Here is a 72,089-nt window from a genome sequence, read left to right as displayed (position 1 = left end):
TGTCAGTTTTCTTTTTTTTTTTTTTTTTATTTACTGTAGATTTAAACTAAAGGAACGGTGTAGCATTTCGGAATCAGGAAGCCATCCGCATTCAGATGATACCTCTGGATTAAGTAGCTCAAAAACTCGGCGGAGTGTAGTACAACACTTCCCGCTCTCAATTTAGGCTTAGTACGTCCTCTTCCGTACCTCCCTCCCCATTCACTGCCTTGGACATACTATACCAGGCACGTCGCCCAGTGAGCGCGTGCGTGGCCGAATGGTTACCCTGCTTGGCTTTCGCTCGGAGGCCCCAGGTTGCATTCGTGAAAATGCTCGCTTCTTTCATTTATTCTTTCAATTTAGCGATCTCCTAAGTTCCCGAACCTTGTCTTCTGATCGAGGTACGAATTCTCTACGCACCGAACGCTCTACGCCAAATGTTCCAGAAACCCACGCGTGTACAAAAGGTGCACCGCGTGGTGATCCAGGATTAGTCTCGCTCTCGCGCTCGATCGTGCTGCTCTGCCGAGCTTCGACGCCTTCGACGATACCTCTTTGCATTTTTGTTGTCGGGAAAGTTCCCCAGATTAAACGTTAAGTTTGGGTTCATTCGTCACCTTACCATAGATAATTGGTGACATTTTGGTGGAGGTGCGGGGTTCCGCTACCGATGAAGCGTACCCTTCCGAGGCTTCGCAGCGCAAGCCCAATCAACGGTTCAAGAGGATCATCCGCAAGGACTACCAAGACCCGAGGAAGCCGGCAGCCAAGTCCTACCCCGGAATTCCGACTTTTGTCATCCAAGACCAAGCAGCCAACGAGACCAAAGATGGACAACCAGTCGTTGGAGACCCCGGTCGCCGCCGCCGTCCTATACCTGCACGTCGCATCCCAGACTCCGACGTCTTTCCACGGGAAGATACGCGAGGACATCGAGCATTAGCTACAACACTATGAACGTGTTGCCCGCCATAACTGGTGGTCAGCTGAGCAGTGGTGTAAATCTAGGAAAATATCAGGGGGGGGGGGGGGGGGGGGGTCACGAACTTTGCCATGGCAGCCATCTTGATTATTGAAAATATAGATTTTATTTTACACAAAAATCAAAACTGTACACTAAAACAAACAAAAAACATGCACGGATGCTCACATCTAGCATTAATATAATATTGTTAACGATTTACAGTGCGCAAACGAATTAATTTGCTCGAAAAACGTTAGGAGCTCAAATTATATTAAGAAAAAAAAAAACGTTGACGTCTACGCACCAGAACCAAGGCAAACGTACAAAAACCGTGTAACAAAGAAAAGAAACTTGTCTGCTAAATTTTGCTTGTTTATACTTTTATTTGAGACAGAACTGTCAGAAATGTCTCAGATGGCATGGCCACAGGCAGAAGTGCATGGCAGGGCCATGCAGTCTTTTGGCAGCAATGGTAGCAAGAAATTAAACGCAAGAGGAGTGGCACGATTTCACTCGAAATTAAAACAGTATGCAAAACAAAACAAAACAAAATCTTCACAAAACAGCAGTGCGTGAACATATATGTTCTTGTTAATATTGCTTGTGATTAACACGTGTAATGGCAACCCAATATACTCTGAAATACGGATTCGTAATAGGTCCCCAAGTTTCCTAGTTTAGAACCCTAGAGGGGGTCCAAAAACGAGAGCGCGGTTCTTGCATGCGCCGACAAAACCGCCCATCAGCTGCGACAACTTCATGCGGTCTACAACGTTTTCATGAAGATGTGCCAGCGCCATGCAGCTTAGGCCTGTTTCACCCATGGTACTCCGCAGCCATGTCTTTTACCTTTCCATGGCACTGAACGATCGTTCCACCTCACTGGAGGAGACTGGCATTACCAGGATTACCCTGAGGACACTCTCTACATCCTTGAAGTACTGTCGTGTCTACTCATGCATGTTCCGACAGTGCTGCATCAACTATGGAAAAATTGCACGCCGAAAATAGGTTTTCAATTCAACTGGAAGGTGGTGCTCCCTTTCTCGTACCTGGCGGGGCACCGTCTGGATCTTTGGGGTTCTTCTGCATGTACACTGCCATCCTCAGCAGCTTTGGCGACCTGTTCAAGCAGGCCATCGAACATTTCTTCAGACCGAAGATGGCGCAACTGCGCTTGGGAGATTCCAGCACCTGGACCATTCTATGAACTGTTGACGAACGTCCTTGCAGGTATGTGTTTGAGTCCTCAAGCACTGAGAACACCCTCAACGCAATTTCCAACAGAAGGCGCGTGTTTCCCAATTCCATGGCGCGTAGGATACCACCAGTCTTAGCAAACTGCTCGGTCGGTGCTTCTTTCAACATTCCTTTTAGGGAAGCAATTATGGCCTCTTGCTTGCGCGGCAGATATCGCTGGTCTTCTGCATAAGAAGCGCATTAAGCTTAGGAGTTTATGCTTTTACCCAGCTTTCTTTCGCATAAAATCTTCTTGAACTGTTGCGTAAAACGTACACGGCATGTACACATTCCAAGCCGCATATCGCCGTGCACATCACAGTCTAATTATGAAAGGTAAATTAGGAATGAAATTGCTCAGAGAACAACTGTTTTCGGGAAAATCGAACGCCATTCGCCTCCATGCATTGCAGAAATGCAATACAGCGCGTGTTTCGTAACACCTTATCTCAAACATTGTTGCGTGAAACGTGCACGGCACGTGCACATTCCAAGCCACATAATGCCGTGGACATCGCAGTCTAATTATGCAAGGTGAATTCCCTAAGAATGAAATTGCTTAGAGAACAACTGTTTTCGGGCGGGAAAATCGAACGTGTCTCCCCTCCATACGTGCCAGAAATGCAATACTGCGCGTGTTTCGTAGCACCTTATCTCAGACATTGTTGCGTTAAACGTGCAGGGCACGTGCACATTCCAAGCCACATAATGCCGTGCACATCGCAGTTTAATTATGCAAGGTGAATTCCCTAGGAATGAAATTGCCCAGATAAAAAGTGTTTTAGGGAAAGTCGAACGCCGTTCCCGTCCATGCATTGCAGAGATGCAATACAGCGCGTTTCGTAACACCTTATCTCAGACATTGTTGCGTGAAACGTGCACGGCATGTGCACAATCTAAGCCACATAATGCCGTGCACATCGCAGTTTAATTATGCAAGGTGAATTCCCTAGGAATGAAATTGCTCGGAGAAAAACTGTTTTAGGGAAAATCGAACGCCTCTCCCCTCCATACATGCCAGGAATGCAATACAGTGCGTGTCTCGTAACACCTTATCTCAGACACTGTTGTGTGGTCAAACATAAATATATAAATATTGAGGGCAACGACTGGTCTTTTTTTTTTCTTGTTTTTGGTACACTGAGGCCATGTTCCAAATTACTAAAGTAGACACTGTGACAAGTTGAAATAACAATTGTCTTCATTTCTTTTCTTAAACCAGGAACGCTCATTTTTGAAACCATATGTAAGGCAACGTCTAAGCTCAGGAAGATATTAAAATATGGAAAATATTAAACCCATTTCATTACTGAGTAACAAATGCCGTTCACATATTTGATCTTCATACAGATTTAAATATATGCCCTAGTAAAAATATTTCAAGGATGTAACAGGGAACCCTTTTATCGCAATACAGTCCATCTTGAAGTTACTGAACATCACAGCATGAAGAACTAAAATTGAGATATACATTGTTATTAATAATACATTCAGGTGAAGGGCACATGGCACATTTTATTTAATTCAGGTCTTAGTTATAAGGCACCAATTTCGCATAATTGTCCTTTTTCTAATCTTCATGGCGTCCGTCCAATTTGTGAGTTTTGCCATCACATTTGCATCGCATTCCTGTAAAGAAAGAAAATTTCAACGCTGGTTTTATAACAATAAAAATGCACACACCAGCGTGTAAACACATCGTCGTTTTTAGTTTTTTTTTTTTTCAATTGCACTGCATTTATTGTGTAATAAAATACGTGATGAAAGATTCACCCCAAAACAGGCACTAAAATGTACTTTTTTTTAAATAAAATTTGGGTGCTTGGGAGGATATTTCGTTTAGTTACCCGAACGAAGAGGTAAACATTTAGTCCCTTGAATATTTTATCACGGGTGCCGTGCCACTATTTCTGGGCTTTCACTAAATATCGCGCTGCATTATTCTATGGCGGTCTCAACCTACGATACATGGGTTACATTATGCTTAGGATTCCGTGTTTTCGGAGTTTACTTTTCGTGAAACTAGGAGGGTGTTTTTCAGACTTTATTTTTCGGAAAGGGTTCGGAGTTTATCGAAGTTTACTCTCGTTAGATTCCCAGTTTTTTTGTTTTTTTTTAGGTTTATTTTACTCGTAGAACTTAAAAATTCAAAAACAAAATAAATAATGACCGGGTACCATGACCCGTTGTCGCCAAGGAACTTCGACATGGTAAAAAGCTATCCCCTTTTTGTTAGTAGTTCCAAATTTCGAAGAAAACTGAAGTGAAATCTCCTCAAGACCACAGACCTTGTGCTCTTATAAAGTTTAGCGGTAAAATTCCGTCTTTTTTATTGTTTCTTTTGTCACTGTGACCTTGAAATTCGGAGTTTTTTGGAGAAATCCTAATTGACGGGACATTTACCGGCGAATGTTTTTCGGATTTTTTTCGGATTTATCCTAAAATACGGAACCCTAATGGCACACACAACCAAATCAGAGAAAAGAGTGGCGTTAACATTCTCAAGTTAAAGGCAGAACGGGCAGCCACATGATCTCGAGCCAGTTATGTGCCGCCCAACGTTGATCACAGTCGTGCACTGAAGTTGGCAACCACATCGCACGTGCTAAGCTGCAGACAGGGTTAGGAGTCGGCTGTTAGCGTCGCTGCAGCGATTTGGCTGGCGTCACCAACCGAATACTTGTTCACGCATTGATTGTCACGAGGCCAAGCCGTTTGCTCCCGCAGTACCCGTGTGCAATCTATAGGAGCTGCATTGGAATATATTTATTACAAGATAGTCCCGCGACTACGACAACGACACGACACCCGCTACTACGTTATTATGTTTGGCGAAGGGGAAGTTGGAAGAAGTTCACACGTATCATGGACTTTACACAACGGCAAAGACGCTTCATGGTCAGTGGCGTTGCGAGCAGGCATACTAGGATAGCACAAGTGCCAGTATGTTTGTGTAAAAAGAAAAACGTCCCAACCTAATGTCGTTCATTTGGAGGTCAGTGCGTTGGTGTAGCGTAAAGTCTTGAGAGAGAATGAAGACCCTAACAGAACACGAACAGCACATTCGTAAAAAAGGTACTTTATGTATTCTGTCCCTATATAGTTTTTTTCCCTATCGTTCCAAGGTATTTTAAATATCAATATTAGTACGTAATTGCTACTGTGACTAATGTTGATACCACTGCTAATACCCCTGCTGTTATTCCTGCATCTATTTTTGACAAATATACAATCACATTTACTAATAATATTATGTAAAAAAATTGAATGAAGACACTTATTTGACACTGCTGACGTGTAGGAATGCGAAATAATTCTTACACGTAGCTCAATACCAACAATTTATGAGACGTTTCGTCTCCTATGCGGGAGACATCATCAGTGCGGCCTGGGGACACCCTACTAGCTACCAGCAATCCCTCCTTCCCGCATAGGAGACGAAACGTCTGATAAATTGTTGGTATTGTTAAGCAAGTCGGAGGTATTTGTTTTTAATCATGAATTCCGGCTTTCGGACTATTTTTGCATACACGGAGCGCATTGCTACAAGCAGCGCGCCACGTCTTCCTTTTTCACACGGCGCTCCGGCAGTGACGTCACGCTCCCTCATTGCGCAGGCGCGGCACCCCCGCCGGCACCACGGCTTCCGTGACGACGCATCTGCGTTGCTGTGCTCTTCTTTGTGTTTCTTTGTTTTTTTGTTTTTTCTGAGGCGGCGTCCGCTTGGCAGTTAATGGGACTTTATGTACCGTTTCGGTCAGCCGATGGATATTTAGGTGTTTCGCTCAACGAAAGGGTATTGAGGTGTCGTTTTTCGCAGCTACAGACATGAGATATCGCCGGCTTCGTTCCATGCGGCAGTTACTGCTTTCGCAGTTATATTTTGATATTTTAATAATTCTTGCAGAAAAGCTACTGGGAGCACCGGTTGCAAATATTAAGCAGGAATGTGCCTCATCCCCAGGCTGAACGACGGACGGTATTGCACGTGGCCATTGCCTCCGCATTTATGTCCACCAGTCATGGTCAAGATGGTTGTTTGCCTAAACGCAACATTAGGAGGTTATAGGAACTTTAGATGGATCGTTAGTTTTCTGTTTCCTCCAGCCCCTTTACTAGTAGACTTGATCATGAGAAGTTAGGTGTAAATATAAGAGGCGTTTTCCATTTTATAAAACAACTGTCAACAATGTTATGCAGCTGTTGCACGTTAAAAATGTTTCGTGCTATGTGCCGTCAGTGCACTGGATATAGGAAAATATCTGATTATCTGATTATGCATTACAGGGATGACTGACTACCTTCCTCAGGAGGATTCGATAGTAAGACGCATGGTCTTGCAAATGTAAAAAATGGTTCGCGAACTGGCTCTGCAGATAGTAAACAGAGAGAAAATAAGTGCCAGTTGTGTTTTGTCTAAACAGCAGAATTATGGCTTGATTTTTGTAAAGCAAAATTGAATGATAAATGACTTTTTGAAAAATCTGTAAAAGAGGGCAACTGTCATTAATATTCGCAAAATAAAAAGAAAAAAGTGGGAAGGCAGCGGGAACATTATCTCGTGACTTACCCCAAAGCCACCTTGGGGGCAAACTGACTCTGGCAACCGCACCTTCGGGCCATTGCATCCGACCATGCAGTCGTAAGGAGTCCAAGAAAGTCTTTCCTGCTGTAGATCGGGTATAATGTCACAAATCAGAATCAAAATAAAGCTATGCCCAATGAAGAGTAAACAAACAAAACAATTTAAAAGGTGATTATAAAGACCTGCCCTCAAGCAGGGAAAAGGAACCCGATCCTCACTTCCTTCTCGGCAACCCTCCCACAACATAAAGGCATTGAATCACCTCTCGTTTTCTCCTCGACATTTTCTGAATTTTTTTTTTTTTTTTTTTTTGACCGCCTGCTTTATATTTTTGTAGAACTTTGGGGTGGGTACAATGACAGTTTAAAATGAAATCCAAATAAATTAAAAATTGACTATTGGTCTTTTTTTTTTTTGCCGTGCCTTTCATTTACAAAACCCAAACGTTATTTCTACAGTCAGTGGGAACCTCACAAATAAAGACAAGATTAATCATGGCTAAGCCCGGTCCGAAGGCGTATCCGATTTACGAGAAGCCCGTCAGGTTTTCTAGGCGTCCGCGACACAGGAGCACGGCGTCCTGCGAAGAGAGGGAGCTCCTCAAGGACAGCAGGTTGCGGGCGGACGGAGATTCCCTGAGGGGAACTGATAGCGAGTTCGTTCACACGCACTGGCACCGTTCGAGTTCTCTCCCAGAATGCATCGCACTCGCCGCGTGTTGCACAGAGAACTGTACTTGAACGAACTCGCCAAATGATCCGAGTGCAGAAGACTGATGCTGCCGCCATCTATGTTGTAGAAAAGTTACCGACCTCAAACCGAAACTAGCGCCTTTCTGTTCGGAGTGATCGATGGGAATGCGAGAGTGTAGTCGCTACCAACGTTTATCTACAAACGTTGGTCGCTGCAACCTGTAGTTTATAGATGCGATGACTTCAAGCAACTCGGCTGTCGAAGAGATAATTACACACGGCGTAAATTTCCGCAACCAGCTGTCTACAAAGCAGCTGGTTGCGATCTTTCAATTTTTATAACCGTTTACACTGAAAAAAACTGATGATGCTGTCCGAGCAGAAGCTTGATCGGTTTGAGCATGGTATTATGCGTGAACCACTAAAAGGGCACGGCTTGAAACTAGTCTGTTGGAATATCCAGCAAAACTTTTCGTGGGACTTTCGATTTCGATCGTGTGGATCAGACTTTAGCCTTGGCGAGGGCGTGGACAACGAGAGCTTTCTCGAACAAAATACGACGGGGCAAGTTAGCTGACGAAGGTAAATGTTAAACATGATGTTGCTGCCCAAGCCTGGAGTAAAGTCACTATGTTTAGCTTTCTTTGATGCTTATTGGCCAGTCAGAGGTTTCTGCTGGGGGAGTTTCTTCGACAAATGTTCAATTTTTCACCCGCACACTCATGGCGATAATAATAATAATAATAATAATAATTTTTATTTTTCACGAGAAAGTTTGCCCACTCAGCGGCGTGCAAGGCTAGACAGAAAGGTTAGTACCCTTACGCATGTGCGCCTGCTAGCCCGTCGCTGAATAGGTGTAAACATAAACAAACAGTAGTCGTAAGTACAAGATAACATGTATACACGTATATAAAAAAACCAATAATCATAACCCAGAGGGGAAGATAAGAAACCTCGCTGTGCCCCACGCCACCCCCACGCAGAAAAACGGCGGAGGCCCCAACCATAAGCCCAAACCCGCTGTGTGTGGTGCACCCCGCGCAGCCGAGCCCGCAACCGCGGCCTTCGGCACGCCCAGGGTGACACGGAGCACGCGCGAAGACCCTTGGGCGAACCTCTTACGGGCCATCAACTTGTGAACAGATGCTGGCCGTGTCCTCTGCATAGCTCATGGGATTCCTCCCTGCCCCGCGGAAGAGGCTTGGGCTCCCTCAGCGGAACAGAGAGAAGCTCACGTACGCCTGGAGGGATCGCGGACAGGCCATGCCTTACAGTCCTGGCATGCAGTGGCTCAGGCTTGCCAGTACGTCTATTCACACGCACTGCCGTTGATAGGTACGACCCGGTCAGTGAGCCGTCCAGAGTGCGGCAAACCAGGCGCACGCGAGCCATTCCCCACTGATGCGTTTATTCTGAGCATTTCTTTACACACTGGTATATTCCAGCGTTTGTACGGCAACAGAACGACTAATTAAAACATCAAAATAAAGTGCGGTTTGTCAATTGCTTCCTTCATGAAATATCAGACGCTCACAATTCAAGCTCGCGTTTGATATTTTTAAATGTAAAACACAAGCTTATTTGATTCCGTTGCCCTCGTCCCACGGGCAACGGAATCAAATGTGTCACTAACTTGGTAACATTGTGAGCGTTTTCTAAAATGTTACTGGTGTTCACGTCAAACAGAGGTCTTTGCATTATACAAAAAAAAAAAAAAAAATCTAGAAGGCTGCTTTGGATTATCTAAAAAATATCTGATTTGTGTTTGATTCTTCGCAATACTTACATAATATCCATTGATTCTGCAGAATATACTTCCGCCATCCATAACAGCCTTGAAGCAATCAAGATCATCATAAGCCCTCGACAAAGACTCATCATCAGCAAACGAAAACCCTTCTGAAAAAAAAAAATGTAATGAAGGTGCAGCCAAGAAAGGATATTATTGTGAGTTTTAGAATCGCGTACTCGAGCAAGCGCACGCACTAATAATAATCCTTGGAGAGGGGGAACAAGGGGGACAAAGGACCAACACAAATCCCCACACACAGCAAATCTCCAAAACACAGTTTGGGGGTTTGTGTTTTTCCTTTGTCCCCTTGTTCCCCATCTACAGAAATTACTATCATTATTTTTGCCCTGTTTGCTTGCACCTGTGCATTAATTGCATTATCATAGCATGAACTGTGCCCATCCGTTAGCATTGCGTAAAATGCTGGTAGCTTTCTAAGATTGTAGGGAGAAGTTCGCCTAATTAAAATTTGATATTAAGTTCTTTTGTCAATCATTTTTATTCGTAAAATTAATCATTTTAAGTTATCCACCAAAGCATTTTAATACGGGATTTGAAAATTGGGACATCTGCACAAAACATCCGACGTTATCGATAAACATCATCATCAGTTATTTTTAGCACTACACAATAGCTGAATTTTTAGTAACTGATTGCTTAACCCCCTCAACAGCTTCCAAAAGCGCATTAACCCGGCAAGTCGCGACCACTTCATTTGCGATGTCAAGATTCTACAATTTCTTGAACACATGTCTAGACGAAAGATATCAGTTCAACACTGTAGCCTGTGTGAGACTCATGAAGGTGACCTGAAGCAGTTTCTGAAATCACCTAAATATTGCGATACCTCACTCTGCTGGTTGTGAAAATCCTAGAAATTTCTCAATCATTACGATACGCGTCCGATTTCCCAATTAAAAGTGAAATAAAAAATGAAAGCCGCTTACAACTCCCTGTAACGCCGAATTAGAGCGCAGCTCTTGAGGAGGAGGAGGGAAGGGCACTGGGGGGGGGTTAAACTAACCAGGGGGGGTCACGTGACCTTGGGGGGTCACGTGACCTTGGGGGTCACGTGACCCCCAATGCCGATGATGTCATCACTGACGTCACTGATGACGTCATCAGTGACGATGACGATGCGGGTACCGATGACGTCATTAGTGACGTCACTGATGACTTCACCAGTGATGATGACGATGACGATGCGAATGTCGGTGACGTCATCAATGACGTCACTGATGACGTCATCAGTGATGAAGACGATGACGATGCGGATGTCGGTAACGTCATCAGTGATGATGACGATGCGGATGCCGGTGACGTCATCAGTGATGATGACGATGACGATGCGGATGCCGGTGACGTCATCAGTGACGATGACGATGACGATATGGATGCCGGTGACGACATCAGTGACGTCACTGATGACGTCATCAGTGATGATGACGATGACGATGCGGATGTCGGTAACGTCATCAGTGATGATGACGATGCGGATGCCGGTGACGTCATCAGTGAAGATGACGATGACGATGTGGATGCCGGTGACGTCATCAGTGATGATGACGATGACGATGTGGATGCCGGTGACGTCATCAATGATGATGACGTCATCAGTGATGATGACGATGTGGATGCCGGTGACGTCATCAGTGACGATAACGTCATTGGGGGGTCACGCAACATCGGCGGGGGTCACGTGACCTCAGGGGAGTCACGTGACCGGGGGGTCACGTGACCTCGGGGGGGTCACGTGCCCCCTACGAGGTCACGTGACCCCGGTGGGGGGCTCGCGCGGTGCATTATGGAACATTTCCCATGATGCACCGGGGTCACGTGACCTCGGGGGGGTCACGTGCCCCCCACGAGGTCACGTGACCCCGGTGGGGGGCTCGCGCGGTGCATTATGGGACATTTCCCATGATGCACCGCGCGGTTACGCCGACGCCGACGCCGGCGCCGCTCAAGCCGGAAACGGGCCCCTAAGAGCTGCGCTCTAAAAATCGCGACACACAGAGTTTGTCTCCGGCGGTGGGAAGAGCATGGTCCGAAACCAGGACCGCTGTCAGCCAATAGCGAGCGAAGGATCCTGGCGCCTCCGACCGGCGGAATCGCGGAGTGATAGCTTCAATGCACGCGCCACGTTGCCCATTCAGTCCGCACTACGATTCAAACCTGCGAGCACTCGCTCGCGGGCTGACGACCGAACACATCACTTTTGCGAAAAATAAAAAAAAAAAACATGGTGCGCTGTTTTTGAGACGAATATTGCAATAATATGTTCTTTCTTGGCGAAAAGCTAACATTTTTCGACTACACTTATTTGGTTTTATCATCTAAAAATGCATACATATTTTGTAGTATCAGCGTTTGCAATCTCAACGAAATTTCAATTTTTCATTGGTCACATATCGTCCTTGCTGTCGGAACAATGCTCCACCCCGCCGGAGGTAACTTCTGTGCCCTCGATTTTTTATTGCTTTGCCAATAGAAAAATCGGCTGCGCATCGTTATGATTTATGAATTTATAGGATGCTTAGAGCCCGCACAGGGAGTTATCGCCGTATTTAGGCGATCTCAGAAACCTCCTTAGAGCACCTTTAAATGGCGTGCGATGCACTGACTTCTATTTGGTCAACCTCTTCAGACACCTGACGTTGATTGGCATTGTTTGCAATACCAAACGACGATCAGAGAGCACCGGTGGTATCCAATCACAGGTATTTCTTAAAGAAGGAAACCTGGCAAAGTGTATTTAGAAAGAAAGCAGAAAAAATGTTATAATTGCTAAACATTTATATCTTTATACGACTTACCTTGAAATGCAGGTAGAATAAGCACCACGGCGAAAAGTACGAGCAGCATGTTCATTATATTGCAATATAAAATCACAGTCTAACGGGAACCACCTCCTAAAAGAGAAACAATAAAATAAATATAGTGGCGAAACTCGACAGCTCAATTCTTTTTCTCGGAATGTAGAGGTAACTTTTTTAAAAGAGACTTTCTGCGAAACATTAATGGTCATATATTTTTATGAAACCTTCGGCGTACATAAGGTTGCGAAATATATAATCAACAAACCATTTTCTTTTGACAAAAAATTTTTTTTTGAAGTTTACGCGTCTCAATCTCTAACTGCGCCTCTTCTGGCAACACTGAGCAGCGGCGGCGTTGATTGTGACGTCAAATGTTGTATGCAAGAGTAGACCCTTCCTCCTCGTTGTCCGTTGTAGTACCTCATCGCAATAGCAATTTGTATTGAGCGGGACCAGACAGGCATGGGCTTTCTGTGTAGCAGCCAGCCTTAGTTTCTAAGCTTGGCTTACCTTAGCACAGCGCTACGTTCAGGTCTGAACTCGGCGCTAACTTTTCAACAGGAGACCTCGAACTTGAGAACACAGGTGCCCTCCATGCACTGGCGAAAACCGTCGCGATCATCTATATTCCAGAACGTCTACTCAATTCGCCGGCAAGCGAAGAACAATTCAATAATAAGAGGAGTGAAAAACACGTCTCCCGTAAATTTCATCAACTACTGGCCATGATGAACGATGAATTGTAGTGATTTCCAGACCGCCTAGAACACGAACGCTTTGCACAGGCATATTCCAGAGCAGATACAAGAAAAACATGGAGTCGTGTTGTCACCGTTGCCACTTACAACTGCGAGACACACCATTGAAAGTAAGCTCCATTACTCTAACTTCGCTACTTTTTTTCTGAACGTAACTGTAACTGTAACGAATTACATTTTGAAAGTAACTTACCCAAGACTGATTTAGAGACAAAATTGGTTTTATATATATATTGATGGAAGCAAATATTACCCAAAATGGCAGGAACAGCATTAAAACGTAGCTGAAAATATCTACGTACAACAGACTGGTATTTAAACGTACGGTATTATGAATTCTATTTCACGAGCACACATTGAACTCGTGGGGCCTCTAACAGCACTGCATTGCGGCAAAAACTAATACAAAAGTGTAGCAATTTCGAAGAGAACTTACGTAATGCTTTCTGGCTTCAAGGAACTTGATGGGGCGATTGCTCGTCTGAGGTGTGGAAGGTTTACTGCCTTATTTATATCCCAGTTTGTGGGTGTGGTCCTCGCAACGGGCGGTTTCATGAGAATTTTCCCGCCAATAGTAGCTTTGGAAGCAGGCGGGAGGAGACTAAGACTCCACCTGTAAACATTTCCCTTACACTAGGATTGGGGGGCATTGTTTCGCCCTTAGAATAAATGCAGTAAACAATCTGCGTATAAAAATATATTTTTATTTCTTTTTTCTTTTACCGATGGTTTGCACTTGAGTAATTCTCTTTCTTAAGGCTTGTTTAGTTCTTCGAGTATTTTTTTTTAAAGAGCTCTATGAGCTTCTAAAGCTTTATATTCTACGCTGTGTGCACTTTCTACCGGAGCACACTCTGCAGAGATTTGAGAAGTGCTTTGTTATTGCCAGAAAGACACTAGGTTCTCTTCGAGGGAACGCCGTATCACGCAGCGCAGTGTAGTCCGTTTGAATTCGAGTCCCACCACAGACTCTACAAAAAAAAAAAGCGGTTCGTATCATATGTAATACTGAGTATAATAGTCATACTAGTCCATTATCTATTATATCGAATATTGTACAGATTCCTAATCAGTATTATAAACTTTTTCTTGCATTTAAAAGATCTTTTTTGCCAAAAAGAAAAAATATTCATATCTATTTCCAACCCTAGGATGAGGGAGGTTACCTATGAAACTAGGTCTGCAGACGCATGGTTAGATCCGCACTCCAGAACAAACTACGGAAATCAGACATTGAAATATATAGTACCTCGTTTTTTAAATCGCCTGAGCGAGTTGAATGTAGAAGTTTTGAATGAAACCATAAAAAATGTACGTTCCATGTTTGTGAGAGAGTGCCCCTGGAATTTGTAAACTTGGCTAAATCGATTACTTTTCCCCCTTCTCACATCTAATGTTGTTTATTTTTGTGCTATAGGTGTGATGGTGAAAACAACATTTGTATGTACATGCTGTCCTCTTTCGCTGCTTTGGGGAGCCAGAGGCTCGTGAAGCAACAACTGAGTTGCTTTTTTCTCTGTTTCCCCTCTCCAAACGGAAAGAAATAAAGAGTTTGAGTTTGAGACTGCGCTACAACCCTATAGAGAGCCATCCAAGCAGCTCCGAGAGTGCATCGTCACGGCGATAATCGTTCTTAAGCGTTTCTTTGTAGCGAACAAAACCAATCACGCACAGAGAATGCGTCGCAACTGATCTCCTGCGCTGAAGCCTTGAAGGTACCATGGCGCCCTTTGGTGGCGGTTATAGAGTGTCTAAGCAGTGTTGCTTGTTTAACGGTTTTCCCCCTAAAATTCACAATCTTCTTAGTCGTCTACTTAAAAAAAAAAAAAAAAAAAATAGCCGTTTGGCAGACTGTTTTGATTTTAAGCGATTTCAAATCATATGTTAGCCTTCTTTCAGCGGATCTAAAATTTCCTCGAGCTTCCATTTGTGCATAATAAATAACTCAATTTCTGTGGGAAGTTAGAGTCGCGGGGTCGCCATAATTGCTTACTTTCACTCTTTTGTCAAAGAAATAAAAAATCTGCCAAAGGCGTAGGGGCACATCTTCACGACTATAAAGTTGAGCCGCCTTGTTCATGCACCCAAGAACGACTTAGTATATATGCAATTTCTTAAAGGGGAGCTCTGGCGAAATATTGATGGTCATTGGTTTCTATCAAATTTTCAGCACTTACCAAATATACACCCGTGAGTATGTCTACGAAATATTGGATAAAAATAAATGTATACGCATATATATATATTATTTAGAAAAAATGATTTTTAAAGTGCGTGTACACCTTCGAATCACTTTCTGCCGCACTACTGGCAAAAACGAGCAGGGGCGCCCTTGACGTCAAATGTTGCATCCCAGAGCAGACGACGCCTACTCCATGGCGTTGTGCGTTGCAGTGATAGTGAACGTTTGTGGTTCTGTGAGTATGGTTCTGGATTAGGCTGTTCGCGGCATGCGATGGAGGGGGAGGGGGGACCCGTGATGAACTGTGGGGTGCACAAACACCACGAAGGAATACAAGAGAGTGACATCCTATGGGTTTCCGACCGAGAGGTCTCTGCGAAGGAAGGGGGGCCGAGCAGTCTGGCACGAATGCTGAGTCCTAGAGTTCGCGTCGTGCTAGAAAACAGTTCCCACCTTGCAAGCAAATAAAACCTTCCATGCCATTCTTCTTCGACGTGGCATCTGGGTCGATACGTGTAGCCGGATTGCGAGTGCGCCGACATGTAGACTTCAAGGGGGCCTTAGGGAAGGTTCCCCGGAAGGCGATGCAGGCGGATCGAATGCGAGAAGCAAATCGTCTGAAATCTCGTGCTGAAAGTTCTAAAACATTTCCTCGTCAATGCTTCATGAATCGTAGTTCACTATTTCGCACGGAAAATCGCGACTGCCTTCAGATTGCTTCTGACGTCGGACGAAACAGGCTGAAGCTGGCCGTGGGCTGATGCTTACACAACATCTGACGTCACAACAAGATGGCGAGCCAGTAAAGTTGGAGGTTAGTTTTGGTTTCGGTTACGTCTTATTTTTAGAGGCGTGCATATCCGAGGATATTCGCGGATATCCGGCAATACCGTCATTTGATTGCAGCCGTATCCTTGGCCTATTCCACTGGTTGGGTAAGCGCCACGCTGAGGGCAAGCGCCAAGAGATACCCGCTTCCCGACAGAGTATATGACGATAAACCAAAACGAAGGAAAATGTCTTTCTTTACGCTGTACTCTGTGGGCACCCTGGCGGCTCCCCAGCTCAGTTGCCCGACTGCGGGGCACAGGTGGCGAAGTTTTCCGCGTCACGGCGGTACCAAGCCGGCCACGCGCACATCGCGTACGCCGCCTTGATAAGGCGCATCAGACGCGGCGCACAGGCAGCCGCTGGCTGGACTCAAGCGCCGCCGCTGCTCGTTGGTTTTCTATTAGTATTCTTCATTGTCTCGTCCATGTCCAATTAAATGTAGTTTCTTGTTGTTCAAACCGTTGGCTCGGTGTTATTCCTGCGGGTCGGGTATGCAGCGAGGCAAACCGACCGCAACAAACACCTCGGCATAGTGGGCCGTATTTGGGGGTTTTGAGTTTCCGCTTTTAGTTTCGACTGAATTCGTGGCAATCGGTCGTAGTTCCCGAATAATCAATGCAATCGGCCTTCTGCTCCGTCTCACTTTAAGTCCAACCGCATGCCAAAGCTACGATGGAATAGAGACACTTAAGCGGCGCTGATAATGTCACGGCAATCGACGTCTATGTGCGTTTTCTTTCACGGTTAAACTCATAACACGCAAAAGAAAAAAAAAAGTCCTTCACACGTGGCATATTTTCTCAGCAACTTGACTCCTCAACACCAGCAACATGGTTCGCCAGCGTTCACTCGTAGCAATTGAATTTCCGCGATGTGCCGTCATCATCGTTGAAATTTAATTTTCGCGTACTATTTCGACACATAGTTACGCGTTATAAATGTGTTTTTATAGATTTAAATGGCGTTGAGAACACTGACTCATTTTTTCTGAAACGATTTATTTCAAACAGACGATCTATTTCACTCCAGAAAGAAGACTAGCTGGCATTATCACCGTCAACGGCGCTGTGATGCGGAAATATCGCTTCTCTGATTGGCTGCTGCCGCTTCAAACCTCTCCGAGTTGTCCGGGTTGCTCAGCCGTTCAGCGCCGAACTCGATCCCAGCATTTCGTGTTCCAGCGCGAGGATCTAGGGAAAGCTAGGGAACAATTAACTCGCCAGCAACACCGAATTTGCTAAGGAAATTGCCCGGTCTGAAGCGGGCCTAAGCCCGCTTCAGACGCCGCCATTTCTCTCGGCAACTTCATTTAGCATCTACGGAAAGCTAGGGAACAACTCGCCAGCAACAATAAAATTGCTGGTAAAGTCGCCGAATAGCAAGGCTGAAAATAAGGTAACCTAAAAAAAATAAGAAAACAGCATGCGATGTGAGAATGAACGTGACGTAAGCACGCGACACGTCAGGCTCAGGGGGATAGCACAGACTCAAATTATTAGGCCCTTCCCCTCCTTCTTCCTTTTTCGAAATCCAGCCGACCCTGTATTGTACGCATGCATTCGCTCCGGGCTGCGGTGCGCTAACACTCACGGCCACCGATCCCTCCATGTCATACATACTGGTCATGTCCAAGTTATAGCGCCTAGCGAGGAAAACAATCGAGCACGAAGCACGACATCTGAATATTAAAGATAGGTCCAGGATGACCTCCATTCTGGATTTCGTACGAACGTAAAAAAGAGAAGTTTATTGCTGAAATTAGTAGAAATTTGTCTACCCCTCTGCCGTCCTTATGTTCACTTCATATTTCAAAAGAGAACAATCTCAAGCCTTCCATGTATGCGGGAAGCCGCCATAATTGTAATTATAACGGCAACTTTGGTTGAAGTCATAAGTGAAATTTTTGATGAAGTCCTGCACCTTAAATGTCATGTGGGGAGACATAAAAATAAGTCATATAAATGCAAAATGATTGTACTCTAACAATAACTAACACCTTGGAGCAAAACCGAGCAGACACAAAACGCCCAAGTGAGACCCATACAATTGCCAACCTTTTTGCAAAGTTAGGTGTTTCTCAAGCGCACGTCCTTGTGTAACCGATCCCTAACTATCATCATTTTTCTAGGGTGTCGAATGTGCTATCACGGAAACCTCCTATAGACGCCGTGGTCGTTGCTTAGTCGCATGTTTCAAATTCTAAAATATATGTGTGCCATTGGATTTTTTACTCTACATATTTATACTTTTTACACGAAGAACTAACAACAGGCTGGGATTTATAAAACACATCAAGGCAAGCAAGAACAGTTGCATTTTAATATTGCCCTGAGATTTACCGCATCCAAAGAAACCACTTGCAGGTTGACGATAAATAATGAACTGAAAAAAAGGTTTAATCGGTGAACTTGTGAGCAATGAGCAATGATTATTGCAAAAACAACTGCGGTGCAAAAACCTCGAGCAGTAGCTGGCAAGCATGACGTGTCGTAAGCATTGACGTAAATGCAGTGCCCCGTATGACCTTGTTGCGTGCATTGTCTCTTTTTTGGTTTGTCTTATTTTATATTGAAAGGAATGTTCTCAATATACAAAAACTCTTTGTCCGAGCAAAATGCGCTGTTCTTCAGTAGAAGCGCAGCACCTGTTTTCGCATCTGCAATGTAAACTCTTTGTAATTTACCTCGCTGATTGTTCGCTCGCTCGCATAAGATACTAAAGATATTGCACGTTGTTTACTGCAAAACTTTCTCGCTTCTATTGTGTTCTCGTTACATAGACTCTTATTGTACTTCCAAAAGAAACAATTTTAAAATAACAAAAATCAACTTTTGTCAACTGTTATTTTGTTTAGATAGAAGGGACGGGCTCTAAAGCTGCGTTCCGCAAATCTCTCGCAGGTGTTCTGCAGCGGCTCCCACAGTTCAAGCGCTGCATATCAATGCAAGACGCCGGATATTTTTAAGCTCAGCGACTTCCTCATTGTTTTTCTACTCTCCCAACTGACCACATGTGTGCTGGTCAGCCATGTTTATTGCGGGGGCTTTCGTAACCGCGCTGCCGCAACCGGCAGCCCGGGGGCCAACTGAAACACCTGCAATAGCATAGTGTAACATCCCCCTTCTTTCCGCATTGTGGGATTATCAGTTTTTTTAAGGTACATAGTCCTTCAGATACCGTATTTACTCGAGTAATAGCCGCACTGTTTATGGAGAAAATCTTAGGGTTCGCTTCTCCGCGGAGCACGCGGATCGCCAATTGTCACGATCGACAGCGTGATTCCAGCTGTTTACAGGACAGAAATAACGGAAGGTTGCATTTGTATGGAGACTCGTGTTCCTGATCTAGTTATTCGCCATGTCATTTCTGTGCAACGTGATGATTGGCTATATATGTGCTTTGCGGGAAAGTAGACACAAGGGTCTTGTTCATAAATAGTGCCGCTATTACCCGAGTAAATACGGTAGTTTGGTACTGGGCCTTCCCGAACTCGTCGGATATTTAGGCTGCTTGGACCCTTTGAATTTGCCTTCAGAAGACATTTTGCAGACACAGCTGTCTCCTGCTGGGCCTTCTTCCTGATGATGGCTTTCGGCCTGGTCGTTGTCCACCTCGTTTTCTTCTTAACCACTCCACGTTGGGACTAGCACCTTTGCATGACGGCTCTCATTCGCCGAAGTACAAACATTTCTATTCATTTCAACATCATACGATCTGTTCTTTGCCCTCTGCACGACTAGTTTTTGCCCCGTGTGCGTTTTCCTGTGGGTTGGACTCTCACAGAGTCTCCTTGGAGTAGTGGAGGTAGATCTTCCTCTTTTTCATTGTAATTGTTTACCATTATGTTCCTCAGTGCTTGTTTTTGGCGCTTGTAGTTGATTTGTGGAAGTAGCCGCATGGTCGTGGGAAAGAGAGTGCTTCGGGTTCCTTTCCTAATAAGTAGCTGGGGAGGGATGGCATTGAGTTCTTGTCTCGTTGTGCTCCGATACTCCAGTAGTGCTGGGTACGGGCCACTTCCATCCATCATTGCTCGCTGTATCTTCTTCGCTGTTTTTACAGCAGTTTCAGCCATGCAGTTGGGCTGCGAATGGCCTGGCCTTGATATCACGTTTTTGAAACCCCATTCTCGTCTAAAATTCACAAGCTCTTTACTTGAAATTTGAGGACCGTTGTCGCTGACAAGAGCTGATGGACGGCCATCTCTTGCAAAGTTCGCTTTCATTTTCCCGATGACCGCGGCTAATGTAGTCCATCGCAGTTGGTTAGCTTGAAAGAATCCATTGTAGTAGTCCACGATCTCAAGAAATGTTTTTGCTTTGCATTACATGAGGTCTGCCCACGCTCTCTCCCATGGTTGGCTTGTCATTAAACTTCATCGTTTCTTTTTTTGTCTGTGAGAGTGAGTTTGGCATATCTCGCATGTCGTGTGTAGTTTGTAAATTCCGAGTTCATCTGTGGCCAGAATGCACTATCTCGTTTTTTTTGAAGTGTGGTTTTCATGTCCATGTGCAATTTACAAAGAGTCTAGCGTTGCCTTCGACGTAACCCTTGCTCGGCACTCGGTAACGATCCCCCACTTTTTACCAAGCACTTTGTGGACGTGCTGGGCCGTGCCACGGCAGTGCTTCGGTTAATACAAATAGCGATCACTCTCGCGCCCAAAACGTTTAACCGCATAATTAGTTAGCGACATGAGCACTGTGTTCGCATTTCGAAGTTAGGCAAGCCGCGCGACACGGAACTCACATCTAGCCGAGCAACCGTAACGACATACGGGCGTTTACGACCAAACACAAAACAGTAGATGACCTCGCTGTGCCAATGTAGAAACATATCACTGAATACTGCTAAAAAAACGATAAATGAGAAAGCCCTTGACAAACTAAGCTTAGGAACGCGGGCAGACGGACGGCAACACGCTACGCGGTGGAAGACGAGACAGCAAACATAACTCCCGCGGCGCCATGTGGATGCTAGCGCTTCTTACGATGTGAGGTCATGTGAATAGCCCCTATAAAACAAGTTAACCCTTAATAATGACACCCGCTGAACCTGAAATTGCAACGTAACCCACAACACCATTGATTTAAAAGTTAGTTTGCAGATTTTAGTTAGCTTCTTATAATTTTGTGTCGGTTATTCTCCTATTAATAACTTAATAAGTGCAAGGCGATTGGGCCTGCAGATATTAGCAAACATTTAGTCAAGGCGACATCCGCTTAACTGTCACTCCCCTTTTCTAATTAGGGTAAAAGCCCCCGTGTGTTGCACCGATGTCACCGGAAAAACAAACCTTAATCACTGATAAACTACATAAAAAGTTCACCTTCGCAATTTCTTTTGTGGCATCTTCCGAAGTAGGTTTCTTGGAGCTCGGCACTAAAAAGGAGCTCAGCGAACTTTGTCGCTTTTGCGGCATCTTCAGAGTCAAGTTGAAAGCCACAGGCACAATGAGCCAAAAACGTTTCTCGGCTGGTTGCTATGCATTGTTGGCGGCACTTCCGTGGATGCGTGCAGGTGTGAAATGATCGATGTGGGTGAACGAAATTGTTCAAGCAGGAAGGTAGGCGTCTTCATATGAACGTTGGTGCTAAGAAGTTCGTCCCAAACGTGTAAGTAAACAAACTGTAGGGCCAACGGTTTGGATATGGCTTGACTAAAACGGTACCGGAGACCAAAACTTGATATACCACGGAAGCATCCAAAGGCACGGAAAGAGGATCAACCTGTGCCGTCTGCTTCCTTGCAGCGGAAGCAGACGGAAGGGTGAAGGCCGTACCTGAGAAGGAAGGCCGTACCTGAGAATGCTGTATTGTCGGCGACAAGTGAGGAACGCACACGTTAGCTTCCGCCATGTTTGGTTGCGCGTGCGCGCTCGTGCTATCAAGGGAAGCAAACTCATTAGCCCAGGACCGACGATAGCAACCACTCTGAGACATGAAAATATTACTTCGTTGAGCTTCATCAAATAGTACTTGCACCGGTGACGTTGTGTTCTTACAATGTTCCGGAATAAAACGACCGGAATTGAGAATTTTACATATATGAATGAAAGGAACGTTAATTTTTTTGTTTACTCGCAAGATGTGGTAAATGGGGAGGTTGAGAATTGCTTCGAAGCGCCGGTTAAAGCCGACCCTTTCGGGCGATGCTTTCGACCTTCAAAAGCGCCCGATCACTGTCGTGGTATTACAAAACTCTCAAGATGCGTTTATACGCCCAGTACTTTGCAGCTAGGCCGGACGATTGCTGACCAGCATCGAGCTGCGCGATCCTCATCTCTTGCAGGGACTGCCCCTTCTGTACGCATCCAAGGAAAGACCAGATGCCTCAGTCATGCGCATTGGATGTTTGTCTGAATATAATCAGATATGACAACTGATATAACTCAGCTAAGGAAAACGGCGATACGCTTAATATAAAGATGACACAGATCTGGCCGAGGAAGACCTTCTATGACCGATCTGTGGAATGATAACACGCTCGTCGGGAACATGCATGGCAGACAACAGCAGACGAAGCACATGAGGGAGGTGGAGCCTGAAGTTGTTCACTATTTTGATGTGTGGCACGTATCGAAAAGTAAGTTTAATAATCCTTTTCTCCTTAGCCTAATCAAAAGGAAACCACGAAAGCACCTCATCTGACAGAAAGTCGGAATCAGCGATGACTAGTACTTCGTTGTCACTGCAGCTTGTTCGGACATGCCAGCCCGCGGTGGTTGATAAAGAAAGAACGGGCACATATAAGAATACTGCCTGCTTACTGAGCGATTGAAGCACTTGTTTCAAATACGAGAAGAAGCTGCATGAGCAAACGTTGTACGAGTTTTATATCCCCAACCGTGATTGCTGGCTACAAGTCCCATGGAACCGTAGGGTCGCACATCGATGTAGTCCTGGTTGTGCTCACGTTTTTGGTGTTGTTTGGAAGGGGTCAGTTGGCCTCCATCAATGAGCACCATTTTGTAGTGAACAGTGATGTGGTTGCTGCGCTATTCGGGCTTAACCATGACAAAGTGCATAACCTGCTAAATCTTGCTGCATTTTACGAAAATATAAGGAATTCGCGCCAACTTTGCGCCCAAACTTGATTTCAAGTTAGTAATGCTGAAAATATAATAGCTTAGGCCTCGCAAATGGGCCCGATTGTTGCTATACGAATGTGTGAGTTTTCAGAACTTTAGATTATCGCGTCAAATAACGCACTATTTGATCTGATTTCGCATCAAGCACTCGCAGCACTGAAGTTCCTCAATAATTCTTATGTTTGTGTTCTGTTCTGGCGGGTTAGTTAGTTTCGTTGAGTGAGTTCTCACCGAAAATTGGTGTACTGCTCTGAAGCGGCAACCACGGAGTTGGCATCGTGATTTTGTGTGTTGCTTTGCTGCAGCGAACCTTTGTGTTAAGGGGAAAGCATTCCTCCAAAGCGAGACGGGACAATTTTTGAATAAAACTGCGCCTTGTGTATATGATCCACTTACTCTGGTATCCTGGCGGTACTTTTTTTCCAATGCTATACTTGTCAAGTATACCTCTCTACTGCAGAAACGTTTTATATGGATTTCTTTAAGTTCATTTTATGCCAACTTTTTTGTTAAGTCATCACTTTTACATAGGAATGAGTAAGTTATTACTAAATTAGCAGAAGTATTGAATGAAAGCTTGGAAAAACTACAACGAGTTAGGCGGAATTGTTTTTAAGGAGTTGTATCAATCGTTCACAATCGAATTGTTGTTATGAAGTTCTAGATATAATAAACGAAATGTAGCCCAAGAGCCTAGATATAATAAACGAAAAGTAGCACAAGGCCACGGTACAAAGAAGACAGGGACTTCTGTTTTTTGTTTGCTATGTTTAATTAATCAGTCCATTAAATAATTTTAGTTCTATATATAAAATATATTTGTCGTTTCACAATAAAATTATCTTTCTTTTTTTTTCTGAATTAAAAATTTCAGTTTTATCACATCCCCTAGAACTTCTAACATTATTTCACTGGGATTCCGTACCTAAAATAACCATTCACCGCAGTTCGTGCTGTCCGTCATCAGTCGTCTTGTTACCGTGTCTGGTGCCTCTATATGCAACTAAGCAGCTAGTTTTGTGCTTGAGGAAATCGATCCTGCTGTGCAATCGATGATAACAAAAGGTTGCACATAAGTGAGAAGCCAAAGTAGACACTGCCTAGTTGGACATGTCAACACATGTGGACATGTCAACACATGGGTCTTAGTGTAATATTTGCAGCGTTATCAATGAAAATGAAGTGTGCACTCATGCACCAAAAGTTCTTTTTGCTGCTACAAAATGGAGTTTTGGCTGCTCCAAGAGCTGCTCCAAAACGACATAGACCTATCACATCATTGAGTGATGTATTTCACTCCAGGTATAAAGGAAGCTATCACAGCGGCAAGCAAGGCCCCTGGGTGCACCGCACTCGATGTCTGGGTCCAGGCAGCTGCAAACCACATGCTTTGGTGTGCCGCAGCAAGCAGGGGCAATGGGGACCTGCTCGTGGAAGCATGGGCAAGCATGGCACGCCACGTTGCTAATATCGACAATGGCCATGGCGGTCTGTAGGCTACGTGGCTCCACGGACACCTGGACGACGTAGAGTGGCTTTCTCCAGGTGAAGAAAAAAAGCCTATATACCCTTAAGGTATATGCTGGCATGCCTTATTGTGGTACAGCAGTGCACTGCAAAGAAGCTATGTGACAATCGTTGTTCATGACATATCTCAAGTTCTTAAATCTTACTTGAAACGGACAGTTTAAGACAGCTGTCTCAGCAGTACAAGCACTGTGAGCCAGCCATACCTCTTTTCCTACCTATAGTAAGCTGCAGGTCCAGACGGTAGGGTGAAGAAAGGTAAAGCTGGAAAGGAGGAAGCAAACGGAAGGCTAGAGAGGAGAGGAGGAAACCTCTGTCAAGCGTTCGGTCTGCTTCCTCCTCCCCAGTCTCTCTTTCCATCACCCTATCTTCTTAAACTGTAACTTACTTTAGTAGTGAAAGTGCTTGTGAGATGCAGAAACCTTCAGTGGTGCAACTTTTTGTAGTTGAAGTATATCATGGGCAGATCTCATTTGGACTTTACCCTCTTTTTAGGGATGCCTACTCACGACAAGTTTGCCGCCATCGTGACCTCGAAACGCCTCTTGAAGGACTTGCGCCAGTTGTCACCCGACACCCAGACATTTTCGCTGGAATAATTTCATAACGTCTTAAATTGGTTTGCTCCAAAGTCGACACCATTCTCGTCAGAGGGCAAGCTTGCCAGGTTGGTATATATATATATAGAGAGAGAGAGAGAACGAAGAGGGGAGAAGGTGATTATTGAATTTATTGCATTAAAGTTAGGGACAGGGAAAGGGAAAGAGAGCTGGCGAAAAATTGGGCCAGGAGCGGGGATTGAACCCGCAACCTTCGCCTGACCGGGGCGACGCCTTAACCGATTAGACCATCCTGGCCACTGGTTTCGGCGGACTCAATTTCTGACCAGTCTCTGTGTACTGTTTAGTTTCGAATTCGCTTAACTGGGTAGACGACAACCGTTGCTGATTTAAGGCCCGCGCTATTTCCGACATGCGGAAGTGACGCGGCACGTCATCTCAGCTTGCAAATGTCGGAAAGGGCCCGTCTTCCAGGATATCTAGGGAACCACTCCTCCCCATAGGGACAGGCTGCACCGTATATATATAATGGGATTGAGTGAAGATTGACAAGTGCAGCCGTAGTAATATTGAGAACGAAGAGGGGAGAAGGTGATTATTGAATTTAGTGCATTAAAGTTAGGGACAGGGAAAGGGAAAGAGAGCTGGCGAAAAATTGGGCCAGGAGCGGGGATTGAACCCGCAACCTTCGCCTGACCGGGGCGACGCCTTAACCGATTAGACCATCCTGGCCACTGGTTTCGGCGGACTCAATTTCTGACCAGTCTCTGTGTACTGTTTAGTTTCGAATTCGCTTAACTGGGTAGCCCAATTTTTCGCCAGCTCTCTTTCCCTTTCCCTGTCCCTAACTTTAATGCAATAAATTCAATAATCACCTGTCACGCACAAACATACGTGACATGGCGAAAGTTTTAGATCAACATAATGTCTCTTACAATACCAAAGTCTGAAAATTTTGTCTGCGTATCCAGGGTAATGTGACTATGTGACCCACCTATACACTAACGCAAGGCTGCTATATCACGCCGTGATTGACACAACAATGACTTACATGATGTGATCATTAGTATCCAATGATGTTCCGATCAAGATGAAAGCACATCACTACCGTTTGATGCGGCAGTGATTGGCGTAGAGCATAAGCTTGTGCTGCGAAACTCGGGAGCCGTGGGTTCAACACTCATCCCGGCACATTTCAATCTGAAGGAGCGTTGTACCGGCATGCGGCCCTGTGTTACTACTGAGCCCAGACGAGCGGCCTTTAATGTGCACATACTACACTCTCTAAATTTCTCATCTACAGCAAGTAACAATGTTCATAAAACCTCTTGCAGACTAACTGACCGCTGTAGAAGCACCAAACAACAAATTTGACAGCTGACTCTTGACGGTTCGGAAAGAAATCTCTATTTGTCCCACAAGGAACTCATCCCCCCGACCTCTAGCTCGGAAACTGTTTTTGCGGGTTTAGAGATAAGGCTATCAAAGTCACAACACGCGCAGCAGCCTGCAGATTAAACAAAATTGCTTAGCCAATTGGGGATTACCCAAAGGGCAGTCCTTTCATTTGGCCATTTGTATAGGCATCTCCCTCCGTAAAAGCTAGAGAGCACTTTTAAATGAGAAAACAAGGCACACTGAGCATTAATTTCTAGTTTTTTTCAATGCTGAGGCTGCATCTGAAATACAATCATAAAAAGACTATCCCAGAAATCTTTATAAGTCTCTTTCATTGCACGCTTTGGTTGCTTTCGTTGGGAAAAAAGAAGGACGGGAGGGAGGAGCGGCACGATAAACTGAAAGTCATGCCAAACAAATGGAATGCTGTGGTTTGTCGTAATACCTGGCCTTTGCACACCATGTAGGACTCGCCTGGCAGCGCTACACTTTAAGGTGAACGCGGAACGTGAACAAGCGATCACGAGAGATCGAGATCATCAATAGAAAGTGAAGACACCGAAGGCAAGGAAGGGGCACCATGTAGTGTGTCCGATGAAGACAGAGATAACACATGGTAGCTTTGCACGTATGTTACATCACCCTTTCAGACAATGTTAGTGATGTGATTGGCTTCAGTCATTTTGGAGCACCTTTTGGAACATCCAAAACTTTTGGAGCGTATAGGCACACACCTCATTTGCATTCCTACCACTGCATATCTGTGAAGTTTCCTGTGTTGGCCAGCCTAACTGCAAGACGCTGTGTATTTTGTCTTCCGCCCTCCGTGCAACGTTTTATTGACATCAATTGTATGGCAGGTTTGATTCACTCAAAAAAAAAAAAAAAGAACTAGATGTTTACTTCAAAATAGAAACACCAGGCACAATAACAACAACGTGCTGACTGATGAAGGAAAGTCTAAACTGTCATGAATGGTTCTTTAGGTATGCAGTCAAAGGTAAACCAAAGTGATGTTAGAATAGAATAATATTAGGTACCTGAATTGACATTTCATCCAACTTTTAAAATTGTAATAAAACTGTAATTTATTTTATTAAGAGAAAAACAAAGCTTTTTCATTTGATTATGACCACCAGTGACATTTAATATGTAGATCTTTGTGATAGCAAAAATCGACATGTCAACGATAAGCATCCTTAAAACCCAGCCGACCTGATTAAAGTTATTAGAGTTTCCACCCCCTGCGCCAGCCAGTTAGGTTTAATTTACTCTAATCACTGTGTCATCGCAAAGATGGAAGCAATATAAAGGTGATAACTATACAAGAAAACCGACAAAAATAAACGTTGAGCACAGTTCATATACAAAACTAACCCGCCTGGACAGAGCACGAACATGAGAAATATTGCGAGTATTGGCAGTGTTTGACAGAGATATTAAATCGAGTAATCGATTTGATATCTGTGTTCGAAATGGCCTCGAATAATCGAGAATTATTCGAGGCCATAATCAAAGTGCATTTGGCGCTGCTTGATTAGCGCTATCGGGTTGCAATGTCTAAAGCGAAACGAAGCATAGTTAAATATTTACGAAACTCTTGCACGCTAAATAAACTTTGAACAGGCCAAGAATCTCGAGAACGAGCAACACCATCAGGGCACCGGACTGAAACAGTGATCATTGCAATGGCTAACGCTGGCTTGCAGACAGCACAGTGCTTTAGTCATTTGTCGCCATAGTATGCAAGCTATGGAAAGCCAGTTTTCGCATAGTGACTATGGGTGCTCGCGCTAGTGCTCACACTGCATACGGTCCCAGAACTGCGGGAACTGGAGAGGTTCAGGAATCTCCACATGGCTCGGTTAGGACTGCCCACATCACACGTCACACAGAGCACACGCAGTGAAATGTCCGCACAAAGCTTGATTAAGTCAAAAACAAACTTCTTCGGCTCGTCTCCGTTGATATATGCGCCCGTGTAGTGGTATGCTACGACTTGCTTCCAGAGCGAGTTGATCCCTCCCACCATAAAAACGAGAGCATTGTTTGCACGATGGTCACTCTTGGGCAGCGTCGTTTTGCCAAGCAAAGTGTCATTGCCACGGTCCAACACAACGCCTTTTCGAATTTTAATTTCATCAACAAAAAGGAAGCAATCCTTTTCAATGTCTGACATTGCAGCGACTTTCGTTTCCATCGCACGATATATTTCAGTTAGCACACCGGGCTTAAATGACAGGTGTTGCAGTCTCCAGTACAGCGTCCTTCTCGTTGGGAGGGGGTTGCCCTGCTCAAGCAAGTCATACCCTGTGGAGCCACAGGCAAACTTGAGCTGTAGTCCCTTCCGTATGGTGTCAGCACTCCAAGCACAGCCCCCTCTGTTCAGTTTTTCGAGAACACGTTCTTGGTCTTCGTTTAGAAATGTCAAATTCCTGGTCAAGGTAAAAAGTTTTGTTTCTAGCTGCCTTGTTTTTATTACAGCTCTCTTTAACTTCTTCTTTGCAGCTGACAGGCTTTCTTTCTACTCGCAGTTTTTCATTTTTGTGTCTTGCAAAGTTTTCTGCAGTTCACTTGTATGCAGTGTCGCGATATCAACTGTATCGTCCAGGCGGTCGTGAACATTTTCTTCTGAAATAGGGTTTGCCTGAGTGACCTCCGTGCCAGAATCTTCCTAGTCCGAGACTCCTGCCGCAGAAATTGACGAAGGCCCTGCAGTGGTGGCACCTCCACGATCAGCCGGAGGAGCTCGCGGTGCAGGGGGCTTTCTTCGCTTCGGCTGCGCTGCGCAGAAAAGGGAGAGACAGCACAGATTGAAACACAAGATAACATTGTACGCCAATGTAATAGTACCTCATATAGTAATAGTAACACTTACATCTGAAATCAAACAACGTAGGTACAGCTGTCCACTTGAGAAGTCGCCGCCCATCTTGTCGGTTCATCTCGTACTGGTCTTCTTCGAAGTGGCGCTTAAATAAACAAGAAATGAGAGTGTTATTTATGTGCACATTGGAAGGCACAAAACTGAGTGTAAACAAAAATTGAAGAAAATATATGCATAATATCTCACGTCAAAACAATCCTGAATATATTTTCAAAATGTTACCGTAAAATGCGTTTTATTTTATTTAATTATTCGACCTTTCACGAAGGGAGCTATGTGAAGTACTGATCAAAAAGGGACAATGTCATGTCATTTCGTCAAGCACGTCGAGCTGTGCGACATGACCATATAATGTATTACACGCCGACTACCGAGATATGTCGCAATCTGTGCATTGGCGAGTATCGTCTCGGAAACATATATTGATCATGCTCGAGATTCACCATCAACGATTATTTTCATACACACACAAAAAGAATGCAACTAAGAAAAGAAAATTTGGTGTCCAGTGGCGAATCAAGGCTATTGATCGAAAGGCGAAGATATCATGCAGTCACTGAACTACCGCAACTTGGTTTACGTGCGCGCGACAATATTCCGCGCTTATCATATCGTTTCAGGGTCTTCGAATAGTAAAATAAGCACTAAAAGTTATCACAAAGTTGTGCACGAGCGAGAAACTCGCACGCTGAAGAGCTACCGCCTCAACCTATATTAATCGGGGAAGTCTAATTAGTGAATATGCCCTAATAGCAGAAAAGGGGTATCGATATTGGTACTACCATTAAAACTCGGGATGGGATGCTTTAGAAAATTAATTCCTTACGTCACAACTCCGATTGATCGCTCGATCCGACCGGTGAGACAAAGCGAGGGCTGATTTTGAGTCGAGCAACTCCGATTATGAAGCAATCGATCGGAGCTGCTAAGACAATTTCTGAATACTGCCAAATATCGTAATAAAGTGGTTGTGCTTTTGTAACTTACCTCTCAGATCCTCGAGGTGTGACTTGCCTTCCAGGAATCGCGCTTGACGCAGGACTCCCATTTCCTTCTTCGCGCCTTTTCTTGCGGAAAGCGGAAGCATCTGACTTCCTTTGCCGACGAAGCGGCACACAGCGGTACAGAACAGTCGGTCATGCTTTTCTGCTCGGACGACTGCTGTTGAGATAAGTAAGGCCCACCGATCTCTATGAGATCAGTGGTAAGAACAAAGACCTTTTCCGCGCACAGTTCGACCCACGGTGAAAGATAGTCGCGCCGCACGTCCAACCTAGAGTCACTAAATAAGCTACGTCCAACCGCTCGCACCGCACGCATACCCCGCATACTCCGTCGTTTGAACCAAGATGGCGTCGTGGCGAGGAGGTGGCGGCGTGGCGCGGGTCAAAGGATGTCCTCACCCTGCAAGGCGGCGCTGACATCGAGGCACCCTACGTTAAGGGCAGGGGGGTAAAGGTGGGTGAGGAGGAGTGGCAAATCCCGTGCGCCGACACCCGGGGTCCCGAGTGAACGATCGCAAAAGAGAGCGACAGAACACGAGAGAAAGAAAGCAACGTTGCCATGGTAAACGCGAAGAGTGAAAACTCTCAGCAATATAAACAGTGATAATTTAACGTTGTAAACTAAATTCTGAGCTATTCTAACGCTTATAAAAAGCAATAAAGTCATTACGCTGCATTAACTTCCCTTCTGTCGAAATCTCGGAAATCTGGTGGTTGCGCAGTTTCGTATTCCTCAACCGCGCCCACCCGTGCCCCACCGGCGAAGCTGGGTATATGGTTTAGTTTAGCGTTAACGCGAGGCCGTACATCTGCACGCTAGGCAAAAAGAAAGCTTCGTAAGGAACGCGAATATCTTTCCACCGGTAAGTTCGTGGATTGTTGAAGTTCACGAAACTGCTCTGATGATGTAACCGTGTTTGGGACCCCGAGGGTCTGCCTGCATGATCTGCCGCTTGCGGCAGCCAGAATGCATGGGAAAATGGCGGACCTTTTCCTCTAGAGTTAGTATGTATGATCTCTATGGTTAAGGGAATCCGCAGCGCCATCTCTGGATAAGGCAAAGAAACATGGCCGTCGTTCGGTGTCTCCCCGACAGCTGCCGCTCCGCTGTTGAAAAAAATCAGTTCTTATTATTTATTTTTTTTACTCAAAGTTCCGACTTGAAATTTTAGCACAACAACGTGACCAGTTAAACATATTTTGGAGAAACGTTGCTACAATATCCGTCAAGACCTTGATTTTTGCGAACCATTTTAGCGTGTAGTTGTTTTTTTTTGTATTTTGTGACACCCTGTATATTAGTTTCTCAGCAACTATTTTGTTTTGTGGAAATGAATTGAAACCAAATCCTCACTGAATATTTATCTGGAATCGAAGTTTACTTTTTAACACGTTTCTGAGTTTTGGAACTAATTCTATAACCTGTCTGTTTCTAACAATCTCCATCATTTCTCCGTACACGGCATTGTTCATTACCTTAAAGAAATCGTTTTTCAAAGGCATTTTTTCTATGACTTTGCGCTTTTGTGTTTCGGTCAATGTAGTAATCCTTAATAAAAAAGTTTCTCCTTGAATCTAAGTATCTGTGTATCTTGGCTGTTTTTATTCCAGGATTAATGTATTTTTTTAAGGCCATGTAAAGAACGATGTTTTTGTGCGTTTTGTTTTTCTAAGGTTCAGAGAAGTTTTTTTGTTGAGTTAGCTGAGGCCAATAGAAAATCATTATGTTTATCGTTTAATTCTTCGGGATATTTAAGATCGACTTCGAGTATGTAACCATATTCTTTTGATAAGTACTCAAAATGATCTATAAACTCGATATCATCATATGTAAACAATTGGCATAAGGCCCACCTATATAGGCCTGTTTGCATCTAATTACATGGTTTGGTTGGATCGTATTTTGGTATATATTTATCAATTGCTTCCGCATATCTGTGTGTTACATCGGTCGTTCCACCTCTTATTTCTTTTTTTTTATCATAAGGAAGATAATTATACTTGTAAACTTCTAAATTTTAAACTTTAACATAGCGTCTCATTCTAAACCCAGAGTTGTATAGTACAAACATGGGTCTAATTTATATGTGACAAACATCTTAGAAGTTTTCGAATGCATCAGCTAGTAATAAAACAGCTTGTTTGAAATACAGGTCAGAGTAGTCTCCTAATGTTTTGCAATAAATGTTTATGAACTATTAATTTCCTTTCATACTCTTCGCCTTTTATTTCATCTCTTGTCATCTTACTTTAAAGTTTATCTTTTGAAAAAAGTTCGGTTTCACAACATTTAAAAAAAAAATCGGTGTAATCATGTGGAAATACAACTTGTTGTAACGGGATGTCGTCAATCAGATATCTGGAGGCCTCTTTTAACTGTTTCTTTGATACATTTTAAACAATTAAGCTCATTCAAACTTTTGTGTATAAATCTAAAGCTATCTAGAAATCACAATTAAATTTTCCCTTTACTATTTTTGAGAATTACATGTATTTTTCTTCGTTGTTTGGAAGAAGCTTCCAATCCGGTTTGTCATATCCTAGTTTTTTTTTTAAATAAATAAATGACAGTTTTCGTATAGTTTATGAAATTAAGCTGGAATAAATCTGGAGGCATGATAATTGACATTACAACTGTTACAGGCCTGGACTCTATATTTTCCAGTCGAATGATCGTGATCGTATACCTTGTTATCCTTGAATGTTGGCGAAATTACCGCAAAGGCAAGGATGGAAGAACGTAGAGACAGGAAAGAGCGCTACTTACAACTGGCGTTTTACACGAAGTGAGAAAAAGACAGAAAAGTACTGACATTTAAAATATAAAAAAGAAAGATACGTATAAAACATGAGAAATTGTCAGTGAATGCATCAATGCCAGATTGAGAGAGCATGACCTCGCGCTCAAGGCTTCACCAGCGGAACATCTATAGCGGTGCACGTTCGGGACTGTCAATGCACCCCATTGTTCAAAAGCACTAAAGTGCTAAAACGTTTCAGAGAAAAAAGAAGTAGAGAAATCTAGCAAGCGCACATGATTATAAAAAGGAGGTGTGTGCATCAGTGCGCCCTCAGTGGCCCTATCGGAGAAAGAATGGAGATACCTTGATCCGTGTCCCTGACGTCAAAATCCGGCTGCGTGTTGGATGTGGCCCAGGCGACAAAATGCAAAGAGCTGTTGACATGGTCCCCCGGAAAAGTGTTCGCCACACAAATCATGAGCAAAGGTTTCCCTCGTGACCTGGAGGTCGCTGTTGTTTGGACCAACGTTGGTTTTGGACAGCGCGGTCAAGCATCGAACTTAAACCTTAATCCATTTTTTTCTCCGCCACTTTTTTTTCTCGTATTATTTTGTTATTTCTCTTTCGTTTCCGCACCCTCTTTCACTGAAACTTTCTCATGTTTTTATTCTTATCTTTCTTTTTTATATTTTAAATGTCAGTACTTCTTCTGTCTTTCTCTCACTTAGTATTAAAACGCCAGTTGTAAGTAGCGCTCTTTCCTGTCTACGTTCTTCCTTCCTTGTCTTTGCGGTAATTTTACCAAGATGTATAGCCAACTAGCCCATCAGATGAGTTTAATATCCTTGAATGGTTTTAGACATATGTATAGCATTTATGGGCATTATTGCGTATTTCTCGTTTTTTTTCTTTTAGAGGAATCATTTCTTTGTTTATCCTGGTAATTTATGAATTTATATAGAAATATTAGTAATCTTTTCACACAAAAGAAGATTTGCAGTATTTTTACCATGATAAACATACAGTGGAGCATTTATATTATTGTAAGCACTAATAACATAGATTCTAAAACTGGATGGTATGTGATTTTGGTATCTTGTTCCAGCATACTCATTCACTGGCTGAAGAACAGATTCGAACTCAGCACAGATAGCATACGGAAGTCTGAGTTTACGAAAATAATTATTGAAATCAGTATAACAGGGCTTTGGTAATACCGCTTTTTCAATCCCAGTATTTTGACTAATTTCTTTGTGATCATTCCAAATATCTTCCTTTGTGGTTTGATAAAGACATCGTTCGCATTCTATACTTTTCCATTGTGCTCTGAGTGGGAGACTAATCTGCTTATATTCTTTATTCAGCAATAATATTCTTTATAGAATGGGAAATATGCTCTACTTTTATAATCAGTTACCTTTCCATTATAGAGTACAGCAACGGTACCATCGAGGGCAAATATATTAATTTTTATTTTATTCTGTCTTTCCAACTTTGGGTAATCGTTGGCTTAAACCAGAAATGTAATGCCTTCAAAATTTTTGTGCATTCTGATAATCCTCATATTTGGATACTCCATCAACATGATCGTTTGCTAGGTGTAATTTTGAGAGTACAACCCACATAAAACATTTGTTGTCCATATTTTGAACATTGATCACAGCATTGTTAGCTTTTATGTCATCTGGTAGAGGTATGTAACTTGCCGCTTTCAATGGCTGAAATTTAGTGACTGCCATATTTATTCCAATTACTTTTCAAAAGTTTCAACGTGATCCTTCCAATTCACATTATTCAAATTTAATAAGAATCTCGTTATGAATCTCTTTTTTCTAATCTAGGCTGTCTATGATATCTATCCTCGGAAGGACTACCATACACAAGGATCTGGTCTTCTCTCTCTATTTCAACATCTAGACAAATATTTACACGAATTTTCGCCTGTAATGTTACTATTTCGAGTATCTTCGCAAGGCCTTGTTTATAATGGACTCGATAAATTTAATAATTATTAAGGGTTCATCGAATTTCGCATAGTATGTCATACACATTGCCTTCAAGGGCGCCGTCACTTAAAAATTTCAATCCCTTTTTGAATTCCCTTCATCAAGGGGGGGTGTACCCCGCGTCTGTTAACCTTTTTGATTGTCGTTCAAAACTGATTTTCATCTGGTGATTGCAACTTTTTTCCAGAGCCACACTTAGACATGTCAAGGCTATACCCCTCTTTACCAGTTTAGAGTGAGCACTTTCAAACAAAACCAGGCTTTTCTTAGTGCGCGGACAATACTGCCAACCAACATGTTCTTCAGAAAAAAGGATAAAAATGTCTAAAAACTGAATGCAGTTATTCACACTCAATTCCCAGGTAAAATTAAGTCCGCCTGACACCTCCCTAAACAGTTCAACCACCTTCACCAGCTTCTCTCCCAGCATGACCAGCTTGTCTCCCAGCTTGACTACATTCACTCCATGGAAAACCAGTTTGACCAGTTAGGACCAGACTGGCTCCCAGCTACACCAGATTGAATCTAAAACCAGATTCTAGTTAGACCATGCTGGTTTTTACATAAACCAGACTGACCAGCTTAAATTCTAGCTTGTCCAGCATAAACCATTTTGATTGCCAGTTAAACCAGTTAGATTACCACATTGACCAGTTTGACCAGCTTAGTTACCAGCTTGGCCAGTTTGATTTTCATGCTGGTTTTTCCCTATCGGTGGTTACCGTTTCTTAATTGGACTCATATATTTGATTCTGTCGGTAAACAAGGTGGTGGGAAAAGCACACCCAAGTTTTAAGGTAAATAGTAAGAAAAATATGATCCAAGGAAAACTGGACGCTTACAGCATTTTGCCTGGCCGGTCTTCTGCATGCTGGCTAAAAGGTGGGATGTGGAAAATCGAAAAAAAAAGCTCATTAATAGTGGCATCTGGAAGTAATGTGATTCGTGTACCATTTGCGCCAAAGTGCTTACACTGCTGCATCTTGCTACATTGTACCAAAATCTGAGTAATTCAACTTAGTAACTTGCGGTTTGGCCATATTGCCACGCGCGTCGGCGACAGGGGTTTCCCCAGGAATTGAAATTAGGGGGGGGGTGTCTAAATTTTTTTGGGGTGGTTAAAGGGGGGGGGGGGGGCATTGCGAATATAGGAGTCGTTGTGAATTAAGGGGGTGCCTTCGGAAAAACGAGGGGGGGTCCTAACCCCCCCTAGGGGGGGTCTAGGGAAATCCCTGGTCGGCGAGCGAGCGCGTGCGTGACCGAGTGGTGACCGCGCTTGACTTTCGTGTGGAGGCCCAGGGTTTCATTCCTGGGAGTTCCGCGTTTTTTACTTATTCTTTCTGTTTAATGTTCAGGTAAATTCAAGAACCTTGTTGCTTGTTCGTGGTCCAATTGTTCCCCGCGCCGAAACTTCTACGCCGATTGTTCCAGAAGCAAACGTGTGTACATAAGGGGCTTCGCGTGGCGAGCCGCAGTCAGTCTCGCCCCAGCGTTCGATCCTGCTGTTTCGCCGCCATTGACGCCTGCGACGCTAGCCTTTCCCTCTTTTGTTTTGGTCACAAGTTTTCCCCATTAAACGTTTAGTTCGCTTCAGTTTTCGTCGCCTCATCAATTATCATTGTCATTCGTCATATTCTAGTGGAGGTGCTGGGTATTGCATTCTATGCCCGTGAAGCGTACCCCTCCGGAGACACCCCGGCCAAGTGAGGTGCGCATCTCGGAAGGGTACCCTTCGCCGAAGCCCGAACAAGCAGCCGTTCCAAAGGGGTTGTAAAAAGAACCACGACAAGCATATTATGTTACCCGCCTTACCGCTTACTCATTGACACCTCGGCTCTAAATTTTAGGAAATTATAAGAAAATAAATTGGTTAACTAGGCTCAATGTATCTAAAACAAATACTGGCACCATTGTTTTCAAATACGTACAAGCGCTTCAATTTGTTTTTAGCATTTGATTTGTGTTGCGTGAACACCCGGTCTGTCATGGAGTCCCAGCTCCCACATCAAACATTTGTTCTCTGGATCACTTGACAGACACCAGGAGCTGGGGCTTCTGGCGCGTGTCAAGTGACTCCAGAAAACAAATGACTGATGTGTGAGGAAAAAGCAAAATGGATGCGCTAAGAACAAACCTCAAGGCATCGAGAGTTTTTTCCTTCTTATATACCATATACATATAAATACAATGGCACAGCGTTTCATCTCCGAGCCGGGAACGTGGTCGCTTTTTCACTTTCAAGGGTAGGCTTTTCTTCGCGCGAAAGAGCACGGCAGGGAAGGGGGTGGGTCAAGTGGAACAGCAATAATCGCGTTGCTCTAAATACCGAGCCTCGATTTACTACAGAGTTACCGGAAACGAGGGCTATTGTGCATAAATATTTATAAGGACAATTATAGCTAAGTCAAATAAAATAAAAAGAATGTATTATGGATTTTTTTACGGATCAAGTGTTCTTTGGAATCTCGTTTACCTGAAACCATCAACTAGCATTGTGAACCATCGTGGCGTTTATTGTGGCAAATAAAAAAATGGGTAGAAGGAAGTCAATATTTGATTCATTTATCTGACACAAAACACACAAACTATCCGCCCCTCTGTGATGAATCTTAGCGCGATACGGTGTGAAGCCGATTTTTGCTCTCCGCTTAGACTGCGTTTCGTTCATTTAACCACCACAACGTGCCGCTTTATATTATTTTTTTTAATTGCAGTGTATTTATAGCTTCTTATTAGCAGTGCATTGCAAGTTGGTTACATGTCGGGACATTGCGGCGGTGCTGCTGGGGGTGGATTAACTGCATGCATTACAGAGAAACGACTACTGCAGGAAGGTGTTTTTCTGGGATTTTAACCTGAAATTTATCTGAACATCCCTCATTTTAGGCTTGTTGTATGAAAGGTGTGGAATGTCGTGCTCTCCGGCCCCGCTCTGGAGCATAGCACGCGCAGGAAGACGTTCAACGAAGTGAGCGGCCTTTTTAAATAGATTGGAGACTCAGCTCGCGTTTTTACTTTCATTGGCCGGCGAGCAGGAACTCTACATCTACGACCAATCAGTAGATGTGTGCGCTGCGCTACGCCGCGTTTGCTACGCTCAACGTTGAAGAGTAACAGAGCCTCATTTAGTGTAGAACGCTGTCAAAGCTGCTGGCGCGAATATGGAGTTTGATCTCGCAGACCATTTGCACGTGTTCTCGCGCTAAGGAAGCCATAGATAAAGCCAAGTGCTTGCGCCAGTAGCTTTGACAGTAGCTCTTCCTTAACCAATTGATAAAAAAACGTTTTGCTTCTAGTTCTTTCAGACAAATGTAGCGTTTTATCTGCAAAATCAGAACTCTGGAGACCGTAATTATGCGGCAATGGAGAGAAAACTGGCGAACCAAGGTTCGAAGAACAGGCACTGGGTAAATAGAATCGCACCCCACAATCTTTTCTTCCGCCGCTTCTTCACAAAAATAAAGGTTCTTATCCGTGGAAATTTCGTTCGCTCCAGTTTTTTTTTTTTATCGAGATTGGGATATTCCTGACAGGGGGTGGTGTACGTGTGTGGTGTAAGCAATACTCTACGGCTACTATGGGGGCTTAGACAAGCTGCTCAAGTAACAGCTACGGATGATCTTGCGGTTCCAAAGCTTCTGATAGAAAATTCGCTGGGTTTCACTAGGCTTCACGAGCCGAGAGCGCAACCCGAGGCGCATCCATGGAACGAGTGTTCGTGTGATGGGAGACATGTTTTCTACAAAAATATGTTCAGCGCATGCACTAAAAAACGACTATGAAATTTAGACAGTGTTACGCAAAATAGTTCAGAATTATGTTGCGGTCAAGTTTCACCGCCGTTGAGGAGGAATTTTGCCACGGCAGTATTGCCACGAATATCTAAAATTGTTGGTATATCCTACACGAGGTAAATATTTGAACAGTCTACTGTTTAATGGTCTACTTTTATGCGGAATTGTCCCTAAAATGGCATGTGTTTTGCACCCAGAATTGAATTATAGATTCTAACATAAGTTGGCCGGAAACACCTCTCAACTCGTGTTAATGCAAAAGCACTTTGTACTGACCATTATATGTTTTGGGGCACATCATGTGCCTAGGAAATCCGTTGATCCTGACTTTGAAATGACCTTAATAGGCCTATTGCTATATAATCTAAGCATCAAGGAGAATACAGAAATTGGTGTTCCACGTGCCACACGCGCACGCCTTCCCCGTATAAAAGATTCGAAGTAAATAACCAAGATAAAGCGTTGACGAACGCGCATGCAAGATGACATTTGTTTTAGGTATTTGCTTTAGAAAAGTTACTACTGCTGACTCCAGAACGTGCGGGGCGCACAAAACATGATGCGCCATTTTCGTTTCACACGTCCAACCACAAACACACACACACACACACAAAAAAAAAAAATAATAACAAGGAAACATTGTACCGTTGCCAGACTAAACGCTTTTGAAGTCAGTCTCAAAACTCCGCGAGTGAAAAGGCGCTCGACTTTACTATTCCGCGCGTCCGCGGACGAGGCGCGGATCCGAGGAATCAGTGACGTGCCGGTCATGTGGTGCACGGTCCGCGAACGAAATTAGCGATTCGGTCCGTCGTGTGAATCGGCTAGAAGCGAATCTCGTCCCCTTTCCGTCCTAGTTTTAAGGTATGTTAAGTGTGCTTCAATGTAAATATGTTCGCCAAGTGATCGTGACAATTTTGAGCTAGAATAATTCTGCTTAATCGTAGTTTTTCATTTAATGAAAGTATAAAGCGACCCGATCAACGAGGAGCCATGCTCGAAAACGATGTACGATGTTAATTTGTATACATGGGCGGCTTTAGAAAATAAAGCTATGGGTATGGCTGGATGCGAGACTCGTCCCCATGCAGTGGTAGGCGCTTAGAGCGCCTCTCTGAACCAAATGTAAACGATTTAGCGAGCGACGAGACAAGGCAAAGAACGGGAGATGGCGATGAGCGACAGAGATTTCACAATCTCGCTTGTGGCGTTTCTCGGATTTCGGATTTCTAGAAACGTTCGCTCATCGCCTTGGCGCTTTTTCCGTCGCTTTCATGCAGTGTGCCTCATCGAGCGACTGGCCGAGCGACAGCGGGTCCTCGTCGCCGTCGCTTGTCTCGTCGTTCGCCAAATCACTTACATGTGGTTTACACTTAGATCTTGACGGTGTTTGCTTCGACAAGATATCTGCGACTAACGCGAGAGTTCTCTAGGGCTCCTGATACTAGCATTTGTTTTAGAGCGGAGCTCCTAGGAGCCCGTTTCCGGCTTGAGCGGCGTCGCCGTCGCCGTCGGCGTAACCGCCAAAGAATCTCCTGAGGTATCTGAGCCTGACGAAATTTTTCTTCCTCAGGAAGCAGCCGTCGAGAATCTCAACAGATTCATTCAGTCAACAGAAATATCTCAACAGATTCATTCAGTCAACAGTAATATCATTTTTGGAAGCACGGACTTAGTTGAAATCGCATTCTCGGAAGCCTTACGCAGAGCGGAAGAGGAGCCTTAGTGCAGCATATGGAGTCATTGATGAGCCTGGAGCCTCGGTACAAAGCTGCCACATGTGTCCGGAGTTAATCAGCAACCTGAGATATGCGTTCGATTCTTCTGATTCGTACCAAGAACGATGCCGTCTCCTGACCTTGCTCCCGAGGAATCTCTCCAAGCAACAGATCTAAAAGATGATTCCTTCAGCAACTCGCCACCTGATTCAAAAAGCAAGGAAAAACCAAAAGACACTCCGAGTGTGGTCAATGCCTGACACCTACACAAGAATGAGGCCGAGCCAAGAGGACACTAAAGATGAACTCAAGTGCTCCCAACAAAGCCCGAACAAGACGGAAGTTATTGGCATCATGTCAAAGGGACAAAAAGAATATGCGTCAAAACGTTTTATGACAAGGTCTATTCGTGAAACGTTCCGGTTGTTGAAGGCGGCTCACCCCGACACGGCCATTGGGCTCACCAAGTTCTACTCATTGAGGCCAAAGTGGGTGCAGTATACATCCTGGCACGAAGTTTGCGTCTGAACGTACTTCGCTAACATCAAACCAAGTGTTTGTGCCTTAAAAAAAGCCACTGGAATAATAAAAAGTGCTGAAGATATTCGTGACCTGACGATATGTGACATTCCATCTACGAAGTGTTTTCTCGGCCAGTGCAGCTCATGCACAACCGCTGAAACTCTTACTGCGCCTGGCCTAGGAGTTCCAGATGATAAAGTGTTGTACGCAGCCTGGGAGAAAGGACAGCTGATAAGAAAAGAACTGAGTCCTGCTATGTTTGTGGAACACCTTCGAGAGTGCTTGAGAAAATGGGTGCAGCATAAATACATTTGACACGAACAGGGCAAAACGATGAGTGAAGCAAAACAATTCCTAGAGGAAGGTGATGTCCTGCTCCATTTTGATTTCGCAGAAAACTGGACAGCCGTACTGCCTGAAGAAGTTCAGTCCTATCACTGACAAAAGACGCAAACTTCGATCTTCACATGCGTGGTGACACACCTGCGATGGGATTGGAGGCCTTGTGAAACACCATGAACTCTTTTCAATCTCCGAGGGCCTGCCACATCCGCTATTAAGTGTGCGTCAGATATGGTGGATTTCCTCAAGACAAAATCACCGAATGTTGCACTAATTCACCTTCCAAGGCCTGACGTGCAGGTCTTCAGGAAAAATAAAACGAGACACTGCGATTCCGCCCCGCCCCGCCGTGAATTCAATCCTGGCACTTCTGGCAGTGCACGCCCGTCGACCCACAGCGGCACGAATTGCTGGTATCAAGAACGGGAGCGTCAACAAAGAAGCCACTTTAAAAATAAGACTCGCTTCCACCAGCGTCTGTGAGCAGCGTCGTGCAAAGAGGCTACAACAAACATGAGAAAACTTTGGTGACAAAGAATTATAATAAATTTTTACACACCGAGTACCCTTAAGTATTCATCTTTTTCTTCGCGTTTTACGGCCTGCGGGTACCTTTTCAAAAACGCAGTCCAACTACGTGGTGTGAAACGGCTCTGAGTTTTTATTATCCGACTGAAGGCGACTGCGCACGGAGGGAAGAAATTTGAACTTCAGGCACGGTCGGCGCGCCCCGCTGTTTCCACGAACGCGCGCCAGGGATCCAGGTGGAGCGCGCTAGGATGCCTCGACGTCTGAGATAAACATGTGTTACGCGGAGCCGCTTCGGTCGTTTCCTTTATGTGGCGTACACAAAAATCTTACATGCCGGCTTTCAAAAACAGGCCCTGCGAAGCATGCGGCATGAGAGTGCCTCTTGATCGCCCCGGACAGCCACGGATTTTCTGCGACTCTTATACATAAACGCACATAGAATATTCACTTTAAAACCACCGTCCGCCTGTGTGCTGTCAGTTTGTTCCTTTTTGACCACCCTCGTGCATTATTACACTTTGTAAAATTAATTAATTATTCATCTATGGGTATCTACACATTTCATTCACGGTGCTGCGGTAGCCTCAATTCGGTCATATTTCTAGCTTTATAGCTTAAAAGACAGAAACATAATGCAGTATGTTTTTGCAGATTCTGTTAGTACCTATCATTGGCCTTAATGTGAAAGAGTTTAAAAAAAATGAAAATGTACTTTTTTTAAAAATTGAGTTTCAAGTAACTGGTAATTATTAAAATGACCCAAGTTAAGCGTTTATCATAATGTATTTCGCTGCCGAGGTCAACCATATTTAGCACCAATATTGACAAGATGCAGGATAACATGCTGGAAAAGTTTGAAAGTTCTGATGTTTACAGATGCGGAGAAAACAATTAATAAAGTGTAAGTATTTTTCCGGATTGTGCCATGTTTGCGTTGTTTTTTTTTTTTTTTTTTTTTTGTTCTAGAAATTAGCAACCTCGATACTTAATGAAAACTATTTTGATTCACTGCTCCTTATACATAGTTTACTAGACACTATTTCTGAACCTGTGGCCATGACCCATTTTTTGGAAAAGGTGCCCAAAATACCGACTTCGCGCGCAATTCGCAGCAAGCGCTTCGCTCTGAGAGTGTGCTTTAAATTTTTTTCCGCGAGAACAAACTTTTTTTTTTCGCAAAACAAGCTTTTTTTTTTTTTGTTTTGATAAGCATTGAGACTACAAAATATATTTTTTTCGTAACATTTTAAAAAATGGTCACCGGACATGGTCCGTAGAACTTGTCTGCAAACACCCAACACTTAACCAACGGCTCTCGCAAGAATGCGAAGCTGAAGCACTGTGGGAGCCACTCTAGCCTTGACAATGCAGCTCAAAATAATTACATGCAATTAAATGCAAAGGTGCAAGCGAGCTGGACAAGAAGTCGAACACCAACAAGGCTTCACCTTGTTGGTGTTCGACTGGTGGCAGCTGATAAAACCCGTTTGCTCTACTGACGTCTAACCCCTGGTTAGCTCAGTTGGTAGAGCGCTCCACTTGTAATGGAGAGGTCCCGGGTTCGATACCCGGACCAGGCGGATTTTTTCGGTCGCACACCAGTCACCTAGCTGTGTTTGGAGATTTATGTTTGTCCTTTGTCCCCCTTTGTTCCCCTTCTCCAGGGATTACTTTCATCATTCAGCACAAAATAGTCGACGCCGACTATAGCTAGGTTTGAGAGCCCGTGTTACCAAAAGTTATGCCAAAACAGATCTGCCTTCTTATACGTAGTGCGCAAGAGCCTCGCTTGCCTAACCTGGAGAAGGACGCTTTCTTCCTTAGGCAAGTTTTAATGCGAGAGCATTAACTGTCTCATGGAGCGGGCTGACGTTATCAGTTTGAAGCGCAAAAACGGCGCATAGTTTCTCCGATCCTTTGGTTCCATTGGCTGGCGCGCGTCCACGGGGCTCCCATTGGCCTTTGCGCTCGTCAAAGTCATTTATAGCATTCATACAGATGCTTGTAAAATAATGACATTGTCGAGGTCATGTGCTCAGCTCGAATAATTGCTGGGCACAAGCTTGTAGTGGTGCGACAAGCAGCATTTATCCCGGTTGAAGAGCCACAGTGTCTACCTCGACATGCAGCTCAAGACTAGGCCTGGGCTCCACTCAGAAACGTCAATCCTTCGTTTCTCTTTAAGCTGGACTACTCTTGGCGGTACAAGTTGTTGTAGCGAAAACAGCGTCACACGTGATTATAACCTCGACGCAACGGGGCGTCCAACTACAAGGCTACATGGCTTGATTTTTGCACTGAATTCGCAACGATGGCTTGAAGCATCCGCCGAGGTAAACTTTAAGCTGAGATATTTAAAAAAAAAATGCTTCCGGTTTTCAGTGCTGGCCGCCAAGGTTAAATTGGCGATATAGTGCTGCATTGAAATGTCATTGATTCATGACAGTACAACCCAATGAATTCATGCTTGCTATTCAACTTTCTATTTGCAGAGGAATCCTTTATTTCCACTAGCAGCTGCTTCTGGGGTTTCATGGCATGAAGCACCTTGTGGCTGCAAGCTCCGACCGGATATTGTACTGTGGTCTCTGCAGTTCTCGTCTGTAGAGGGGCAATCCGAGAGCACCACCAGAGTTCTCTGCCCGTGGTCGCTACGGCTAAATTTCTATTTTGTAATTATTCACCCTTTTTGTCTTTCCCTTTGTGGCCCTCGGACGTTTCCGTTTCATTGTCGCCGATTCGCGTCAAATTGTGTTAAAGGGATCCTGAACCGAAATTTGGATTTTGTAAGATAAGGTGGCAGAAGCGTTGAACGGGACGCTACGAACCCCAGAACATCACTCGTACATCGATATCTCAAACGGATGGCCGTACTTTTGGAAAAGAAGAGCGCGATTCAGGCGAGTTTTTTTACGTCATTGTCCTCGGGGAGAATTTGAGAATGAGGGGAAGCGGCCTCGCATCTCTTCTCCTCGCTTCGGTTCACCAGCTCGACGGGACGTAGCGAGGAGGAGAGGGAATGGGAATTTTGACGTCGCATGCCTCGTTGGCCGTATTCAATCGCGCACTTATTTTCCAAAATACGACGATCCGTTCGAGATATCGCTGTATGAGTTATGTTTTTGGGTTTTACAGCGTCCCGCCTATCTGTACAGCCTTGTTTTGTGAGCTCAAAATTTCGGTTCAGTATCGCTTTAAGCACGCAAAAAGACGCGGCAAAGTTTCGTCGAGGTAACTCGTCTCTGCCAAAGTTACATAATTTTCATGAAGGTCATTGTTCGTGTTCTCCACATCAATTGTGAGCCATTGGCAAGCACAAGTTCACTACTTGAACTTGTACTCAACTGATTGCAAGAAGTTTGGCAATGGGAAATGAATGCCGTGAAACCTGCTTTTGGCACATGTGTTCAGCAGCAGATATACCCGTAGTTTCTACTGCGTGCTCATTCTGCAGGTCTGCCTGCCATTCATGTCGTGCCACTGGAGAGTGCAGGTAAATTTGGTTCTTTGTTTTGGCATTACCGTTTACAAGCCTCTTTGAGTTAAAGAGTGACATCACACTGCATAATTGGTATCTTATAATAGAAGATGTTCATCTTCTATTATGTGCTAAACTGCTAAACTGCCACATGCTAAACTTATTTCATCTTTTAGCATAACTATTTCATTATCTGGAAAGGTTGGAGCTTTCTCCGTTACTGTCTCGGTGTATATTTTATGATTTGTCGTTCTCATCATATTTTGGTGTATGACTACATATTTTTTTTCTAATAAGTTTTTGCAATTCTCAAAGTGTAGATCCGTTTTCACAATATATTTTTAACTCGTTTTCCCTTCTATGTAATTACTGTATTATAACTTTATATGAATACCATTTTGGTATAAGAAGTGCCACAAATTCCCATTAGGATATTTTCATTCAACTCATCTTTAAACATACCAATTACTTTTTTTATTATCCTCTAAAATTGTATTTGATCTCTTGGATACACCCTACTAAAAAAAAACAAAAAAACATTTGAAATTCAAATGGGTGGCAAACTGGTCGAGCCGTTTGACTTAAACGGGTGGCAAACTTGTCGATCTGTTTGGATCAAACGTGATTATGGGATACGGGTACCCGTTTGAAACGGCACCCGTTTGATACGGGTTGTCGTTCGATACGGGTGCCCGTTCGACCAGCCACGTGACCACACATTTGAACGAGCCATTCGGATAGGCAAATTATATGCTAGCCCTAAATGGGTATCGTCTGAAAGGCTGGTTATCTTAAACTTATTTAAGACGTCCCGAAACTCATAAGCCTATTTACAACAGGGAGGGAACACGTAGAAAAAATGTGCTCGCGCAGGTGCTTGCAAATGGGCAGGAAAACAGACACAAAAAATTGTTTTCAATTCTCATAAAAGTTTATTACAGCCTATTCCGTAGACAAGTACAAACGTGCAAGCGATCCGTGAAATGTGAAGAGAGAGGCACTCTAAGCATTTATACAACTGAGAAGATTGCAAAGCATACAAGAACCGAAGTAATTCTAGACTATAATGGCAGACTTTCGGAAAAATTACTCTCCCGGCTGTCGCGAGAACAGACGCTGCATAATTCTATAGTTAATCTCGTTGTGTAGCCGCAGAAGAACGGTCAATCGTTGCCGACACGTAGGTAGGAATGTACTTACCATAAAAAAAGCGAACATGAAAGACCTAATCCAAGATAAATGTCGACAAGGTAAAAGCAGGACAACCACAGAAGCACAAAAACGAGGAGGAAGGCTTCTGGAGTTTCAACACGATGCGGCGCACAAGCTGTCATTTGCCGAACCCCAGCCAAACCGCAAGAATTCCTGACTTCTTTGAAGAATCGCTTGTTGCCGATATACGTGTAGGACTTTTTGAACACTTGGTGCATATCCCATACGTTGTCGAGAGACATCCTAATAAGACCTCAGGGAAAGGCGGCAGTTCGAAGCAGGCAGGACAAACGAAGTTGCAACAAACAACAAGCCGACAAAGAAAAAAGTGACTGCCAACGCGCGCGCAGCCGGATCTGGCGTGTAGCGTGACCTCCCCTCTGCCTGGTCACGTGACAAAACTGACCAGAGAGGAGGAAGGGGGCGACGGCGATGTCAAGGCGCAGTACACCGGGACCCCCCCCCCCTCCCCCCCGAACGGCCCAACCATCTCCTCATGCATTCCATTAAAAAAACTCGCGCTGTTTTTTCTGGCAGTGCAGTGAATGCTAGGGGAGAGGGTGCACCGCCGCTGTACACGTACGCACATTACTCCTCTCTTCGAATTGCCACTGCACGTCGCGGTTACAGCCTCGGAAAGCAGGCGAAACGCACGCATTTCAGCAACCTGGAACGCTGGAAATGGCGTCGGCCAGAAGCTCGGCTTGCGCCCGAGCCAAAAAAGTACCCAGCGCGAGCTTGCTCTCGCAATGCTCGATGTTCCTAATCCACGTGTTCGCGCGTTACCTTCGTTGAGCCTTGAATTGAGGTGAAGTGGAGTCTAGAAATATTTTCTTTCACACGGTCGCGTCGTCTGCGCGAGAGATTAGAGCTGAATAAGTAAATTGAGGCAACAAAGAACGCTAAATCTTTAAAGTTCTTTCAAAAATATCGGCTCACCAACGTCGCACGTTCACGCATATAAAAAATATCGCTTATTGCAGTTGCAGTATGAGCGAACATCAGCGCAATCAAATATATAAATATCATTACTTGCAATACGTGGACAATTGTAAACCGATAAACCGGCGCTCCCGCGGCTTTACGGAAACATTCTGCCACGACTGAAATAGGCGCGCCCATGCCGCCGATGGGTACGTTCAGTATCAAACGGGCTCCGGAGAGCCGTTTGATTAAACCGGTGCAGTTTGCCGGTCACTGGTCACCCGTCTGTGCAACATGGTAGCCGGTTTGAGCAAACGTGCGACAACTTTGCTCAAACGAGTGGCCCATTTGACCAAACGAGGGACCCGTTTGCCAAAGGAGTGACCTCTTTGCTCAAATAGGTGACCGTTATGGCTCAGATGGGGGACTCCTTTGACCCATACGAGCGACCCTTTTGACAAACTGGTGACCGGTATAGCTAAACTGTTAGCGGTATGAACCAATTTACTTTCATATAGGCGCCATTTTTTTTTTCAGTGGGGTAATCAGAAATATCAAAATACTTCTTGATTTCTTTTATATCAATACTAAAAAAAAACATTTGAAATTCAAGCGGCTGGGAAAACTGGTCGGCAGGTTTGAATCAAATGGATGGCAAATCTGTCGGTCCGTTTGGATCAAACGTGATTATGGGATACGGGCACCGTTTCGGACGACCCGTTTGAATCAAATGGGTGGCAAACCTGTCAATACGTTTGGATCAAACGTGAATATGGGATGCGGGTACTCGTTTGAAACGGTACCCGTTTTGATACGGGTGCCCGTTCATGACCACACATTTGAACGCGCCATTCGGATAGGAAAATTCTTTTGGTATTTGCGGTTGTGGTTTATCGAACAAATCATCGCTAAATACGAAATAAATGGCTGGACATTTTTTGTAGTCATCGTTTCTAATTAATTTCAACGACTATTTGTTGTCTTTTTTTTCTTCTTTACTTTGTTATCTTCAACTCTTTAGCCAGAGGATAGAGGCCTTTAAGCGGGATATATTTTATTATTCATTCCCTTTATATCAAAAATGTTTTTCGAGGACATTTTATATATAAAAGGACATTTCTTAACAATTTTTAAAATATATTTTTTTTAATCGTCAACGGTTTACTTAATCAACTCGTTTCTAACTTGAAGAAATTTACTTGTCGTATTCGTGGCTTTTCTTCTCGTGGACGTCTCTATGAAGGGAGAAGAACTGCCTCAATCAACTAAAACAAGCTCACAATACGGAGGAAACCGGATACAGCGTATGCTATGTCTTTCGAATAAAGAAAGTTTTAAGCGACGGTGTTTGTGGTGTAAGACACCACGAGTACCGATGTTTCAGCGTCAGCTTCGGTGATGACACCGCTGTTGTCAGCGGCTCGTTTTGGAGGTTAACATCCTCGTTCAGACGCATCTCACCCAGAGTAGAGTTGCAGATGAGCCTGGAGGTCGCCATCGAAACTCCTACCGAAAACGTCAGTGGACCTCTTTTGTTCTCTGATACTCCCCGTATCATAGAGCAACCTTCACTCGCTCGTTGGGAGCTAAGCGCACCCCAAAAACAGCAGGGATGAAAGTTGCAGACAAGAAAAGTGACGCGGTAACAACCAGAGAGCGCAAAGCAGATGGCGACATGTAGCCTAAATGATTGTAGAAACAAATGAGACAACACAAGAGTTTTCTTTTGATTATTTATCTTATTTCTTATGTTTTATTGGTAAAATAAAACTGTCATCCACTAAGAATTCATGCAAACAAAAAGCGCGTTGGTTCTGGTTGAAGAAAAATTGGGGCTCCAATTAGTCGTGCAGAGGGCAAAGAATAGATCGTATGATGTTGAAACAAACAGACATGTATGTACTGTGGCGAATTAGAGCCGTCATGCGAAGGTGCTAGTCCCAACGTGGAGTGGTTAAGGAGAAACCGAGGTGGACAACGACCAGGCCGAAAGCCACCATCAGGAAGAAGGCCCAGCGGGAAACGGCTGTGTCGGCAAAATGTCCTCTGAAGGCAAAATCAAAGGGTCCAAGCAGCCTAAATATCCGATCACTTCGTGAACGCTGAGTACCAAACTACCGTAATTACTCGGGTAATAGCGGCACTATTTATGAACAAGGCCCTTGTGTCTACTTTCCCGCAAAGCACTTATACAGCCAATCATCACGTTGCACATAAATGACATAGCGAATAACTAGATCAAGAACACGGGTCTCCATACAAATGCAACCTTCTCAGATGGTATCTTCGCGCGAAGACGTTGTCTCTGTCCTGTAAACAGCTGGAATCATGCTGTCGATCGTGACAATTGGCAAACCGCGTGCTCCGCAGAGAAGCGAACTCTCAGGTTTTCTTTATAAACAGTGCGGCTATCATTCGAGAAAATACGGTATCTGAAGGACTATGTGCCTTAAAAAAACTGATAATCCCACAATGCCAAAAGAAAGAGGATGTTGCATTATGCTATTGTAGGTGTTTCAGTTGGCCCCCGGGCTGCCGGTTGCGGCAGCGCGGTTAAGAAAGCCCCCGCAATAAACATGGCTGTCGAGCACACGTGTTGTCACTTGGCAGAGTAGAAAAAAAAAATGAGGATGTTGCTCAGCTTAAAAATATCCGGCGTCCTGCATTGATATGCAGCGCTTGAACTATGGGAGCCGCTGGGCAGACACACCTGCGAGAGATTTGCGGAACGCAGCTTCAGAGCCCGTCCCTTCTATCCAAACAAAATAACAGTTTAGAAAAATTGATTTTTGTTATATTAATATTGTTCATTTTCGATGTACAATAAGAGACTGCGTAACGGAAACACAATCGAAGCGAGAAAGTTTCGCAGTAAACAGCGTACAATAGCTTGAGTATCTTATGCTAGCGAGCGAACAATCAGCAAGGTCTAATACAAAGAGTTTACATTGCAGATGCGAAAACAGGTGCTGAGCTTCTACTGACGAACAGCGCATTTTGCTCGGACAAAGTGTTTTGGTATATTGAGAACATTCCTTTCAAGATAAAATAAAACAAACCAAGAAAGAAGCAATGCACGCAACAACGTCATGCGGTACACTGCATCGTCAACGCTTACGACACTTCATGTTTGCCAGCTACTACTCGACGTTTTTGTGCCACAATTGTTTTTGCCATAATCATTGGTGCTTCACCTGAGAGTTTAAACGATGACTGTATTACTGGGTTGAAAAAGTGAACATTTAGGTTTTACTAATATTAAACTTTCTGCTGAACCGCCTCCAATAAAGTTCATGCAAAAGAAATCTAGATGGCAAGTACTGCGAACTCCACGTCGAGTTCGGCCACTTTTTGTTTCAGGGGCTCTACCTTAACTCGCAAAAGGTGCAGAACTCAAACCAACGTTACTAAAACACTCAGTTGGGAAACTCGCCGTCTAAACCTGGGCCGCTGGCGTCCACCGAGACCGAGCTAAATGCGACAACAGCGCCACTCTTTATCATTTGTCTGTACTGTGGTCGCCTCGAGTTTTTTGAAAGCCGGTTTTTGCGTAAAAACAAACGGAAAAGACTCTTTTTTTATGAAATTTATTGGAGTTTAGTACCAAATGATGGGCGCGTGATGTTTTTATCATTTTTAGTTCGCAAGGTTTTTCGGAACAATTAATATTGTTTTTATAAAACCATCCCTCAGCGGGCCTTTCAGGTAGCGCGTCCCGCCCTAGGTGCATTTTAAGTTCAGTAGCTCAACGCGGCGCGTCCGCCGGGGAGACGGGGGTGGCATTCCTGTAACCTCTACCGCGCAAAATAAAAGTCACGTGCAGTTCCTCGAGTGGCCGCTGCGGGAGAAATGGTGGCGTTGTGTTCGTCATTAGCTCGGTGCTCAGAGACAGTTTGGTGCCACTTTTTCAAAGCTGTCTCTATGGGAGTTTCCCAACTGAGTGTTTTAGTAACGTTGACTCAAACCGATGTTTTGTACGAGAAGCATAGGAATGAATCATTAGGGAAAAGTAGCTCAGTTCTAGTATACTTCTGCAGTGCCTATTATGCATACTATTATTGTAATAATTTTTGTGTTAAATTGGCCGATTTCGAGTATACTCGGCGATGATAAAAGCATACCATTGGTATGCTTGCAGATCTATTTCGGAATAGTTTTCAGGACACTCCGTGCAGACTGCTAGGAAAAAGTGAGCATACCTTGGGTGAGCTCCCACTCTGATTCCAGTGATATGTAAGCTTGTGAGCTTATTCTGCTAAAAGGACACTTGAAGCACCCGATAACGAGAATTTAATGTAAAGGTAAAGAAATTATATTAAGTGGTACAGTACACTGAAATGAGAATGTAAAAGAATTCGCTAGCAGTGGACACAAACCTAGTCTCCATCACAGGGAACTGATGTTTATATAAATGCTGACAATTTGTTTCACAGAAGGCTCACATTTCAGCATCTCACCTAATATAGTTTCTACCAGTACATTTCCATGTGCACTGTAAGAAACGTGGAATCGACAATGTGCTTAACAGTCTTACAACAGTACAACTCACAAAATGAACCGATACGTTGGACGAGAGGCCTCAAGGGTGGAGTCGTTAACTCTTTGCATAACTCTACATAAAACAAAAACAAAATTGCCAAAATAAAACAGATGATCTGTACGTGACTTGATCAGCAACACACGTTTTCGTCGGGTTCGTGCGCTAAGCACGTTGAATGCGAATCGTCAATAACAGGCGTCGTCCACGGTTTTTGCTGCCGCTGGCCAAGTCGCGACAAAACGGGGATGGAGCGGAACGGACGGAGAAACAGGAAGAAAGGGGGGTGGGGGGGGGGGGGGGGGGAGGGGGGGTCACCTTAAGATAATAAAGGATGAAAAACTGTCATACACTCATAGTGATGTGCAACTATTTTCTTTGATACAGGCACACTTAACGTTAGATTTCTCGGGCACTTTTTTAGCAAGATTTGCGGTGCTCAATATTGATACCCAAGATGCGAACATTCACATTAATACTGAACTCAAAGTCGTAAAATATTTTGGAAGTTTTGACGTCATTCTCAAAACCCACGTGTGACTTCACGGTTTTCATCTTGAAGACATATGTTCGCAGATATATACATGCTGTAGCGTTCACAAGTTCACTGCGAGATTTCGTAGGCTTGAAAATGTTAGTTGAGGGAAGTGAGCGCCGCGGTTCATTTTTAATCTTTCCTTGTGTTTATTTGTAGCCCGAGAGTACAAGATACAGAGGACAGAATGAAATTGTTTAGTCAGTCTCGCCCTAGTTCACTCCCGAACTTTTTCGGTCAAATATTTGAGAGATTTAAAGTGTAGACGATGAGCCGAGCGCGGTTTCGCCGACTCATTCGCCTTCGCGGAAGCCAGCTTCCACGCCGACGCAACGTCGCTCGCTGCTGCTGCTGTCGACTCTTGCTGCTGCTTTCTGGACGTTTGTGTTCCTTTTTGTCTCTTGCACAAGTTCCCCGATGAAACCTTTTTTCCAGTTCATTATTTATCGTCAACCTGCAAGCTGTTTCTTTGGATGTGGTAAATCTCAGAGCAATATTAAAATGCAACGGTTCTTGCTTGTCTTGATGTGTTTTATAAATTCAAGCCTGTTGTTAGGTCTTCGTGTAAAAAGTATGAATATGTCGAGTAAAAAATTCAATGACACACATATATTTTCGAATTTGAAACATGCGACTAAGCAACGACCACGGCGACTATAGGAGGTTTCCCTGACAGCAAATTCGACTTTCTAGAAAAATAATGATAGTTATGGATCGGTTACCCAAGGACGCGCTTCAGAAAGACCTAACTTTGCAAAAAGGTTGGCAATTGTATGGGTCTCACTTGGGCGTTTTGTGTCTGCTCGCTTTTGCTTCAAGGTGTTCGTTATTATTAGAGTACAATAATTTTGAATTTATATGACTTTTTTTTTGTCTCCCCACATGACATTTAAAGTGCAGAACTTCATCCAAAAATGCCACTTATGACTTCAACCAAAGATGCCGTTATAACTACAATTATGGCGGCTTTCCGCATACATGGAAGGCTTGAGATTGGTCTTTTTTGAAATGCGAAGTGAGCATAAGGACGGCAGAGGGTTAGAGAAATTTCTACTCAATTCAGCAATAAACTTCTTTTTTTTACATTCGTACGAAGTCCGGAATGGAGGTCATCCTGGACCTATCTTTAATATTCAGATATCGTGCTCGATTTTTTTCCTCGCTAGGCGCTATAACTTGGACATGACCAGTATGTATGACATGGAGGGATCGGTGGCCGTGAGTGTTAACGCACCGCTGCCCGGAGCGAATGCATGCGTACAATACAGGGTCGGCTGGATTTCGAAAAAGAAAGGAGGGGAAGGGCTGAACACCCCCCCCCCCCCCCCCCCCATTCTCCTCCACCTGCACCCCTTTGAACCCAGGTATCCTGGGTTCAATCCCCACCCCAGCCCGTTTCGATCTTGATGAGCATCGTACCGGCGTGCGTCACTACTGCGTGGCACACGCTAAATATCCAGGCTGGCGGTTATACAGCACTAGCTTTCTTTCTTTCTTTCTTTCTTTATTGGTTTCCATTTCATACAGAATGGAGGAGGCCGAGGAAAAAAGCTACAAACGCAGCTTGTGGGGCCCTCGGCCCCCTTTGAATGATGGCAGCATTGGACTCACAAAAACACTCACACACAGTAACAAAACACTTCCTGGTCAATCAGATTCACTCATTCGATACAGCTCCACACATTAGTATGCAGTTGCAATTTAACATGATTAGGTCGGGTAAGGAACACAAAACAATTCTAGGAAATAGCTCGTTTTCATCTCAGGCAGTTCTAAGGGCACCGGTATCAGAAAATGAAAATAAAAGATATCTCAGTTCAGAAGGGGTTATAGAGGATATAGCGGTGCTAACTTTCTCATCTACAGCTGAGACACCAGACGCCCATTGGGGATGACTAACTTCCGGCTGTATAAACATAAAGTGACGTACCAACTTGTTTTCGAGTGGGGGGCAAACCTAACACCCCCCCCCCCCCCCCCCCCAGGGCCGGGGGGCGGTGCCCTTGGTATCCTTTCGGCGCCGCCGGCACCGAAACTGCCCAGTGGCGGCAGTTTCAGGGGTTCAAAACACATGCTTTGCCCCCCACTGTTATCACTGGAGAGGGGGGGGGGGGGGGGGGCAACTGCACCTATGGCCCCCCAGGTTGTTACGCCCATGTAAACATACACACAACACAATGATTATATGTCACATCATGGTCATTTCCGCCTCCAATGTCCGTCAGTGTGTCCACAGGACTCCGCGTTACTGCACTCTGGCCCTCCGCAATCCCTGGTCTGGAGGAAAGTCACTCGTCAATGGCTGTAGCTGAGAGCGGCTTTGACGTCATGCCAGTGGGGTGGCCGCTGTCGGCACACGGCGCATGCGCAGACGCTTCCGCTGATCTGGCTACGTGCTTTGTGCGAACACGAGCTTGTCTGTAAGTAGCGCGATGGCTCACCATATGTAGTTCTGCGCCAACGGTAAGTGTCAGGATCTTTGATCACTTTTTTAATACGAAACTCGGCCTCACATACATGGAATTTCGGTTTATTTTAGGATGCTTAGAAATATTAGATTGAGTTAAGACTATAGAACGTTCTATCATAAAGCGTCTGTAGGTGTACTATACGCCCGACCACCAAGATGATTCACACGAAGACTTCGCCGAATCGTCGCCCATTGTCCTGGCTGAGGACATTGTTCGTCTGACAAACAGGAATTCGTAAGAGCTTGAAACACACGCAACCGTCAAGCACGAAGTGTCTGACTTCTGCGTTGTTCTTGCGAGGCGCACGTTTTTCCTTTCCTCTGCTTCGCAGAACCAAACAAAGGAACACAAAAAAAAAAAAAAAAAAAACGCGGTAGGGTGTAGTGACGTGATCTTCCGGGAAATATCTCTTCCTCTAGATTTCTTCTGTCCCCGTACAGTTTCGCTTTCGGTTTCAAGCAGTAGCGTTTTTCTTTTTTTTTTTTTTTTTTTTTTACTTTATTGAACACATACGTGACGCTGTAGCGAAATATCGAATGGGAAAGAGAGTCTGCAAACACTGTCTTTCCTGTATATCACGTGACGACAAATGTCCTTCGCTAAATTTAGCGGGGAAACTGGATTGGCGTTTAGGTCACGTGACGTCAAGTCATGTTTATTTCCCAGCTAAATTTAGCCGGATAACTAGGTTGTCTAATGAATCCCGGCGTCTGGCTTGAACGTTCAATCGTGACGCTGCGTCATGGCGCTTGTTTATACCTCTTCTCTTATAAAAACAAGACCCATAAAACATATTTGGGGTTCAAACACTTCCCCGTTACACAAAAGTTTTTGCGCATTATTTATGTCGCTCCAGACTCGCTTTGAGTACTAGTGCTCCTATAACTAATCACCACCGCTTCTATTTTGGAAATGCGCGCCGAAATAGAAGCGCGTTTCAGAATCCCCCCTAAATTAAAATGAGTCTCATGCCGCAAATATTGTGCCAATTTCTTTTTGTTCGAAGAAAGTTTATATCGTGGCCTACCTGGAACAGGAAGCCAGCTGGGTGTATGACGAGTGTTTTCTGTGCTCTGTGGTGTCTGTCCTTCCTATGTCCCCGTCTTCAAAGCGCAATCATGTTTTCTACCAGCACTTGTTTTCTATCGTCAGAGAGCCAGCCAGACCCGTGGCACAAAACCTATCTTCGATCGACAGGGTGCTCCCGCTGTTCGCTTACAAGCTGGACCGCAAGCTGGAAGACATCAAGGCCCGCTTTCGCGAAGATCGCAACCCGGCTAACACCGGCGCAAACCCCCGGAGCTCCACCAAGGGGGTGCTGGACTCCCTGCGTCACAAGGGATTCGGCCGGATCTTCTGCATACTGGGCAGGCTGGGAGCCCTCGCCAGGCGCCCGTGTGCGGCCTGCTAAACGTCATCAGCCCATGGCGGGAGAAATTTACATGAACTGCTCACACAGGGGTATTTAACGAAATATGCATTATTTTGAAAATCATAAAAAAAGGCAATCTTTAATATTCTTTCTACTCTCCGAAATTAAAGTTTATATGATGTACTAACAGATGTGGGATTTGTCAAATTTACCCATGGTCCTCACTGAGGTCCGTAGTCCGATCTTTGCGCGGCTACGGCCGGGACCGTCCATTGACTGCCTTTTTGGGCACCGGTGGTCGAGAGACAACACCAACACAGTGAGTCCGTTTTCGGCGTGTTTATTGGCTCAAATGCTAACACGCTTCGCTCTCAGACAGGAAAAGTCTGGGCGCTGGCTCAATTGTCAGTATCACACGGTCGGTTTCCAGCGCTACCGCAATAGACAGATTCACGGGAAGTCGGAGGCCCACAAAGAAAAACCATGCGGCGAATGATTTTCACTCCTCCGTGATGTGCGGTTGACGCAACGGTTGACGAAGGAATTGTGGCTCAAGGAATAGCAAAGGTAAGACATAAAGTGTGCGAACTAGGTGCCGGTTGTCTCCGTTGAACATCGCAGTGCTGACTAGGGGTGCCGCGAACTTTTGTCGAACCGGATTTTGAAGTCGAGCTTTCGGGGTTCGACTGTGTCGAACCGGTTCGACGAACCCTCGAACCTTTCACCAGATTCGGCCGGTTCGACTTTCTGGACACTGTGGCCAGACCTTGTTACAATAAGCATGTCTAGGTTTGGAGAATTTTTTTAATGCAATGGGTTATTTTATTTTATAAACAGTTGCTATTAAAACCCGAAGGAAAAGTCCATCAATGTAACCCTGTTTGGCAGTCAATGTTTTCTAGTGGACCGCTGACTGTGCCTGACTGTACGTCAAGCATGTCTGATTGGCCAACAAGTTACTCTGACCGACAGTCAAACTCCAGTCAGACCCCGCTTGTCGGCTTTCTGATGGTTTCCTGGTGGCAGTCGGCCGCCGCGAAATGCCATCAGGATGTCCTGGTGGTGATTCTGACTGTACATCGATTGTCTCTGACTGTACGTCAGAAAGCTTTGACGTGCAGACAGACGTACGGTCAAAGGACGTAAAGTTCGTTCGGATACCACTATTTCGTCAAATCTATGAATACGAAAAGTAATCTGTGCACGAGAAAACGATTTTGGGACGTGAGCCCATAAAACCGCTGACGTTAGAGATATGACACGCAACCGACCGACAACCTTGATCAGAAGCCCGCCGAAGCGCCGAACACGACACTTCGCACTTCGCTTCGCCCATAGAGGCTTCGCCGAGCTTTCATGAACGATCGCTCTCGACTCGTTTTGTTTGCCCGCTCGCTCCAACCTGTCGATCCTGCCCGGGCTCTACAATGTCTTATGTTTTAGTAGAATTTCTACTCGACAAGACCCAGCCTGTTGTGAGTTCCGACGATGTAAGGGACTTTAGCGATGTAGTTGAAGACGACAGGGTGTACCAGGTCTACTGGGCCGGTGATGCGCGAACAAAAGGATCGTTCTACGACGCGAAAGTACTCTACATGGCAGGTGAGTAGAACTGAAGTACGGCGAGTGATGTACGAGTGCTTTGCATAACATGCTGACGGCTTAACTGCATTTGCAGCGAAAGCATTTCGTATAAAATGGATAGTCAAATCGAGTTTCTGTAACGGTGGCGTAGCATAGCGGTTAAGGTGTCCGATTTGTACGCATGTGGTCGCGGGTTCGATGCGCGATGGTGCTGCTTTTTCTTTTCTTTTTTTTTTTCTCGAACATTTTGTTTTATCGAGGCATTTGGCGATATTTATGAGTGCGTATAGCTTTACTCTTATATAAATGCTGCCCTTGTTGATGAAATTCCCTTGGCAGTGGCAGTCAGACGTCATCTGATGGACCATCAGATGACGTCTGATGGTCCATCACGTTCCACCAACGCTGCTGACTGGCAGTCAGTGTCCCAAATTACGTAGCTTGATGGAATTTTCAATAGGGAAGAAATCAATTCTTATCACTGAAGAAGTTAATAGCTTCTTTTTTTATACTGTATTAACTGAAAGAACCAATCAGCGCTGCCCTTGATTCATCCCTTAGCCATCACCATCCAATCCGAAGTCAACTGGCCAGCACTGTCGCGCATGCGCACACGAGTCGAACCTCAATACAAGGTTCGCCGAACTTTTCACTAAAAGTTCGAAAAAGTCGAACCTGGTCGAACTCGAACCGCGGCCGGATCGCGACACCCCTAGTGCTGACGATGAGAAGACTGAGTGACTGCATGCTTTCGAAACGTAAGTTTCTTTACCTGCAGGGTTAAGAAACTTCGGAAATAAATACAGTTCGCGGAGAGCTCGTGTTACGTTTTTATTTGCTGCTCCTCTCGCTTCGTACAATAGACTTAGTGTTCTCGTTAAGCCTTATCGAGCTCGATTTGCTCGATTCGTGGCCGCCATAATGAGATGCAGTCGACGGAGGAACTTTTGCTCCCCTGCTTAAGGGACGAATGTTTCTCCCTTTCTGAAGGAACATATGTGTCAAGAGCGTTCCTCCCTTTAGGGAAGACTTTACTGACCCTTTTTTCTAAGAGTGCACTGCCTAACCCTCCCCCCCTCCCGCCCTCCTCTCTCTCCCCCGTGAACCTAGGGAAGGCGGAGATTTGGACGTAACTTGGGTTACGTCGGACGTCACGCTAGACAGTTCGTTTGGTTTTTCGTAATATACTCCGTCGGGAAGAGTATCTCTTTGCGCTTGCCCTCAGCTTGGCGCTTACCCAACGAGTGGAATAGGCCGAAAATACGGCTGCAATCAAATGACGGTATTGTCGAATATCCGCGAATATCCTCGGATATGCAGGGCTCTAAAAATAAGACGTAACCGAAACCAAAACTGACCTCCAACTTTACTGGCTCGCCATCTTGTTGTGACGTCAGATGTTGTGTAAGCATCATCCCACGGGCAGCTTGAGCCTGTTTCGTATGGCGTCAGAAGCAATCAGAAGGCCGTCGCGATTGTCCGTGGGAAATAATGAACTACGATTCATCAAGCTGATCTTCTTCAAGCAATGACCAGAAAATGTTTTAAAATTTTCAGCACGAGATTTCAGACGATTTGCATTTCGCATTCGATCCGCCTGCATCGCCTTCCGGGGAACCTTCCCTGGGGTCCCCTTGAAGTCTACATGTTGGCGGACTTGCAGTCCGCCAACATGTATTGACCAAGATGCCACGTCGAAGAAGAATGGCATGGAAGGTTTTATTTGCTAGCAAGGTGGGAACTGTTTTCTAGCACGACGCGAACTCTAGGACTCAGCATTCGTGCCAGACTGCTCGGCCCCCCTTCCTTCGCAGAGACCTCTCGGTCGGAAACCAATAGGATGTCACTCTCTTGTATTCCTTCGTGGTGTTTGCACACCCCACAGCCCGTCACGGATTCCCCCCTCCCCCTCCATCGCATGCCGCGAACAGCCTAATCCAAAACCATATTGGCAGAACCACACACGTTCACTATCACTGCAACGCACAACGCCGTGGAGTAGCTAGGGAGCGTCGTCTGCTATTGGATGCAGCATTTGACGTCAAGAGCGCTCCTGCTCGTTGTTGCCAGTAGAGTGGCAAAAAGGGATTCGAAGGCGTACACGCACTTTAAAATTTTTTGGGTAATGTGGATATTTACACAGCGTGTAGTTGGTCAGCCATTTAAAGTTGCAACGAGTCACTCGCTGTAGATGAGCAATTTAGCCAGTGCGGTACAACCGCTAGCCTGGGGTCTTTAACGTGCACCACGCAGTAGTGATACACGACCGCATGCCGGTACGATGCTCATCCAGATCGAAACGGGCAGGGGTGGGGCTCGAACCCAGGATCCCTGGGTTCTGCAGCGCGAGCTTTCGCTCCACGCGTGTCGACCTGGGTGTGCGCTTTAGCCTACTCAGCCACCGATCCCCCCACTTTAAAAACAACTTTCTCTAAATATATATATATATATATATATATATATATATATATATATATATATATATATATATATATATATATATATATATATATATATATATATATATATATATATATATATATATATTTCTATTTATTTTATCCAATATTTCGTAGACATATATACTCACGGGTGTATATTTGGTAAGTGGTGAAAATTTTATAAAAACAAATGACCACCAGTATTGCGCCGCTTTAAGAACTTGCACATAGTAAGTCGTTCTTGGGTACATGGACAAGGCGGCTCAAATATGTAGTCGTGAAGATGCGCCCACGACGCCTTCGGCAGATTTTATATTTCTTTGACGAAAGAGTGAAAGTAAGCGATTATGGCGACCCCGCAACTCTAACTTCCCACAGAAATTGAGTTACTTATTATGCACAAATGTAAGCTTGAGGAAATTTGAGATCACCTGAAAAAAAGCTAACATATGACTTGAAACCGCTTAAAATCAAAACAGCCTGCAAAACGGCCATTTTTCTTTCTCTTTTTTTAAGTAGACGACAGAGAAGATTGTTAAGGCCCGTTCACACTCTTACAACCGAGTACGACCGACAGAGACGGGAGCGGTTTTTAAGCCTTTTGCGACTCCTTAGGACCGGATGCGATGCAGCGGAGCTGGTCCTAAGAGATCGCAAGAGGCTTAAAAACCGGTCTGGTCTCTCTCGGTCGAAGTCGGTCGCAAGAGTGTGAACGGGCCTTTAGTTTAAGCAGGAAAACCGCTAAACTGGCTACACTGCTTAGACACTCCATAACCGCCACCGGAGGGCGCCATGATACCTTCAAAGCTTCAGCGCAGGAGATCAATTGCGGCGCATTCTCTGTGCGTGATTGTTTTGTTTTTTTTTTTTTGGTTACAAAGAAACACTTAGGAACGATTATCGCCGTCACAATGCACTTTCGGAGCAGCCTGATTGGCTACCGATAGGGTCTTAGCGTAGTCTGTGGTAGGACTCGAAGTGAAACGGACTACACTGCGCTGCGTGATATGGCTTTCCCTCAAATCGAACCTTGTGTCTTTCTGGCGATAACAAAGCACTTCTTTAGGACATAATCCCCGCATAGTCTTCTGTAGAAAGTGCACACAGCGTAGATTATCAAGTTTTAGAGGCGTATCGTGCTCTTGCTCCGAAGAAATGCTCGAAGAACTAAACAAGGTATGAGAAATAGAATTACGCAAGTGCGAAACATCGGTAAAAGAAAGAAGAAATAAAAAAATATATTTTTATACGCAGATTGTTTACTGTATTTATTCTAAGAGCGGGACAATGCCTCCCGATTCGAGTGTAAAGGCAGTGTTTAGAGGTGCCGTATTCGTCTTCTCCCGCCTGGTTCCAAATTGGCAAGAAAATTCTCACGAAACCGGCCGTTGCGAGGAACACGCCTACAACCTGGGATATAAATAAGGCAGCAAACTTTCCACAACTCAGACGAGCAATCGCCCCATCAAGTTCCTTGAAGCAAGAAAGCCTTACGTAAGTTCTCTTCGAAATTGCTACACTTTTGTATTAGCTTTTGCCGCAATGCAGCGCTGGTAGGGGCCGGAGTTCAAGGTGTGTTCGTGAAATAGAATTCATAATACCGTTTGTTTAAATACCGGTCTGTTGTAGGCGGATATTTTCAGCTACGTTTTCATGCGGTTCCTGCCGTTTTGGGTAATATTCGCTTCCAACAATATATATATAAAACGAATTTTGTCTCCAAATCAGTCTTGGGTGATTTACTTTCAAAAAGTAATTCGTTACAGTTGCAGTTACGTTCAGAGAAAAAGTAGCGAAGTTACCGTGACGGAGCTTGGTTTCAATGGTGTGTCCCGGAGTTGTAAGTGGCAACGGTGACAACACGACTCCATGTTTTTCTTGTATTTGCTCTGGAAAATGCCTGTGCAAAGCGTTCGTGTTCTCGGCGGTCTGTAAATCACTACGATATGACGTTCATCAGAGCCAGTAATTTATGAAATTCACGTGAGACACGTTTTTCACTCCTCTTATTATCAAATTGTTCTTCGCTTGCGGCGGATTGAGTAGACGGGCTGGAATTCAGATGAACGCGAGTTCGGCCCTGAACGTAGCGCTGTGCTAAGGTAAGCTAACCTTAGAAACTAAGGCTGGCTGCTACACTCTTCAGCGTCGCCTGAGATCTATTGTCAACGAAGCGGGGAAACTTAATTTATGAAAACTTTAAGAGGCACATATTTAAGTGCAACGACTACTGCATATAAAACAATAAGGTATGAAACAGAAGTGTATTTCGTCGTCAAAGTAACGAGAAACGTAACTGGCTACTTTGGATGTAAAGTAAGGTCTTCCTTTTGAGATTCCATAACAAGTAAAGTATTTAGTTAGTTTTCGACAGTCACGGTATTTATTTACTTTTGGGAGTAACGTGTACATGTCTGGTTTTGTTCTTTTGAACCTATGTTACAGTGTACCGTCTAAAAAAAAACATTTACGAGAGTGGTATATCAAAGCATTGGAAAATCCATGCTGCAAGTGAGATTTTGTGCGCTGTTTATTTTGCTAGTCCCATCTTAATATTTATTTGGTTTCTATCTGGCTTAAAAAAATATAAATTCAATATTCTGGTTTTCATTCTCAAAAATATCCTTCGTGGAACAATACAGATATATTTCGGCATTTATGGGCCTTGTTTCGTGTTATTAACAGGGCTATACGTACCACAATATCAGTATTAACTTTACTAGTCCGCCATCTTGCCTTGACGTCAGATGTTGCGTAAACATCAGCACATAAGGGAAGCTTGAACCTGCCTCGCCCAGCGTGAGAAGCCGTCGCGATCGTCCATGGAAAACAATTGAATAAGCTTCGTTAAAGGGCAACTCCGGTCCATACTTTCGATTTTGGGATTATGGCTGTTTTTAGTGCAGTTAGCGCCCCTGAATTGCAAGGTGTAATTTTTTTTCTCGTTATTGTGCGTAGTTTTAAAGATATCGACGTCTCAAAGTTTTGTTTGGGGCGCGGCCGACAAAACCGAAACTAGCCGCTCGAGGTTCCGGCAACACTGGAAATCAGCCGCTATGTGGACGTGACGCCAAGATCGTTCTCGTTCAGCGAGTACACAGTCCGAGCGGCACCTACCTCTGTTGCGCTAGTCGTCTAAAGATAGAAGGTAAACTGATTTTGTTTTAATTCTGTATATGTGGTAGTTATCCAGCATATGTAGCAAGAGTTAGTGCGTATACCCAAAAGCTAGCGACTGGAAAACCCGTCAACTCGTTCGGTGGCGTACTCGGCGGCCGCCGCCGCGCGTGCGCTATGCCGTGCCGTACTCGTTGCTTGTATGCCCAAAAGCTAGCGACTGGAAAACGAGTGAACTCGTTCGGTGCCGTACTCGGCAGCTGTCGGCGTGCGTGCGGTCTTCCGCACTCGTCGCTAGGCCTAAATTGTCATCGGGGCTCCGTGGACGGAGCGGCGTTGCTCTACGCCGCGCTGCCAGTGACGTACAGTGCTGGCGCTTTCGCGCGGCGGGTCAGTCCCAGACACGAAGCTTTGAGGCTCTCCGGCGCGTTCCGCAACAACCGAACAGACGTGTGTCAAGCTGTAGACGTCTGTTTTTTCGTTATTTTTTTCCTCAGGCGCGTATAAGCTGAATTTGTAAGCTACGACACTAATTCACCACATAAGTTCGTCCAGGGAGTGAATCTTTGTACAAATAAAAAAAAAAAAACTTGCCGCACTAAAAAAAAATTCTTTGGGCAGTTATTTTTTTCTCAAAGCTAGCAAAAGTTTTTGTGGGCGATAAAGGAAAACAGAACGTTAGGAAGGTGAGAACACTTTCTTTCCCTTCCGCATTCCCACCCCCACGCACAACAATTCTTTTTTATTAGAATACATAGGATTTTAAGTTTTCTTTCGTAACTTTTGACTAAGACAAGTGTTTGCATTTTTAAATATTATATTTACCTCCAGCCGAACTCGGGCAAATTAGAGAGTTGTAACTTACAAATCCGAACTTTCGCGATTTCTTTAAAGTCTTTTGTGGTATTCACAAGCGCAATGTTAATTAATACTGCTGCGTAACGGGTTGGAACGATTGGGAGGCGAATGTTCATATCGCATGAGCTTCACGCGCCGGCTGTTCGCTAGTAGTCGTTACGAACCTGAATACTACGCACGAGATTGCGTAGTAAACAAGCAGTGACGCAAAGCAGACATGGTTTTCGTTTTCATTACAAACTTCAGTGTTTGGAGCTAGTTAGTGGTTGTACTCTACATGCCCACCATTCAACAGGCATTCTACATGCCCACCATTCAACAGACATTCAATGGAGCATGAATGCTCAATCTTCAACACTGCACTTGACAATGACTGTTTTATTTATTGATCAGGATACTTTTATCATGTTTACCTTTTCTGTACATGTACGATGGGCAAAGAGCGACGGCACGGCATCCTTTTTAAGCCTCGACCCCTTCGCTGACAAGCCACAAGCAACCAACACCCGTAGGTTTCGTTCGTAACTCTCCGGCGAAAAATGATCGGAGCAGAGCTTCGATCTGGGGGCCGACGTCCAAGGCTTTCCAAAGTCCACTCGTCGAACAGCGTTCACCCACACCTCCAATTTCCGATCCCTTGGAAACTTGTGAAAAAGCACCTCCGGGTTGCGCAGCGGCTTGTTTGAGCAGCCCACAGCGCTTTAAGTTGTACTCGGCATCTTTCGAGGAACAGCTGGGCAGTCTTGGGCGCACCAAGTTGCTCGCTAAAACGAGTCTAGGAGACCTCACAAGCAAATAAACAAAAGGCTATACCAAAGCTACACGGGCTACAGGTAAAAGCAACGGCTAAACACGCAATTACAAGCCGAAGTAGCGGTGGTAGCGGCACATAGAAGCGCGCGCGACGGCTGCGCCGTGCTCCCTTCCGGAACGGAGGAAAAAAAGAGAACGATGTTGACATCACTTCCCAATGTTGCTTTAGCGATCGGCAACCCGCTGGCCGCCCGCTAAGGAGCAGCGGCTCGCGGCGGGTCGCGTTTTTATTATCGGCATTAGTTGAGAATGCGGCGTCCCACGGACGTGAAATTTTGGCTGGGGTCGTATTTTGTGTCACTAAAGCGATACCAGTAATTTAATTCATTTCGAGTTTTGGCCGGAGTTGCCCTTTAAGCATTTCCGTTTCAAGCAACGACCAGCAAATGTTTCAAGTTCAAGCCGACATCTTAATCGATTCGCCGCTCGCATTTCATCGGCCGTCATCGCCTCCATACGTTGCACCCCACCCTTTAAAAGACAGATGCCAAGGAAAACAAATTAAACAGCTAGATGAAAAAAGGATGTCATAAAGCAAATTTACAACGAAAACAAAATAATTTAGGGCAATATTTACGGCGCGAAACGAATTTGTACTGTGCGCCCACGGGAGCCCGCTGAAAAGTGGCTACTAGAGTCACGTGACTGGCCACTATAGTCACGTGGTGCTTGCGCTCTTTGGGGAGGTTCCTGTGGGCTTCAAAAGTTCCTTAATAATTTTCGTTTTAAATGCAAAAAAAAAAATTGTTAAAGCCCATTGGAAGCTCCCGAAATAGCGCAAGCACCACGTGATGGGCCCGAGCACCTGTCGGAATTTGACAGCGCCGGCGCGTCGAAGTGTTGATTCCGGCGGCGGCGCGGAAAACGCGTTCAGCCGGCGGCGCGCCCCGCTCAGCGTGCGAAGCTTGCGGCGGCGGCGTGGGAGTTCTGGTTCTGGGAACTTCAGCGGCAGGCTGAACGGCGCCGGCGTAACTTGCGGCTGCGCGCAGGTCTACCACGTGATTAGTGGCGGCTTCCGCGGACGCGAACTACAAATTCGTTTCACGCAGCAAATATGTCTTTAAAAAAATTTTCGTTGTGATTTCTTTTTTTAAGACGTACTTTGCCCATTCAGGCTGTTTAATCTTTTTTTAATTATTTGCTAAGTTTTTTTTTTCTAAGTTTGCATCCGCGATTCGACGACATGTGGACCCAGGTGCCTCCTCGAGTTTTGTTCGCTAACCCGGTCCGAACTGCTTACGCGAACGCTGAGAGCCGGCGTTCGCGTCGCACTGGCCATGCCTTCTTCCATCGCAGACATTTGTCGGACGTCAACCGCTGATGTATTACTCTGCTGCATTTCTTTGTGGTGTTGCACCCCCTAGCAGAGTGTCAATACCCCCCCCCCCTCCCTTTCCCCTTTCTGTCCATTGCATACCAAACACAGCACGCAAAGCAAACAGGTGCTAACTATTGAGAGCGTGCGACATCTAGGCGGGGCGCGGGAAGCCACACGGGAAGCCACTCGAGAAGCCAGTGATTGGCAGCGACAGCAACGTCAGCGTCCGCGTTTAGTCAGGCTGTTCCCGCTCGAACCTCTGCCCGCAGCATCTTCGCCGCGTCTGCGCCTTCCCGCGGTCGTGTTTCTCGATCTCGCTCAGGAGACAGGAGTAAATGTGTGACACCCTGAAATTCGGAAACCCACACGCGTCCGGCATTCTCTGTGTGTGTTTTCACTTCATTCGACCCGCAGGACTTGCTCGCAACTCGGGTTCCATCGTGTGTCCCGCAGTTGTAAGCGTCGAGGGCGGCAACACGACGCCAGGTTTTTACAGCGGAGCTGTTAAGGGCTAGTTTTCCTAAGATCGTGTCCCCAGCAAAGAAACGTCAACACAAATCTCTGGTTGCCACCGTCGCTCATAGATGGCGCTAGTTGTCCAGAGTGTTGTGTTTGCGGGTTGTCCGCTTGCCGCCATCGCTCATAGAGCGCGCCATTTCTTCGGAGGGAGAAGAGCGGGAACGGAACGAGTGGCGATGTGCGCAGCAGCGCGAATGGTTTCACAACCGTTGCGAGGCCGCTATTAGTGATGTACGTGGCCAAAAGGGTCGCTGTGGTGAGCTTTCCACGATTGGCCAAACCATGGGCATATGAATATTGTCAGATTGTCAACTTTGACGGTGTTAGTTTCGGATTGCGATGGCTCCTAGCTTCTACTGTGCTTTTTAAACACACCATCGAACTCGTCGTCGCACCCGATGGTAAGTAACCAGAATAACAACTGGTGACGTCACGGCGAGGCAAATCCCAGTCGTGACGTCACAGAGGGAAACCATAAGAGGGCGCCACCGAAACATCTCGGCGCTAATCGCCTAAAGTTCGACTACGTCGGGCCCTTCAGGTTCCCTTGTGAGGGAAGAGCAAATCGCTCGCCTGGAAAGCCACCGCCGTGAACAGAAGCTACAGCTCCGCTGCTCTTTCTTGTTCACCAGAGTGGAAAGGCTGAATATTTTGTAGCGTGAGCTACATTGGGCCCAGGTTGAGCAATTTCGCGTGGATTGCAAAATGGAGCCGTGCTCCGTGCTGCGCATGAGCGAGGAGCAGTGACGTCACACGGCGCACAGCTGGCGCGCCGGAGCCGCCGCCGCCGCGCCCGCCTCGCCGGTCGCCGCATTCCAGAGGAGTGACGTCATAGCCGCGGCAGACTCACTGACGCCGCCGCGTGCCCAGCTATGCGCCTCCGTTGCGCAGTAGCCAAGTCTGACGCTCCACCGGAGCCGCTTGATTGCGCCTCTCATTTTGTGCGCATAAGCTCACGCTACGTATATCCTGGCATAGCCGAGCTAAGCCAACGCAATTTTTTTCTTCTATCTACTCTGGAAGATGCCTCTGCAAAGCGTTCGTGTTCGCGGCGGTCTGGAAATCACTACGAGACGACATTCATCAGAGCCAGTAATTGATCAAATTTACGTGAGAAGTATTTTCTTAATGTTAAATTGTTCCTCGCTTGCCGGCGGATTGCGTAGACTTGGTGGAATTGAGATGATCGCGACAGTTTTTGACGGCTCATGCAGAGGATCTGTGTTCTCGAATTCGCGGTCTCGAGTAAAATGAGTTAGCGTAGAGTGCGGCCCTGAACGTAGCTCTGAGCTGAGCTAAGTCAGCCATAGAAACTAAGGTTAACTGCTACACAGAAATCTCTATGCCGGTCTGGTCGCATTCAACACGAAATGCTTTTGCGAGGAGCTGCACCATGGCGCCACTGTCTTGTCGCTTACTTCTGGTTGCTACAACACACAACGAGGAGGAAGCGTCAGCTTTTGGATACAACATTTGACGTCAAAATCAATGCCGTCGCTTCTCAGTGTTGCCAGTAGAGCGGCAATTAGTGATCAGGACGCGTAAGCTTCAAAATTTGTTTTCTCAAAAGAAAGTAAATATTTTAATGAGATATTTCATAAACATATTCAAGGGTAAATATTTAGTACACGCTGAATGTTTTATAAAAATCGATGGCCATTGATATTTCGCTGGAGCTCTCCTTTGAGGACGTTGACCCTACATTACGAGAAAAAGAATTGCGGTGTCGAGTTTCGAGGCTATATTTGTTCATCTTTCTCTTTTAGGAGGACGTTTCCGTTAAACTTTGATGATGTGTCGCAATATAAGCAACATGCAGCTCGCACTTTTCGCCGTAGTGCTTATTCTACCGGTTTTTGAGGGAGGTAAGTCGTATAAAGAGGTTGTTGTTACACTTTATGACGATAAGAATGGCGCGACGACTTGGGGAGGACGGTTTACAAAAGGGGGGGGGGGGGGGGGGTATAAAGGTATATAGTTATATATTTAACAAATATGACATTTTTTTTCTGCTTTATTTTTTCGGAACACTTTTTTTGCCAGGTTTCGTTCTTGAAGAAACACCTGTCAATGAACACCGCCGCTGCTCTCTGAACGTGGTTTGATATTGCAACCGATGCTTTAGAGTTTAAAACATCAGGTGTTTGACGAGGTTGGAACAAGAAGTGTTAATTCACACCTGACCAAAAGGAAGACAGCGCATCGCATAGCCTTTAAAGGTGCCTTGAAGAGGTTCATGAGATCGTCTAAATATGGCGATAACTCACTCTCCGGGCTCTAAGCATCCTGGAAATTCGTAAATGGTAGCGATGCTCGGCCGATTTCCCTATTTAAAAAGCAAAGTTTGAAAACACTGAAATCATCTCTCGCGATGGAAGGAGCGTTGTTCCGGAAGCCAGGTCGACACGTGACCAATGAAAACGTGACATTTCGTTGAGATTGCAAACGCTGTTATTACGAAATCTGTAGCTTTTGTAGATGATAAAAGCTAATAAGAGAGTAGTCAAAAGGTGTTAGCTTTTCGCCGAGAGGGAACTTTTCATTGCAATAATCGTTTCATAAAGAGAGCACCGTGTTTGTTAATTTGTTTGTCTTCCGCGGGAGTGATATGTCCGGTCGTCAGCTCTCGAGCGCGCGCGTTGGTTTGAATCGTGGTCCGGGCTGTAAGGCAAGTAAACCGCGCGCATTCAAGATATCACTCCGCGGTTCCACCGGTCGTTAGGCGCCAGGATCCTTCGTTTGCCATTGGCTGACAGTGGTCCTGGTTTCGGAACATGCACTTCCTATCGTCAAAGACGACCTCGGTGTGTCGCAATATTTGATTGTATTTTAGTAGAGAAATAGGCCGCATATCGTAATGATTTAGAGATTTCTTAAATACTTAGAGCCAGGAGTGAGTTATTGCCATATAGGCGATCTCAGAAACCTCCTCAGGCAACGTTAATGAAATACTCAGTTGGGAAACTCGCCGACGAAACCTGGGCCGCTGGCGTCCACCGAGACCGTGCTAAATACGACAACAGCGCCACTCTTTATCATTTGTCTGTACTGTGGTCACCTTGAGCTTTTAGAAAGCATGTTTTAGCGTAAAAACAAACGAAAAAAAAAAGACTCTTTTTGTATGAAATTTCTTGGACTTTGGTCCAAAATGAAGGGCGCGCGATGTTTTCTAAAATCTTTAGTTTGCAAGGTTTTGCGGCACAATTAATATTGCTTTTATACAACCATGCCTCAGCGGTGCTTTCAGGTAGCGCGTCCCGACCTAGGTGCATTTTAGCTTCGGTAGTAAGACGCGGCGCGACCGCTGGGCAGACGGGGGTGGCACCCGTGTAACCTCTTCCGCTGTATCTGCTTCGGCGCCAAAATGGCCGATTAAAGCCGAAATAGACGTCACGTGCAGTTCCTCGAGTGGCCGCTGCGTGAGAAATGGCGGCGTTGTGTTCGCCATTAGCTCGGTTCTCGAGGACAGGTCGGGGCCACTTTTTCAAAGCAGTCTCTATGGCAGTTCCCCAACTGAGAGGTTTAGTAACGTTGTCCTCAAGGCACATAAAATTGAAAGGATAAAACACCAGTCCTCAGATTACCTTTGGCAGTCTCACACAGGCTGCACCGCTAAACTGCTAATATTTTGTCTATACAAAAGCGTTCAAGGAAGTGAATTTTGTTGGATGTAGCAGATGAAGCTCTCGCGACCCCCCGGGGTTTTGCGGTTTTGGAAACTGTAGAGATGGTTAAGCAACCAGTTATTAAAAATGTACCTAATGTCAAGTGCTCAAAAAATGAAAGCCGTTTACAATTCCCTGTAACGCCGGTTAGAGCGCAGCTCTTGAGGAGGAGGATGGAAGCGTACTGAGGGATAGGTAACTCCTTGAGGTCACGTGACCTCAAGGGGGGGTCGTATGACATCGGGGGGTCACGCGACGTCGAGGGAGGGGGGTCACGTAATACCAGGGGGTCACACGACCTCAGGGGGTCACGTTACCTCAAGGGATCACGTGACCTCATGGGGGTAACGTGACCAGGGGATCACGTGACCTCAGGTGGGTCACGTGACCTCAGGGGGTCACGTGACCTCGGAGGAGGAGGGAGAGGGGGTCGCATGACCTCAAGGGGGTCACGTGACCTCAGGGGGTCACGTGACCTCGCGGTTATGCCGACGGCGACGGCGACGCCGCTCAAGCCGGAAACGGGCCCCTAAGAGCTGCGCTCTAAAATAACAGATGATGATGTTTATTGATATCATCGGATGTTTTGTGCAGGTCACCCGATTTGCAAATCTGACATTAAAATGTTTTATTTATTAACTTGAAATGAATTTTGTTACGAATATAAACTATTAACAGAAGTAGAACTTAATATCAAAGTGTAATTAAGCAAACTTGTGACTACAATAGTAGAAAGGTACCAGCATTTTACGCAATGCTAACGCAACGCACAGTGTATGCTATGATAATGCAATTATTGCAAAGGTGCAAGCGAGCTGGACAAGAATAACAGTAACAATCACTGGAGAAGTGGAACAAGGGGACAAAGGACAAACACAAATCTCCAAACTCTGTTTTGAGATTTGTACTGTTTCGAAATTTATGTTTTTCCTTTGTCCACCTTTGTTCCCCCTCTCCAGGAATTATTATCAGTGCTAGCGTTTGTTTATATGCGCAGTACTAGAACTCACAATATTCTCCTTGCTTCGCTGTACCTTCATAACATTTTTTTTTCAGAGGGGTTTGGTGTTGATAACTGCTTTCGTGCTCTTTTTGGGAGTGGAAATAAATATTGCCAACACTTTGGATATGGTGTAAGTCTTGCGAACAATCAAAAACAAATATATGTTTAGATAATGCAAAGGGTCTTTCTATTTTTTTTTTTATAACGCGAAGACTCATAATTCAATAACCGTTTGTACTAAAATCCTGGCTTTAGCATGAAACCCCGTAATATTTTAG

General features: G+C 44.9%; 3 non-coding genes across 3 annotated transcripts; 1 reads left to right on the top strand and 2 right to left on the bottom strand.

The window, feature by feature from the left end:
• Positions 1 to 25,244: 25,244 nt before the first annotated feature.
• Positions 25,245 to 25,318, bottom strand: Trnat-ggu. The gene has a single exon. It is a non-coding gene; the product is annotated as a tRNA-Thr (tRNA).
• A 361-nt stretch (positions 25,319 to 25,679) lies between these two features.
• Trnat-ggu lies at positions 25,680 to 25,753 on the bottom strand. Its single transcript has one exon. It is a non-coding gene; the product is annotated as a tRNA-Thr (tRNA).
• A 17,718-nt stretch (positions 25,754 to 43,471) lies between these two features.
• On the top strand, positions 43,472 to 43,544 carry Trnat-ugu. The gene has a single exon. It is a non-coding gene; the product is annotated as a tRNA-Thr (tRNA).
• Positions 43,545 to 72,089: the final 28,545 nt, after the last annotated feature.

The sequence above is a fragment of the Ixodes scapularis genome, unplaced genomic scaffold (genome assembly GCF_016920785.2).
Source record: "Ixodes scapularis isolate PalLabHiFi unplaced genomic scaffold, ASM1692078v2 ptg000312l_1___fragment_3__unscaffolded, whole genome shotgun sequence".
Classification (NCBI taxonomy): Eukaryota; Metazoa; Arthropoda; class Arachnida; order Ixodida; family Ixodidae; genus Ixodes; species Ixodes scapularis.
This window is presented reverse-complemented; position numbering and strand designations above follow the sequence as displayed.